Source organism: Acanthopagrus latus, chromosome 22 (assembly GCF_904848185.1).
Source record: "Acanthopagrus latus isolate v.2019 chromosome 22, fAcaLat1.1, whole genome shotgun sequence".
NCBI lineage: Eukaryota > Metazoa > Chordata > Actinopteri > Spariformes > Sparidae > Acanthopagrus > Acanthopagrus latus.
The window spans coordinates 10326089-10398177 of record NC_051060.1 but is presented as its reverse complement, the minus strand read 5'-3'; the positions used below and the strand labels follow the sequence as shown (position 1 = coordinate 10398177).

The window sequence follows — 72089 nt, the reverse complement described above, 5'->3', positions numbered from 1 at the left end:
CTCGTCTTCGGTTTCCTCCCCCTTCGGGCGTTTGTGAAGCTTGTCACACAGCGATGTTCCTCGCTGGCGTTAAGACCGGAGAGGTATGAGCGCCTCGGGGGGTTTAACATATTTCTCAGATTTAATATCTCCCCCAGCATCAGAGAGATAAAAGGCCATAATGAAGGGTGACGCAGCTGCGAGTTAATCTCCGACACCATCTCTTCGCACGCTGTGTATCGCTCAGGGCAGCACTTCACTGGCTGTCACTGAACACACTGTCCAAATTAGCAACCAAAGGCACACACACAGTCAGGCATTCCAAGAAACTTTGTACATCACATTACTGAGAGGGAACATTTTATTCTCTCTTTCAAGCAAAGTTGGAAATGCTCGGGAAGTTTAATCTGTGATGGTCCACTGCTAACGGGAAGCTGTGCTTTCTGCTTTATTCTTTTCTTATTTTGAACATATGTAATTATTTACTTTCTGTTACTATTACTGGGGTTCTTTTTTAAAACTCTCCTGAAATGCCAATCTCAGTCCTGCCCGAAGTAAATTCAAAGCTGTTGTTGAACTGTTTGGAGTACAGGCATGGTTGATTCTGCAGGATGATTCCGAACATTTTGATGCAATGTTTTTGTGTATCTGTCGATGAAGCTGCATGGCTACTTATGCACCCAGAAATATATACGGAATACGGAAGAATTTGTAATAATCATAATGTTATTGTTATAATAAATAGCAAATTAAATGAATGTGGCATCTTCACAAACCTTTGTGTGCTGTGGACATGTTGCCGTTCTTTAGTGCAGAAATTTTGTCCTAAAAGACATACAGAGTTTAGACAATAAGAGTTATTCTTTTAAAAATGAGAACAACAGACACTGATGAACGTGTAAACTGCCTTTTGAGCTAAACAGATGAGTCTTTTGTAAACCTCGTCAGCTTTGCCTCTAGCCGCTATTGATGAAGTAGCTCTGTCATGGTGCCAAAAAAAGGAGGATTCCTGTTTGCTCTGATTAAGTTTTTGCGCATCAGTGGCCGTCTAATAAGGAAATCAGTCATCATTCCACCTGTATACTTTGCACTTCCGGCGTTGTGTTGATCAGCGTTGATTGATTTAGAGGAAAGAGTAGATGATGCTATCTGAAGTAAACATCCTCGCTCTCTTGAAAAGGAGCTCAACTGTGATGACCCGGCAGCTGGAACAGCTCTGAAAACCACGTTGTGTTTGTGTGTTGCTACAGTGGTTTCACTTTACAGATGATACAGAATCTACATTACCTGCATTCACCGAGACTTACACAGTCATGTCGTCCGAAGATTGATTGATTCTACGCCAGGGCCGTGATTTCGTCGAACTCGAGGCAGTCGTTCCGGCCTGGTTCACTTTTATCACTAGAATGTCCTTGGCAACCCTCCGACGTTTCCAGCATCTCACGGCGGAGGTCCGTAAATGAGCAGCTTTGAAAGCGTGCCAAACAGAGGATGGAAAAATACTCTTGCGTAACTTCTTGGGATTTATTTGACCCTTAAAAAAATAAAAAAAAGGGTTTTAATTCCCATATTTCAAGTACAAACAGCAGATCAACACCTGTTCACCTCAGCAGACATTTTCTGCTGCCTACTGTCCAGAAAAGCCTCCTAAATATTATGTAATGCAGCTGAGGGTCATTTATATCAACCCATGTACAGTATTTGTGGGACTTCTTTTTATATATATATATTTTTTTTTTGTCTGAGGGGTTATCTGTGTCTTGAATTTCTGCTTCATCCTCTGTGAGACTGATACTCATGGGAATAGCGGAAAGATCTCCAGCAGATGAAAAGCGTCATGTCCCCGGTGGCGATTGCTCAGACTGTCTGGCTCTGCCTTTGTCCCTCTGACTCACTGTCATCGAGCCTTTTCCCGATCCGCCGTCCCGATCCAAGCTCCTGTCTGGAGCCGTGCTCAGCTAAGCCTTACTTGGGTTCGGCAGCGTCTGGGTTGTCAACGCTCGCAAAAAAAAGTGCGATGGACTTCCAGCGAACAGTCCTCAGAGCTTTCCCACTGCACGAGCCAATAAACAAACAACATGATCAACAGTGTTCACATGTAGCCAAAATTTTCCTCTCGCACTGACATGTGTAGAGTGTCCTTGAAGCTTCTATCCACTTAACACGTCAGTTTTCAAACCCGCGCCCTCAGATCAAGGGGGAACACGAGGTGTGGACAGTGTTTAATCTGGGATGTCACGGTTCATGGGAATCCAAGTGAAATCTTTCCCGAATTTGTTTCCACAAAGACTTTTGACGCAGCTCTCCTCCATCATCTTGTGTTTTGAAGTGGAACTACCGGCCGGTGGCTCAAGCTGCAGTGGAAAAGCAGTGATGCCGTTGCAGACCGACTGTCGTCTCCTTCCTCTGGTTACAATTAAGTGATTTATGATTTGACTGCTGCTCTGCTGGGTGTCTGGGTTTCTTCCTTCTTTCTTTCCTCTCGTTCTTTCCTCTGCCCGACCCCTGGAGGGTGGATGAGATCTGCAGGTACCAGTTCACTGACTTGTTTGTCATCGACATCGGGCCATTTCTAGTGTATAGTCTGCTTCCTAAATGGGCAGACTGGTGTTCTGGACACTTTTTTGAAATAGAGGAATGGCTTGTAATTACAGACAATAGATCTCTTTATGCAATATGAAAAACAGTTGGACCACATCGTCTGAATAATTGTGATTGTGATGTAATTCACATCAGCCGCAGCCCTTTAAGCAATCAATTCTAATGAACAACGGAGACAAATTCACATGACGCCTGTTTCCACTCCTGCATTTAATTATTTGAAAGTCTTGGTGTATTTTTCCTGTTGATTAAAAATCAAACCAAATGTACCAAATGTTTCTTCTCACAGTTGTTACCGATGGTCTGTCACAATCCTGCTTTGCGTATGGAAAGAGGAAGAGACTCTTGTCTCCTTGACGAGCCTGGAGCTGACCAGACACAGAGAGGAGGTGCTTCAGAGTTCTGGAGATTTCCCGGTAAGTTCTGAGTCAGAGTCGAGCTGTATCACAAACCACATTGCTAGCGCTCGCTTTCCCAGCTAGATATTAACAACAGCAACAGCTGGTATGTTGGTAGTTATCAGTGGTTGGTTCTGAATGGGCAAGAGCTGCAAAGACAGTGCAGCAGTCTCATTTACACAAAGCATGTTAACATTTGCTGCATGTTGAATTGAACACACCCCATTAAAGCCACTCTGTCGAGGTATTCCGACTGCTTAAAGGTCCCACATTATGCTCATTCTCAGATTAATGCTTTTTTTCTTTTTTGTTTTCGCATGCTGTCTCTGTTCGGCCCCCCTTTCGAAAAACCTCTGCTCTGATCAGTCAGCTCACTCAGGCCTCTGCTTGCGTTTTTTGCTGCTAAGCTCACAATGGTGCGAATCATAGGCTACATCTCAGACTGACAGTTGTAATATCACATTCACATAACATGTGTAACATGACCCGACTTTGTGTGGGGATAGTGGCAGAGTTAAGTAAGAAGGCTGCCAAGCCAGTTACAACGGTTCAGGATTACCTGTCATCATTTGAAACCACTGGGTATTTCTAAGGTGATTTCCAGCTGTGTTTGTGTGGACAAAAAAATGTATGCTTTTGAAGTTGTGACGTATCCTGCCATTTTTGCACTCACCAAAACAGCTATTTTAATCCAAAAGAATAATAAAAAAGGCATTTTTTTTACAAGATGGGATCAACATCGATTCCTGCGTTGAATTACAACCAGCAAAATACAGTCTTTTACCAACCGTGCTTGAGATCAGCAACAGGAAACAGGGTTCAAATAGATGATGTCTAATCTCTGGCTTCCAAGCATTGTTTCCATCGACTGAGTTGTTTAGCGCAGCAGCTCTGCCGTTAAGTCGTAACGACAGCACTCCTCCTTGATCGTGACCAGAGCGCGGAGTGCTCAGAGACTGATAACGCCTACGAGCTCGCTATCAGATGCAGCCTAATTGCTCTGAGGTTGTTATTGTGTCTGAGCCCTTGTCAGGACATACCACTGCTGATCTGCTCGAGCAGCTTTGCCCCAAATATTTGGTCGGGAGCTTTTGTCCAAGAACTGTGGCATTAAACAGCCGAGGGGCGTGACGGAATTTCTCAAGGTCTTCTCATGGAAGTACAGTTTTTATGTGTGAATATCAAAAAAGGGCTGCATATTACATTCTTTTACCTTAATGCATTTTCCGTGGTAGTGATATTTGGGGGCTATAGGTTGTCTAAACGCACTTTGGGCTGGGGCTTTCAATTAGGATTAGAGTGAGGTGGAAAGAGGTAAAAGATGCTGCGGGCTCAAAACTGGGTGAAACTCCTGTAAGTAGTCTGAAGTGTTGTTACGTAATGGGCCCTAATGCATCGCAGGAGCTGGAGAAAACCACTGTATTACTGCCCAGATTGGACAAGTATGCCTTTGATCCGGAGGGAAGCTGCCTCTGAGACAAATAAAGGCTCCAGGCACAGTCAGCACTTTAAGTGATCCGCCTCAGACACAATTCTCAAACACTCAAGACTTCCTCAGAGGAGATCTCCACTTCCCTTTTTATAACCGCATGTGGGTTGTTAATATTCTTTTTTTCTTCGTTCTCAACAAAATGATGCATGAGGATAGCCAGTTTGATTACATAAAGAGATTAAAATTGTCGAGTGATCCAGTGAGCTGTGCAAAAACTAAGCCAAATGTACTCCACCTAAGGTATTTAGCCTTTGTAAAGAGCGGAACCTTAAATAATTTCTTGACCTAAAAAACAAAAGTACAGAGAATGATGACCCCATGACACTTAAGTCACTACATTAAGTCTTTACATTCATGTGCAGCCTGACAGTCTGTGCCGGTGATCTGTTCGTTTTAGTAAAACATCTTCCCAACAATTTCTGCTGCAAACGAAAACCTCTGCCTCTCAATTCACCCACAAACATGGCTCGTACATGTGCACCGGCTGGTAAATAAGGTCCGTCTGAACTTCAGTAACGTGCCGAGCTGTTGTGGTACTCCCTGTTCTCCCCGGCACCAAACAGAAGGAAGGAACAAGTAAACTTGATGCAGCTGTCCCGGTCTCGCTTGTAAATGAGGCTACCTGGTTATGTAAAGGCTCTTTTAACAAGAATGCTGCAGGTGGGTGTACACACACACACACACACACACACACACACACACACACACACACACACACAGCTGGCTGTGTTGATTGCTTTTCAATTTTTTCTTCATGCATTACATCTGTGTGCTATTCAAATTGTAGTTTATTTTATTTGTTATCCTTTCATAATAAAAACACATTTTTATGTTTTCAATCTGTGTTAGTTTCACAACAAGCTCATCCCAAGACAGGCAATGGTTTAATAGTACGAACCTAACCTGACACGTCACCCTTTACTCCACAGGAAAATACGGTTAATTATAACAAAGGTTGGCTTAAAAAGGGTCAATTTGTGAATGAACGTATCTGCAAAGGGTTTTACAGGGTTGATAACTTCATAATTTCACTTAGCAAAGTGCCAAGTATTACTCATGATGTGTTCAGAGCTTATTAGGCAGACTGTTTCTCTACAAAGACAAACTGAATAACTCCGACATTAGCTGATACATTAAGACTGGTGGACCAACTATGTCTCTCATTATCCAGTAATAAAACACTGTTATATGTCTGTGTGCGTGCGTGTGCGGCTGCGTGCAAATAAAAAAACTGGATCAAATCGAAGCAATGGTTTTCCACCCCCGCATGGCTCCAACATGTCAGCATCACCACGGTGGCAGTCATCGCCTGTCAACTCCTGGAGAGGAACAGCAAAGTGTTCATGTCCCTGTCACACAGCAGAGCTCGCGGAGGATGGAGCGAGCCGCGCATGTGGAAATGTGATCGTCATCCTGGGTTCAATTATTATTAGAGCTGCCAGGCCAACAGCTAACATCTGTGAAAACTATGAGGCAGTGATGCAGGGCTGCCAGCCAGACCGTCAGAAAGTCCAAGCCCCTCATCCTATCTCTAAGGCCGAGCCCACTACCTCACGTAGGATACTCATTTTAGGCGCTTCTATCCACAGTCTCATTATTTTATCTACTTACACAGAGCTCATGACCGCAGGTGAGCGTTTAATGAGAGGATCAGAGATTTAAATCTGAGGGTCAGGTCAGCAAACTTAGAACTGCAACAGATTTAATGTCTATGACAAAGATTTTTAAAGAATTCTTAACTTTACTTACAGTTTTTCTGTCACTGATTATCTTTCACCTAACAACCCCTATGTGTTGCATTACATACAAGTCTACTTATTAATGCAGCTTCCTGAGTAATTATTAAAGTTTCAAAGAGTATTATAGATATCAGTTGAAATTTTATAATGGACAGCGACTTCATATGTGGCTTACAAAGCATTTAATTGTTTGTTAACAGTAAAATAACTATCAACTAAAGTCTAATTAACTATACATTTGCCATTTATTGATGATGCTTATTATAACGTGTTACAGTTTTTACTCACAAAGTGTATTTGTTTTGTCCAAAAGCAAAACAATCAAACTAAATAGTCAGTTTGGTGGCTGAAATTTGTGATGGTGCTGAATTGTGTTGCATTATACTGACAGATGTTTCTAATATTTTGTTTCTAATATAATAAATAAATATATATATATATATATATATATATATATATATATATATATATATATATATAAATATATATATATATATATATATATATATATATATATATATATATATATATATATATATATATATATATGCCAACCAGCTGTAGTGGCCGTTATTTTAGATCACACTACCTTGTTTGCCATAACCAGGCCTACTTTGCCTTTGACTGGCTACATCCTGGTTATTAAGTAATGCACATGTGCAAATCTCATCAAAGATTGAACAGAGGCCAGATGTCTCACTCTGTTGCTAAAATTGAGTGTTCAAAAACAGTGTAAATGAGTGCCGCAGCAATGCACCATGTGAGAAAAAAATTACAATTATTGTTTTTTGAAGATGTAAGTATGTACAGTAAACCTATTCTACCAGGACCCCCAAATAAAATATGAACCAGAAAAATAGCATAATCTATGTAAAATGTGACCGTCCATATGATAATTTCCTTCCGATCCATTACCAAGTTTCCAAACAACTCCGCTTAGGAAATATAAGTTGACCTTTTTACAGTTTTCACATAAGTCAGCAGATAATTAGTCATAATTATTTCTATTTCATCTCTCTCATTTCCTTTGTATATCCATACACAGTGTTACTGAGGCTGATGGAGAGCCCAGTGTCATTCTCTGCAGTGGAAATAAGAGTTTCGTGAATTCTTTGATGGATTTTTTTTTCTGTGCTCGAGCTCGGTCACAACCAGGTCAGATCACCCACTCCTATAACTCATTATTTGTGTCTGAGGAGACAGGGGGGATATGCAGGCCCCTGGAGCAACACAGGGCCCCTCTCCAATTCACTTTGCCTTATGGAGAAAAGAGAGAAGTGGACATGTTACATAATCTTTTCCATACGGAAACTTATTTCTGGCAAATTTGCAGATTATCAGTATTTTCTTTTTCTCTTTGAAATCCACTTCCCACTGCATCCAAAGGTTGAACGGCTTTAATGTGATTTTCCTTCTTATAGTTCTGGACCATTTGCTTCTAATTTGATGGTTTCTGGCACCTCATGTTCCCACCCCTCTGCACTCTCCATACTGTTTATGACATACGCTAACAGCCACTTTTCTCTGGACTGTGGGGAAAAACCCTGGAGGGTGCAACATTATTGTTAAAAGAGTAAAATTGCTCTTTTCACTCTCAAGATGCAATAGCAAATTAGCAAACTTGTACATAGACTGAGGCTTGCAAGATGTTTTTTTTATTGAATCAAGTTGTATTAAAATAGAGTTATAGGTTTGTTGTTCACATGTCAGTCCTGTAAATACTCAGAAGATGATATGACCCAGGTAAAAACCCTTTATTGCACCTATTATTATGTAATGAAATAGAGAAATATTTCCATGCTGGATTTTATTTACATTTTCTTTCACAAAAAAATACATCTGTTGTGTTCCTCTGTCAGAGGTCGTAAACAGTCTGAGGAAAAAAGGAACAGTCTTATTTTAGTCTGAGACTCACATACCATGTGTTATTTAGCCTTTGTTTTCATAAAGTGTTTGTTGTTTGGGTCGATCCCACGCGATGTGCCTGCACATCTGGCTCTTGTGTATGCCACTGTTCTTGGTGATCCTTTCATGACTGCAGCTTTCTTCCTTTATGGCCTGCTCGGCACACTTTGTTGTCGTGCCATTAAACTGTTATGAAGTGATAATGAGATGGTTAAATGTTTAGACATTGGGGTTAATTGCCACCATGATTGTGTTGTGTTTTCCCCAATCTGTCGCAGAGATAAGCGTTTATTAATGTGGGTGCAAACAGCTATCACTCCCTTCCGTGGGTACCAGTACCCTAAGCTGACGCTGGTGTTAATGAATAACAATAGAGTAAAATGCAGTTGTGATGATATCAAATGTGTCTTCAACAGACAAGTTATGAATATTGATGAATAAATACATGGAATGACGTTGGCATTCCCTGTAAATACAATTTTTTTTTATATTTTGTGGTTTGGGGGCTCATTTATGGGCATTTTCCTGCTCGTGCCGCCACACTTCATTATGGAAATAAATCGCAACAATGTATTGTTTTTCCTGACATCCACAGTCTAAAAATACAACCGCTGTATAGGTATTTGATATTTTTTACCTATAAGTATAAACTGATGGTTTGGGATGGCGGCCGACACCTCCTACAATCCCAAAGAATCAGTATTTGACGAGTTGGGAATGAGACTGAAAACTGTTTTCCGACATAAAGCACCTTTAAACCCAGCGAGAATAACTTGCATGCTTAAGAATTAAAGAATCAAACCCCATGATTCCTCGCATTGTAATCAGAAGATATGTATGATTTCTTAAAAACTGCAAATGTTTGGTTCTGCCAAAGCAGAATTTCTGCAGGAAACAGCACCAAGCTAGCTGACATGCTGCTGGATTTAATGGAGATTCGTGGAAGTGAAATTGATTTCATGGATCAGAGGCTTGTGACTTTCATTTTTCATTTTTTCCGAAAGTCTTACTTTGCTGTTGGAGCAGATGATTACAGCACAGATGAGAATATATGTATTTGTTGAAACCTTTAATTTTACATAGCTTTTATTTCAACAGCATGACTGTCTCTTCAACTCCCAACAGGATCTCCTGTTCAACTTTTCTTGGCAAAAGAAATGACATCCTCCACGTACATGTTATGCTAGTGTTATCAGGGGAAACCATTGCATTCACTTTGGTTGTCTACTTCCTCTTTCATGTCAAAATGACAAGTACTTTGTTTGTCCCTAAAGGGGTAAATTGTGTATGCATATGATTGAACTATGGCTTATTTGCAGTCAACTATAACATGGTGTGTTATTAACCCTTTTTTAAAATTATGACATTATTGTTGTCTTGTCACAAATCTCCTCATCGTCACCTGTCGTGGGTTAAGAGCAGGCTGAGGAAAAGAGTGTGTTTAAGAGTACTTATACTGCAAAAACATGCACCTTTTGTATCACGTTAGAGCTTATCAGTGTCGATCTGTGTGACTGATTATTTGTACATACTGTACCTGCTTTAGGACAGTGTATTTTGAAGATGCTGCAATGGCTTTTGAAATGGTGCAACTTGTTGGAAAAGCAGGAGGATTTTAACAAGAGAAGTTAGTCTGAAGAATTCAAAATCAGCTAATCGGGAGATTTGTAGTGTGGTAATTAAGGTAGCGTTACTTCACGACAGGTTAATGCTAAATAAGTGTACTGTGGTCTTTTACAATAAGGTTCACAAGTAGTTAACATTAAATGAAAACCTAAAAGTGCTTGGTTAAAGACAAAAGAACATCTGAAGCATCAACATTAAAACCACGTTACAGCGCTGCCAGTCTCCTGCGGCCCAGCCCTCCATCTGAAATCTGCCATTTCTTCATGTCATCACTTTCCATCTGGTCAATTCAATCTTCAGAAAAACAGCCTCAGGTGAAACAGCTCACAGCATATGTGCCAGACAAGGATGCCTTGGATTACAGGCAGCTGCTGCGTGAAGGTCTGCTGAGCGAGGAGGAAAACAAAAGGGCAGATGAAGGAACAGCATAAATCCTCTTTTGTAATAGACGTCTTTGACTCGAGATCAGATGTGAATGAGGAGCGAGTTGAAACGATTTGAGATTCGCAGCTTAGAAACGTTGCAGTGGTCAAAGGGTGACTTTTGGTGTAGTCTCATTACCTCGTAGCGTGGGCTTACAGTACAACAAACAAACAATGCTATTAAATCAAATGAAGTAATCTAAAAAGACTACCATTGATAACCTTTTTAGGCTTTTTTAGCTCATTGTTTTGATGGATTAGTCAATAAATGCTGCTCTCATCAACTGTGTTTTCAGCAGGCTGGTTTTGACATACCAGCTTAATGCTGCTAGACAGCTCACATTCATTTGGATGGAAAAACATAATTAAATGACTGCGAATAGACTCCATATTTGCTGAATGTAAGCACTTAAACACAACAGCTGTATAGACGTCTAAAAACAACTAGCGAACTAACAACTTTATATTTTGTTGAGCTGCGTACTTACATTATTGCAAATGTTTCTAACAAAGTTAAACTTAAGGAAATCCACAAGTTTACTTGAGGCTATAACTTGCAGGACACAGTTAGGAAGAATGTCGCCGAATGTGACTAAAATTAACATGATTAAAACCCCAGATTAACCATAAACTAGCGAGCAATGACTCGCAGAGGAGGTGTGTATTTGTGCATTTCAGGTCAACTGGTTCTCTCTTTTCTTTTTCCACTTTCCTTTCTGCAATGTTATGTCCATGAAGTAGCTCCAGCTCCAGTCAAAAGCCAACATTACAGCGCATAGACACCTGATAATCGAGGTCACCTGCTGCCGCATTCAGGTTGATCAATAGGAGTGGAGATAAATCCACTTTCTAATTCCTTAAGTTTAAAAGTAAAGGATTAAACACCAGGAGTCACATTAGATTCTGCTCTGAGCTCACAGATTTATCAGGATGGGAGGAGAGCCAAGAGCAGAATCCAATGCATCACCGGGTGTTTATTCCTCTAGAAGTTCTGGCTCTGCACCCACCCCACCCCTACAGAGCAACTGAGCAATTAAACAGTGTCTATGGAACTGGCACTGAGGAAAAATTTGTAAAAATGAACTATACTTCATCAATTCATTGTTGGTTTTGTTTTTTTTTACTTGGGATTTGTTGACAAAACAACACAATCTATAATCTCCTGAATAAGCCGTTAAAGGCTTCACTGAAATTTTTCAATGACACTGGCACCAAATAGCATGTCACACATTGGATGCTGTAACCACAGAATCATCACTGCAGTCCCTCGACGTCCTTTCCTTTGGTTTGGAGAGTAAACTGCACTTTTTTTTGCAGGTACCATTCACCCGTTTTTTCTCTAAAAACACGGTCTTTATTACTTTAAAAGCCCAGACAAACACATCTATTTCCCCATGCTGGGATAATAGGCTGTGGTTTTTGCAATTTGGAGCCCATAGCAGAAAACTGCCACGCTGCTACCAACATCTGACAGAGTCGGGAGTGTTTGGTGGTGCAGTGGGTGGGTGGCCTCGAGCCCGACGCAGTGGAGGAGAGTGGATGGGCGGGCTGAGCTCTGCAGCATGTGTGCAAATGAGAGAACTGCCAAACAACACAGCCAGGAGATAAGAGCGTATGGCCAGACACAGAGAGCTCTTAATAAAGCTGCAATTTGGCACTTTTGTGTCTGCGTGAGATAATGTTTGTGCACACACTGTACGTATATCTATCTGTTTATGCTGTACTTTGCTTTTCAGTGAGTTAGCTGATTTTAAATGGCTCTGGTGGCTGGTTCTGTACTGACTTAGTTGCGCTCATATTTCACCAACATGATGCAACCAAGGAGAGATTCAATTACTGCTCTTCTCAACATTTCTGTGTTTAAAGAATACTTAATATACTCATAGCTTAAGTCTCTGTTTAGGATGGCAGCTTAACGCTTGAGTTGGGATCCTAGTGGTGCAAAGCCACAGGATACCCAATGCTTTATGTTTTATTTGCGGTAATGAATTTGTAGCAAGTGTCAGTACATTTTCAAGATGTAGACGTGTTTCATGCCAGCTAGCTTTGAAAGATCATTTCTCAGTGCCATTATAGATCTATTGTTTCAACACCCCTGTCTAATTGTTAATATAAGTACTATGTATCTGTCCAAATTATGTTGTGGTGACAAATGAAATCACTCCCTGGAATATCTTCACAGAAAGTGTAAACCCATCATAATGGCTCCCACTGGTTTGCAGACTACCGTTTTGAGGCCTTGAATGGAATCAGGGCTATCGCCATCTTGGCTTTTCAATGCCAGTAGTGACCCATGTTTGGCTGAAAGGACGAAGCTGAAGAAGATATTCTGACTGGATCTGGCTGAGAAACTGCCTGGTAGGGACTTGTCACTTGACTTGTTTATTTTACTCCAAATGGAACAATGATTTAGAAAATGAACATCATGCTGTATTAAAGAAGACTTAAAAACTAGCAACTGAGACAATAAACTCACGAGGAAACTGAGGGAATAAAGCAGAAGCAGGGTCATTCTCTGATGAGCTGCCATACATCAGACTTCTTTAGAAGCCAGTGGAGTTGCTCCCTGCTATGTCATGCAAGCTGATGACAGGACCTGTTAGTCAGTCATTCCTTTGTCATCTTGTATTGTAGTTACTAGTCAAACTTTCTCCCGCAGAGCAAGTTCCTCTCTTCCTCTCTCTGCATTTCTCTTGTTGATGCATCAAAACATCAAATCCGTATTTTACACTGTGCACATCCTCAAATTGAATTTCCACTGGTTTCCCTGCGATGACCCCAGGCCTCATCTCCTCTGAGTGACAGCACGAAGGCTTATGTTTTTCTTTTATTTGCAAACGTCCGGCAAGGCCGAGAAGTTGGCAGGATTCTTTTTAACGCCGTCTCTCGTTCGGCCCGATTTCCACTCACTGCACTTGGCTGCCCCTCACTGACGAGGCGATGGAAAAGGTCCACGCGGACCGAGCTCTTGAGATCGTCAGCGTCTGTCGAAGAGAAAGGAAACAAGTGCTGTTTCATACGTCTTTGCCCAAACGTGGCTCCACTTACTGTCAGGAGAATTTCCTCACTGCGCGTGATGAATTCAAGGAGGATCAGTCGTCTCACTCGTGCAAGATGGGGGAGGCAGCCTGACTGCTGCTACCAAAACAGTTTTCCTTACACAGGGAAGAGAAACATCAAAGACGGGAGGAGGAAGGAGGAGCAGACTTCCCTCCCGCTCACTGAGTAAATGCAGGGAGCTCTATCTCTCTGAAGGGGTGATTAGATTGTCGTCTGAGTAAACACGAGTTACTATAGTGACCTGCATGGAATCTCCACCACAGACCAAAGTGTTTTTGGGAGACCGGACTTGTTTTTCAGATGGTTTGAGAATAGGGAGTTTGTAGGCGTTCAGCAGTTCGTTGAACTCCACAGTCAAGCTTTGTGACAGGGTTGCCGCTGTGACTCTGCAGGACAGCAGGAAACGCATTCACTGATTTCATTGCACGCAGAAATTCAGCAATGCGGCAACAAGGCAGGGAAGGAGATGGCAAGATAGTTTCTTTTTTTTTTTTTTAAATGCCTTCAACTCAGTTACACATTTGTCAGTCCCTCCAGGAAGTTGCAATGTTGCGATTTCTAATCCCCTTGCATACTTGATGGTTGGTCCAATTGGCAGAAAAGTTGTGGAGATTTGGACAATAAGTTTATGGTATGGTTGTGCACAATTCACAGGGACTGGCAATTGCAAAATGACAATTTCCTGAAGGGACTGGTTTGTTGGAGCTCTGGGATTCACACAAAGCAATTTGTTAAGTTACTGTGATAAAACATCGAGCAGTTTTGGTACGGGTTGCTGAGTTTTGGAGATGTTGGCTGCCTTTTCTCTAACATAACAGACCTAGATGGAACCTGGCTTGTGGTGCTCAGACAACCAAAGAAAATACATTTGAACAGACCCTGTTGGGAGCAGTTTCCCGTGGGAACTATTTGGTTTCGACCAAACTACACCCGCCAGCCAGATAATTACGCTAATGGATAAGAGACTCGTGCTCGGGATGAGCGCAGGATGTAAAAATGAATGCCATCGTCCTGAGCTGAGAAGTAACATCAGCTAGCTTAGTTAGCAACTTGTGTCATGGGGGTTTCTGGGTCAACCTCACTTACTTCCATGGTGCAGGGAGAAGTCCAAAAGGTGTAAAGAAAGAGGCCAGGAAAGCTTCAGCAAGACTTTTAGAACATACACCAACTTGATGATTGTTACCCTGATGAATGCTACAAGCTAAAACTTGTCGATCTCAGTTGCAGAAGCTGTTCTGGCCTCTTTAGACTCTCCCATGAGTCTCAGCTAGTGTTGCAGTACTCGAAATCAGTCTTGATCAAGATCACAACAGAAGGGACGTCGCTGTATTGAATAATACATTCTGTATTTCACTATAGTGTTTTGGGGAGGACAAGAGTCACTCAGAAAACCTGACACTTGCACCAATCAAAATGTGTTGCGTTTGATCGGTGATAAAACCTGAAAAAGGAGTGTTGAATAAAGACGGTTAAGTTGATTGCAGCTCCTTCATGTTTGTATTTGTTGCTCATAGAGGAAAAATTTCAAATCCCTCGCACATAAAAATCACCCCACAGTCAATCTTAGGATTTAACTCAAAGCAACGCAGAGCCTCTCAGAGCCGCTAGCAAGTCTGGATATTATAACATCATGATTGATTATTGAAAGTCAAAGATTAAAGTCATGCCTTGACTCTGAGCTAAATCAGATGGCCAAAAGGAAAAAAAAAAAAAAAAACACTGAGCGACTTTCCATGTCTCAGTTTTATGGGTGTGAATCATTTGTGTGTGTTTATGTTTTGTGTGGGTGTCTGCTGTTGGTACAAGATCCAACAGCATGATTAAGACCTCTTATTGGCTCATTTAATAGGAAAGGCTGCATGTTTTTCTTCCTAACACTTTGTCACAACAATCAATATTTTACGGCTGCCAGCGTGTAATTAGCACAAAATACTGTTTCACTTGAAGTCAAAACCGGGAAACGATTTGGCACCAACCATCAAGGGCAGACAAAACATTAATCTTGCTCTCAGATGTGTCCATAAAACCCTGAGTCATCCGAGCCTTATCTTCCTAAAGTATGACTGGACGTTTGACATGTGCGCATGTGCTCGTTGCACATTATAATGTAATACAGCATAAACAGGAAACACTGGTTTCCTGCCACATGGAGATGACTGGCAGAGGAAGCTATTCTTAACAATCTGACAAGAGCAGCTAACTGTTAGCAGACACACGCAGTCTAAAAATGCTTGCTTGAATACGAAATGCTGAGGAAGTAACGCCACCAAAAGGCCACATCAGAAGTCACTATGAGTAACTGAAGTCTCTTCACTTACTGTGGCTGCTTTTCTGTGCTCAGTTAATTTATTTTCACAGCTACATGGCACACAGCTGCAGGTCATTTTCTATTATCCTTTAGCTAAAAACAAACACAGTGAAAGTGACAGATCCTAAAGTTGTGATTTTTATTTGACTCCCCCAAAAGAATTAAGGACCAAAACTGAAGTGATCTGTGGATTTAGGTCGTCCGCAAAGAAGATGAAAATAGTGAATGCTGAAGTCAGTAAATGTCTGTCTGTGGCAAACATCTCATCACGGGTTAGTTAATGATGTCACCTAGTAAAAGTGTGTGTGCTGATAGTGCCTGCAGATCGAAGTGAATCACAAAAGAAAAGTAAAGTAAAGTTTTGACTGTGAAAAAATAAGGCTGGACCATAAAACTTTTAGCTACATTACGGAAAATAGTGGAGCATTTCAAAGCTAAAGAACCATATTAACCAACAGAGCAAGAGGAACTTAAGGTTAATTAATAACACTCTATTAACTTTTATTATTTCTCTCAGTTGAGTTGAATGTGCAAGGACACTACAATTTCACCATATCAACTTTATAAGGTGATAATGTCAATAAAACTGGTTGACTCGGTGGTGGACATGGTGCCCCATGCCCCCAATGCACCAAAAGTGCCCTCTTGGAAACCCATATGGCAGTAAAATGTGATAACGTGCCCTTTTAGGTGCTCTCCAAGTGGACAAAATGTAGTGATGGTCCCCTTATAATTTTATCCCCTGCCCCTTAAAACATTATGCGTCGGCCGATGGTCATTGTCCTGTTTACGACTTGTGGCTGAACAAGTTTCAATGTAGGTTTCGCTTATCTTGTGGGAATCACTTGCCCCCTCCCTGACTAGCCCCTTTGAGTAAAAAAAAACAACAAAATTCTTTAAATCACTGCACATTCACCCTGAAAATACAAGTGTTTCCTCAAAAACAGATTATTGATCTCAGTAGAGCTGCAACAATCAATCGATTAGCGGCCAACTATTTATTGAATCACCAACTATTTTGATAATCAATTGATCTGTTTGAGCAATTTTTAAGGAAAAAAAAAAAAGTTGATTCCAGCTTCTTAAATGTGAATTTTTTTTCTGGTTTCATTCATTCTGGACATTTCATAAATGAAACAACCTGATTAATCACAAAAATAATAGATTAATTAATCATAGCTCCCAGTCAAAATTGATTAGATCAACTTAAAAAAACTCCCAATATGTATTAGGATTTTTTCATTTTTATTCTAATATTGTGTGTGTAGGGATTTAAAAAGAGACAAATGTTTTATTGACGATTAAACTTTATAAATTTGGCTCCGGTTGTTCTCATCATTAAATGAATTACCTTCTGATTAACCCTCTGTATTTGTTATACTCAGCTTCGTGGCACCTGAAGGCGGCGACATGTTTTGTTTGTAGTGATCATAGGATACAGAGAAAATGCAGCATTTTAAATTTGCAATACAAATCACAGAGAGTCAAAGCGAGAAGCCAGAGGGTTCTTCTTCCCGAGAACTCTCGTCTTTTTGCATTCCTTTTAAATTTCATTTTATTTGAGACGGGCAGCGGTGGAAATTATTTCCTTTCCCACTTTTATGTGTCTTTTCCTTCCATTCGCTTTCTCCAAAGGATCCGAGGCAACGACGCCCGTGAGGACGAACGTTTGCCACTAGTGCCACGATTTCGTGGAAGGCTTGATGAAAATGTAGATGCTGAGAAGGTGCTCTTGAATTTGTCATTCATTTAGATGTTAATCCCATGAGCATAATTAATGATCCATAATCACCTAGTGTTCTCAGATTGATCAGTCAGGTACGAAACAGAAACAGGTTTCCTTCTAATGTGTGTGTGAACAGAGGCTCTAAACACAGATGTTGTCCCCTGTGTGTGTCCTGGACTGAACGGCTGGCTCGACAGACGGAGTGATGTCACTGATTAGTCTGTTATTCAGTGGTCTGACTACTTGATCTCCCTGTGCTTTTCTTGGACTCCCTGCTTTGTATTTCATCTTATTATTTACGCATACACACTGGATTTAGCCGTGGCATCGTGTTTTCGGGTTGTCTGTCCATCCACACGTCTGTCTGTCCTTCTGAATCTTGAGAATGTGATGTCTAAAGAACACATTGTGGGAGTTTCTTCTAAGGGTGAAGTTGATAGAATTCACCCTTAGACCCTCAAAACACATTTGTTCCCCCCTTGACTCAACATTTTATATGATAACTATGACAAAATTTCACACAAATGCCCAACAGGCTAAAATGGTAACGTTTTGACATTTTACATGCAAAAGGTCAAAGGTCAACTTCACTGCGACATCATAAAGTTCTGCAATCAAATGTTTTGGCACACGGTACACTGTGAGGCAGTCAGTTGCTACCAAAACTCAAACTGAACAATCAGATGTTAAAATATCTGCAGATTCATTTTCTGTCAATCTGCTTATCAATCTTGCCTTAGATCAAATTGTTTATTTGTAGAACGCACTGTCTGAAACCCACTAAATCTTCATATGTGAGGAGGCTGAACTTCAAATGTTTCGCATCTTTGCTTGTCAAATGACAAAATTTGATCAGTTAACCAGATTTTTTTTTTTTTTGCTGATTGTCTCAGTAACCATGATTTTGGAGCTAAACTCATAAACAGTTATGTATGTTGAATTAGATATATGTTTTCCTTCAAGTTTAAAACACACAAACAGAAAACATGCATGAAAACCAACGCATAAGTCCTCAAACTGATGTGCTAAACATTTTATCGTCCTTTTTACTAACAGCCGTGTCAAGTGTTAGGGAGTGGGACTCAGCGGAGGGAGACATCTGGGCATGTGCAGAATACATTAACGGGAACATCGCCAAGTATCATCAAAGTACGAAGCCACAAAAAAACCGCAGGGCCTGAGCGAGGACTTTATGAACCTGCCTGTAAAATATGTCCACTGTGTCAAACGCATTACAGCAGACTGTAGTCTGATGGATTTACAAGCTCGCCAGCAAATCTTACGTGACACTAAAGCAAAGTGATGCTGAAATGTTACATCCAGTGTGCTGCTATTCACAAAACAGCCAGTAGAATAGTGTTCGTAACATAACACAGATTACTATTTTACAGCGTGTTAGTTGTGAGATGCTCCTGTGACAGCCTCAGGGTGTTCTGACACCCACTTTGGGAACCACAACACTAAAAGAACTATCCCGAATTTTTCTAAATCTCATGGGAGCTGGTTTTGTGTTGACGTGTACCCCCCCAAAAAAAGAGGCACGTGTAATTAGCGCACCTCTCTGGAAACAAAAGGATCAGCATGTCGGGGTTTTGGTTTTGCTAACACTAACATTTTCTGCAATCCTGCTTGTATTCCCCACGCTTGATCCTTGTTTGTGCTTCATTTAGCTTGTGCGTCTCTCATGCCTGTCTTTGTCAGTTCTGTTGCTTGCGCTTTGGATTCTGGACGTGGTGTTTTGCTTTTGGGCCGTCATCTACTGTAACAAACGCATTGTCTTGAACTCTTGTTCAGCCTGTTGCACAGTCACTCTCGCTCGTTTCCTTCTTAGCTTCCCCTGTCAGCATCCTGAGTGGTTTCCTCACCTCCGTCACGTTGTCAGTAGAGGCAGCCGAGTACTGTTCCACTGACAGGTCACCCAGCTTTGGTTCTGGAGCCGATTCTGCCGCTGCTCCCTGCAAGCGTTCTCTGCTCTGGGCCAGGACCCCCTCCTTTCAGAGGTCCCAAAGCTCCTGGGATAGCGGTGTGAACACATACAATCCAAGCGCTTCAGCCTCCCAGTCTGATCCTGGCAGAGTCAGCAAGCTGCATGGCTAACTGAGCTTACAGGCTAACTGCAGCTACAGTTACCAGCAGTTAGAAGTTACTGTAGATGCAATTAATGTTCTCTATCCCTAAGGAATCTCTTTAATTCACAGCGTGATTTGAATAAGAGAATGTTCCCCTTGAAGCAACGTTATGTAACTTTTGTACCTCTCAGCCACTCTGCCCTCCCCATACTGCACTATGCCACTTCAGTGACAGGGCAGGATCAGCGTAACATTGAAGTTTACTTCAACATACAAGTGTAAAACATTGTTGTGACGTAATGAGTTTGTCTGTAGGTAGCACCTACTTTACGTCTGACAGACTGTTACAGACCTGGGATTTGAATTTACGACAGTGGTGTTTCACTCAACTCTGAGGGAGCCAATTTCCACCCAGTGGTGCTTTAATGTAAGACTTTTGCTGATGTTTGCCATAAAGTGTTCTGCACTTCATGCACAAGACTGGATCCAATACTTGGAGAGTATAAACTCTGCAGACGCACCAGCAAAAACAAGCTGAGGAAAGTCTAATTCTCTGTGTTAGTAAACAAAATGTAGGATCATTTTACTCCGGCGATGGGAAAGGTCAGATTCCAGGACCGCGGGCCCGCTGATGTGAGGATTCCCCACTGAAAGCTGCTAATCAGCCTCGGTCAAACCACCTAACAACAGCTGGCCATGCCAAAACATCAGCAGTGATGCATGCACGTCTCATCTGCCCGAGTCCACCACACTTTGTCAGATTCCCACCTGCAGTAAGTTTGTTGCAGTATTCTGCTGAAATGAAGCTAATTTGTGGGCTGTCAAGATCAGCATAATCGAAGGATAAATATTCTGTGTTCCTTTTTATCTCACAGATAAATCATGTGTTGGTTTTGTGACTTTTTGCCTTGTGTTCAACCGTCTCTGGAAAGAACATCCTGTGTCTCTTGAGCAGTGTGATAAAGTCGACCATATATCAAGTGGGACAGATTACAGCGGACAGGCTCAGGCAGCTAATTTGTGTTTGTTGTGACTCAGCGTGACACTGAGAGCAGAACAATGTATGCAAATTGTCAGTTTTGTACGGTAGTTTCTCACAGCCGTTATAACTGCATGATGGGTAATTAATAATAATTGGGATCATCACTCGGGGTTCTCTGTCTTTGAAACAGAAACAGGCTGTTCCAAAACAACACTGGGAGTGTGGAGGGCAGCCACTGGGATGGCTGCCAGAGTGAACAATAGTCACTTTGTGGTTCTGGTTTTGGTCTGGCCTGCCTCACTGTGTTCCTATGGTCACCTCCTGCAGCTCCTGTCTGTGGACATTCCTGGCATGCTGCATGTCTGAAGGTGACACGATAGAACACTGGGATTACACAAAAGTTTTTTTTTTTGTGATGCTGTTTTTTTGTTATGCTGTTTTTTTGTTTTTCCTTTTATAATCACCATTACCACAAAGTCATTGATATAAAATGTTTTTCTTGACGTTGGATCATTATCTGGTGCCTGGAAATGTTTTGTGTTCTCATGCTGGATTCAGACTGCGTGATATCAGATTTTGGTTTTTTTGTTGTTTTTTTCTCCGGCTTCCACGATAAATTCCATGTATGTTTTAAACACTGACCAATAGTAGCGCAGAGGAGCAAAAGGGGAAAGATGTCATGTGGTGGAGCTGTGAAACAGTATCATAAACATCCCTCCAGACAGCACATCTTCATACACATAGGTCTGAAGAGGTTAATTTTTAGTCCCACGACGACATTTATCATTGCTCCCGAAATAAGTGACCGCACTATTGTAAAGCGAAGGATGAACTGCACCATTTGTTGGCGGTTTGAAAACTAGTGATGCTCAATATGGATGTATTTTTAGCTGATACAATAAGTGATAATTACCAGTGCTCTCTTAAGACATGTTGTGTCAAAACTGTAAACTTTTTGGTCCTCTCTGAAGCCTTGTGTATTGTGTTTGAAGTTAAGTAAAACATTGGGTTTGAGTTAAAAATGTTACGTACCTAATTTCAGCAATGTTCACTCCTGGTATGTCACGCCACCCCACTTAACTCAAAGTAAACTTAAATAACTCTACGTTGACTTTGGTTTCACACTGGGCACAAATGGTGGTCATCCGGATGAAAGTCCTGTTCCTGTTTCACTATCTACCCCCGACCGCTTGCTCATGTGGACTTTGATGCTCTGCGTTTGACTTCACCCAACTTACATTCACATTGACATTTAGGGCATTTAGCAGACACTTTTGTCCAAAGCAACTTACAATAACTACCCTAAGACCTTCTTAGGGTGCTACATTTCTCTCAAGAAAGAAACCACAACATATCACTATCGATAAAGTAAGGAAACCTTGAGTACATAAGTCCTGTGATTTAAGTGCTAAGGGTACTGTCAGGCTTCACAAAATGGCAGGCAGGAACCCAAGAGCACGACACAAAAACAGTTCAGTTGCAAAAATAGGTTTTAATACCAAGGTAAGGCCAAACCAGGTAATCAGTCAGCAGAGCAAACAAATCCAAAGGGAACAGGCAAAAGGGAGAGTCCAAAGTCCAAAAAGGCAGGTTGAATCACAAACAGGCAGGATCAGGATGAGAAGCAACATATTGAATGCTGGAGAGCTAGGTTAACACACTAGACAATCTGGCAAAGAACTGAGGGGAACAGGATCAGTAGAAATACTGAGGGGGCTGATTAGCTGATGAGGAGCAGGTGAGTGTGGGGGTGGAGCAGGTCAGGTGGATCCAACCAACAGGTAATGCAGAGCAGGGGGGAGAGGCCGGGTCTGAAATGACATGAGAGTTAGTGTGGAGAAAACAGGAAACAGACAGATGAAAAACTAAAGTCTGGCTGAAGTTGTGACAGGTACGAACAAACAAGTGCATGTACTTTTTTTAAGTATGTGCATAAGAGGCCGAAACAAGTTTAACCCAAAATGCGTACCAACATAGTACTGTATGACAGCAAATCTACCTGAACACAACCACGGAGTTGCAACACTATGGGGTTTGAATAGAGCCACTAAAGAATCAAAAAGACTCATGCATAAAAGCAGCTCTTGCAGTTTGTTGGACTTGAGCCTGGGGAAACAAGGAATGTTTGTCTGGTTGGTCACATCCAGAGAAGATTTGACTGACACCTATTATGTAATCACGAGGGCAACATGAGCCTGATACTGCATATCAGCCCGACACACACACTGTGCAGCCTCTCTGGGCCAGCTGTGACATATTTGATGTCTTCCACTTGGCACTGTCTGGCTGTTTGTTTGATGACATTGACACTGCTCTAATTCCTAAGAACAGTTAACTGGATGCCTGGGGGAAAAAAAACAAAAAAACAAACAAAAAACCCCCTTCTGTCCATGTAGGGGCAGAGCCGACTGGCAGAAAGAAGGGGCTCCCCATTCTACCCACAGGGTCGCTCAGCTGCACTGTTAGACTTTTGAGTGAACAGTGCTCTTTTGAGGAATACTGATTCAGCTATATCTTTGTGTTTTAATTGCAAGAAATATTTGGATGGGTAAACATGAAACCCTTGAGATGTGCGTTGAGTTCTCAGAAACAGCTGCCATTGATGAAGAAAAATGTAAAATTGCTTGATGTTGAAAACTTTCCTGCTGAATAGAAAGGTGCATTTAAAAAATTCTGTCTCTGTTTTGTGCCTGTTGTTTTACATGATGATATTTTGCTGATATAATAAATACATTACTTATAATATTTTTTTTTTAAAAATCACACATTGTATATTAATTCATATAAAGAGTTATAGGACAGAACTTCTAATGGTCACATCTTGTGAGGCCACAGAGCCGGGGAATGATAAGTAGTGCTGTGTAACTTTGTGTTACCGTGAGAAGAGTGAAATGTCTGTCATGACAAAGTCAGATTAGATCAACATCTTATCATCCATGTGCAGATCTCAACATTGCAAAACACATTGAGAAATACAGAATGACTGGATGCGATTATTCCATCTCCATCCTTATAAAGAGACGGGTAACTCACGACTGCTCAGCAGAGACGTCCACATCACCTCTAGATCTCACAGTGCTCACTTTGCTGTCTGTGATACCAGTTTTTTTTTTTTTGGTTTGTTTTTGTTCGAACAAAGAATCTATCAAAAGGTGATATATGTAATGAATGCAAAGACAACATGATAGTATCACAGCTGTGTTAGATGCATTCATGAAACTTCTCAGGTGTGCAGGTGAGAACAAAATGAAGGCAGAGCTCAAAGATGGATGTGTTCCAATCCACGAGTGCTGTGACGGGCCCTGTCTAACTGTGTGATATTAGGCTGTAGTGGACAAGTTACTGTGTGCTACTGTTCAATTCTCAGTAAATTGTTGTGTCCATCCAGTATTTTTCCTGGCCTAAGAGACGGGTTATGACAGTATTGTGTACTCCTGTGACAATGTAGTAATCACTACTGAGTAGTCATGGGTCAGAATGTGATCATGTTTATAGTCTTGCAATCACAAGATGGTCTCCAGTTTACATTTAATTTAATTTAATTTCAGAATGTACTGTATTGTTAGAAGACTTAACAATAAACTTAGATACTGTATATTTCTTTTATCTTTACAAAGAGAAAGTCGACCTTTTTACCTTTGACTTCTGAAATACCTTGTTTGTTGTTCTTCTGTTGATGAAACTGATAAATCACTTCCTTTCTTAGGAAACTTCAAGCATCGACATTACAAACACGTGAGGTTCAAACATAAGACATGATGAACATTTTCTGTCCGGGGGGTATTTATTTTATGTTGAAAATGAAATGATATCGAATGAATCAATATATTGATGATGTAATTGAAAATAAAATGGAAATGAATGCCTTCAGCATAATTCTTTAAGTGTTTTCAACAAGATATCAACGGATATTTGAGATATTGTTTGAAAAAAGAATTGCACTTTGTGATATATTTTTTGTTTTCATCTGTCATCATCGAAACATTTATTTAAAAAAAACATGAGGACAGTGAAATTTCCGTCATTACAAAGTGAGATTAGATCAACATCTTATCATCCATGTTCAGAACTCGGCATTGCAAAACACATTGAGAAATACAGAATGACTGGATACGATTATTCCATCTCCATCCTTATAAAGAGACGGGTAACTCACGACTGCTCTGCAGAGACGTCCACATCACCTCTAGATCTCACAGTGCTCACTTTGCTGTCTGTGATACCAGTTTTTTTTTTTGGTTTTGACAAACAAGCTGTGGAAAGGTGAGAAGTCATTTTAATCCTGATGTTACTTTAATAAATACAAAGTGTTTTAGATGAGATGTGATGAGCTTTGACACTGGTGAATGAAGGCAGGGAATGATTCTGGATGTGACCACTGTGATTTGTTCCTCAGGATGAAGGCTGTTATGATCTTTCTGGTGTTGACGCTGGTCGTCGTCATGGCTGAAGTTGGGCATGGTGATGTTATCAATAGTGGAAACACAGGAACAACTGGAGGTAAGTCACAAGTGTTCATGCATAATGAGCTGATGTTAACAGATTGACCTCTGATTTACACAAACAGCAGGCTACTTTACTCTGAGATCAACAAAACACACTTGACTGTAACTTCATTTAGTTCTGTGTTTATCTAAAATCATTATTAAGTCCTGGTATCTCAGATAATAAACCTAAAACTCAGTAAAGAGAGCATCATTAATGTTCTACATGCAATGAGAAATGTGATTGTAATATACAGATGTTTATTTAGCTCATGTTCATCTTTTCGTCCCTTAAGGTGTCCATGTAGGAAGGTAAGTACACTGAATATTTTCTGTTGATTTCAAACAGACAAATTAAAAAAAAAGACTTTGTGAAATACCTCAAACCCATCAAACATAACACGCATCAGTATTAACCAGATCCCAAGCTGATGTCCTCAAGTACATTATTTTGTCTAACCAATTGAGATTCACAATGCTATAATAGAGGGTAAAGAAGCAAGTCGACACATTTCAGAAGCTGGAATCAGTGGATTTCTGTCATGTTTGATCGAGGAATTATTGCAAATTATTCAATGATTAAAATATGTGTCTTCAACCTTCTGTTGATTGACCTTTGTTGATAATTTGACTAACTGATTTCTCTCTTTTGTTGCTCCGTTTTCTAACTAGGAATCGATGCATAAATCCACAGCCCCCTATCAGTAAGTCACAAGCTCTCAGACAAACTGAGTTGATGTGAACAGATTGACCTCTGATTTACACAAACAGCAGGCTACTTTACTCTGAGATCAACAAAACACACTTGACTGTACTAACTTACAAAAAACAACTTCAATTAGTTCTGTATTAAGCTAAAATCATTATTAAGTCCTGGATTCTCAGATAAAACTAAGTAAAGAAAGCATCATTAATGTTCTACATGCAAATATTTTTAAATGTGATAATAACATACTGATGTTTATTTAACTCATGTTCATCTTTTTTTTCCCCTTTAGGCATCACAACTGAACCGTAAGTACCTACTGAATATTTTCTGTTGGTTTCAAACAGACAAATGAGAAAAATAAAAGACTTTGTGAAGTTCCTCAAACCTATCAAACACAGCAAGTGTCAGTATTAACCAGATAGTTGATGTCCTCAAGTACCTTATTTTGTCCAACACATTTAAATTCACGATGATATAATAGAGGGTAAAGAAGCAAGTCAACACATTTCAGAAGCTGGAATCAGTGAATTTCATTCACTTTCATTCATTTTTGTTTAGAAATTGTTCCAAAATTATTCAATTATTAAAATAATTCTCAATTAAATTCTGTTTATCAACCACTGTTGATAATTCAACAACCTGATTTCTCTCTTTTTTTCTGCCCTTCTCTAACTTGGAATAGATTTCAATGCAGATGCACATGTGGAACATCCCAAGGTGAAGTGGCTGGATATAAATTGATGCGACACTATGAAGACTGAGTCTGTTCTTGATTTTGAAGATATAGTTTGAGCTATATCTTTGTGCTTTGCAAAGCAACAAATAATTGGATGAGTAAACATGAAGCTCTTGAGATGTAGTGATTTTAGTCACAGCTCCAACTGATGTTGAAAAAAGTAAAACTGCTTGATAGTGAAAACTATCCTGCTGAATAAAGCTGCATTCCAAAAGACCGTCTCTGTGTTGTGGTGTTATTTAAGTGAACATGTGCTGGTAATTTTATAGGTGATGATGATCAAGAACATTGTTTTCATTAAGTCAGAGGTAAATGTTTGTATGAAGTAGATCTAAATAATAAGTGTGTTGGTGTGATCAGTTTATTAAATGAACTCTTTTCCTATTTCTTTCTCTTCCTGAATGTACTCGTGTCTCTGGTAAAGCAGCACTTTGGAAATGATTCAATTCTGACATTTCCTCCATCAACAGATGAATCATTTGGTCTATAAAGCATCAGAACAACAGTCAAAATAACAATTGTATAAAAGCCAAGATTATTTAAATGACATTTGTTTTGTTGGCTGTTTCCAAAACAGACAAAGACGTTCAAGGTACCATTTTGTAAAATTAGTAAAAAAATAAGATAAAACAAAGTAAAAAAAAAAAAATCAGTTAACACCCACAACTGAGTAACTGGATCCATCAAATTTTGGGAGGAACATTAGCAGTAAGAATTTGTTGGTATCATTAGCTTTAAAAATCCCATTGTAAGAAAAGTAGATTGTTGAGTCTTAATCCCAACTCGTCAATACTGACACTTTGGGATGGAGGTCAACCTGACCTATGATCCCAGAGTCAGTATTTGATGAAATAAAAAAAATGAAGACCTTTAAATATGTTAGCTGTTGCTGCAGTGTTACCATTACATTAGACTGAGTTCCCTCTGACTTGATACGGACCTCGCCACCGTCCACACTCCTTTACTTTGTTTGGTTTCGGGAGTTTTTTTTCCGCACTCCAACACTGCACACGCCATAATGCTCACACATTCACCTTTGTGGGGACATGAAAATCTTTATTGCAATAACTTCCCACAAATGTAATGATACAATGAATAATGGTGCTACTAATACTACTGACCATCCTGTGCAAAATCCAGCTGCTGACTCTCCGCTGTCACACAACGGATCCCCCCATGACCAAAGTGTCTGTTGGACTTCAGAAGGGCCACAAGTCAACAGAACGGCCGGAAGTGGTCATTTGGTCCTCTAGATTTAAACTTTATAATCTCTCAATCTCTCATCTCACGGAGGCAGTGCCGGTCCAAAAGAGCTGCAAACAGAACCAAACATTGGACACTTGAAATGCCACAAGCCCGTGTGTGGTAACTGCGAGGAGAGCGGAGGTAATCTGCAGACTGTGACCAGTGATCGTCAGAAGTCCAACTGACACTTTGGTCCAATCAGAAACATATGATGTGACCCGATCTAACTCTAGGGTTGTGGAAAGCGTGCTGTCATACCTTAACCAAGATATCGATCATTGAGATTAATTGGATCAGATCTGACTGGAATGAACCTGGTAAACTGATTCACTTCACCCGCCAGCACACAAATTCAGGCGCATTTGGCGGGTGGCAGGTTTAATTTCCATTCCTGCTATAAATGCTGCAATGGCACTAAACAGTAGGGGGTAATAACACTGACGTTGAATTTGCAACAAATTATTCTGACTCTGCCCACATGTGTCATGAGGAAAGCCAGGCCAGCTTCTGCGCAACTTGTGTTGGAGACAATGTTGCATTTGTGGCTGCTGGCCGTTCGACATGCAACCACATAAAAACCTTTCACCATTATGCAGTTATATTAGATTTTTTTTTTTTTTTTTTCCCAAGGCACAGAGATCCGGGGCTGTTCCGAAAACATCCGGGGCTATAGCCCCCAGTGCCCAGGTCTAACGACGCGCCTGCTCTTGTCCATCCACACGGGTGTCTGTAACTAATGTGGTTGATGAGACCTTCAGTCAGGTGTAAGATGACTCCCACCTACAGTGGACAACAATCAGTCTCAGTGTCATACTGACAGCTCTTTTGAGTGAACAGTGTTCTTTGTGAAAATAATGATTCAGCTATATCTTGTGATATAACAATAATTGGATGAATAAACATGAAGACCTTGAGATGTGTGTGGTGATCTCAGGAACAGCTCCCACTGTAAAGTTGCTTGATGTTGAAAACATTCCTGCTGAACAAAAAGTTGAATTAAGAAAGTCTGTCTCAGTTTGGTGCCTGTTGTTTTATATAATGATATTTTGCTGATCTAACAGAAAATGACTTCTTGTTTGAGAGAAAACATCACACAACTCTATTTATTCATATAAAGAGTTATAGGACAGAACTTCTAATGGTCACATCTTGTGAGGCCACAGAGCCGGGGAATGATAAGTAGTGCTGTGTCACTTTGTGTTACCGTGAGAAGAGTGAAATGTCTGTCATGACAAAGTGAGATTAGATCAACATCTTATCATCCATGTGCAGAACTCAACATTGCAAAACACACTGAGAAATACAGAATGACTGGATGCGATTATTCCATCTCCATCCTTATAAAGAGACGGGTAACTCACGACTGCTCAGCAGAGACGTCCACATCACCTCTAGATCTCACAGTGCTCACTTTGCTGTCTGTGACACCAGTTTTGTTTTGGTTCTGACAAACAAGCTGCAGAAAGGTGAGAAGTCAATTTAATTGACATTGGTGAATGAAGGCAGTGCATGATTCTGGATGTGACCACTGTGATTTGTTCCTCAGGATGAAGGCTGTTATGATCTTTCTGGTGTTGACGCTGGTCGTCGTCATGGCTGAAGCCCAGTCGTATGGTCCCATCAGTGGCAGTGGAAACACAGGAACAACTGGAGGTAAGTCACAAGTGTTCATGCATACTGAGTTGATGTTAACAGATTGACCTCTGATTTACACAAACAGCAGGCTACTTTACTCTGAGATCAACAAACCACACTTGACTGTACTAACTTACTACATATAACTTCTTTTATTTCTGTATTTAGCTAAAATCTTTATTAAGTCCTGGCATCTCAGATAATGAACTTAAAACTAAGTAAAGAGAGCATCATTAATGTTCTAAATGCAAAGCGTTTCAAATGTGATATTAACATACTGATGTTTATTTAACTCATTTTCATCTCTTTGCCCCTTAAGGTCTCCACTTTGGAGGGTAAGTACACTGAATATTTTCTGTCGAATCCAAACAGAGAAATGAAAAATTAAAAAGACTTTGTGAAATACCTCGAACCTATCAAACATAGCAATCATCAGTATTAACCAGATTGTTGAGTCTGCAAGTACCTTATTTTGTTCGATCAATTTAAATTCATGTTGAAGCAAAGAAGCTAGTTGATACATTTCAGAAGCTGGAATCAGTGAATTACTGTTGTTTTTGTTTGAATAATTATTGCAAATGATTAAATTATTGTACTATTTGTCAATTACAATTCTGTTGATAATTTAACTGATTTCTCTCTATTTTCCCCCTTCTCTAACTTGGTATAGAAGAAGACGGGCAACATCCCAAGATGAAGTGGCCGAAGATAGACTGAGGCGATACTATGAAGACTGAGTCTGCTCTTGATTTTGAAGATATAGTTTGAGCTATATCTTTGTGCTTTGCAAAGAAACAAATAATTGGATGAGTAAACATGAAGCTCTTGAGATGTAGTGATTTTAGTCACAGCTCCAAGTGATGTTGAAAAAAGTAAAACTGATTGATAGTGAAAACTATCCTGCTGAATAAAGTTGCATTCCAAAAGACCGTCTCTGTGTTGTGGTGTTATTTAAGTTCACATGTGTTAGTAATGTTATTGATGATGATGATCAAGAACATTGTTTTCATTAAGTCAGAGGTCAATGCTTTTATTAAGTAGATCTAAATAATGAGTGTGTTGGTGTGATCAGTTTATTAAATGAACTCTCCTCCTATTTCTTTCTCTTTGTGAATGTACTTGTGTCTCTGGTAAAGCAGCATTTTGGAAATGATTCAATTCTGACATTTCCTCCATCAACAGATGAATCATTTGGTCTATAAAGCATCAGAACAACAGTCAAAATAACAATTTTATAAAAGCCAAGATGATCATTATGTAAATGACATTTGTTCTGTTGGCTGTTTCCAAAACAGACAAAGACATTCAAGGCACTATTTTGTAAAATGAGTTTATAAAATCAGCTGATACCCACAAGTGAGAAACTGGAAGCATCAAATGCTGGGACGAACATTAGCAGTAAGAATATTTGGGTGCAGTGGACAAGTTACTGTGTGCTACTGTTTGTCTTGAAGGTGCTTGAGGAGGACGTAGCAGTAGCCAGCCAGTTGTGGAGCACCTGGGCTGAGTGCTCCCACATGATAAAAGTCCAGCCCTGCTCTGAGTTCTCTCTGACTTGATACGGACCTCGACACCGTCCACACTCCTTTGCTTTGTTTGGTTTTGGGGATTTTCCGCACTCCAACACTGCACATGTCATAATGCTCACACATTCACCTTTACATTACTGATAATACTGACTGACACACTCAACAATTTTAGTTATTTATTGCCAGTTATACACTTCATCATGATAAACTATTTAATTCTCACTCATCTGTTGTGTCAATCCAGTATTTGTGCTGTCCTAAGATCCAAGTTATGACAGCACTGTGTGCTCCTGTGACAATGTAGTAACCACTGCTGAGTAGTCATGGGTCAAAATGTGATCATGTTTACAGGCCTGCCATCACAAGATGGTCTGTAGTTCACATTTAATTTTAGTATGTACTGCAATGTTACAAGAGTTAATAATAAACTTATATACTGTATATTTCTTTTAATTCTACAAAGAGGAAGTTTACTTTTTTATGTCTGACTTCTGAAATAACATGGTCGTGCTTCAGTTGCTGATAAAATGGATAAATCGCTTCCTTAGTTAGGAAACATCAAGAATTGTCATTACATTGCATTTTTGTTGTTATTTTCACACCCGGCCCAGGAATCCTAGAGGCCCAATATTACACCCGAGAATGATAATGGATACTTTAGTCAGATATCAACAAAACAACCCTGAGGTGAGAACATCAGCCAGCTGGTTGGCGCAGGCTCTGAGAGCCCATCCAGGGATGTTGTCTGGTCCAGCTGCCTTGTGGGGGTTGATGTTCCTCTGAACTTTAAGATGACACTTGACAGATGACACTCTTGTCCATCCACACGGGTGTCGGTAACTGATGTGGTTGATGAGACCTTCAGTCAGGTGTAAGATGACTCCCACCTACAGTGGACAACAATCAGTCTCAGCATCATACTGACAGCTCTTTTGAGTGAACAGTGTTCTTTTTGAAAATACTGATTCAGCTATATCTTTGTGCTTTGCAAAGCAAGAAATAATTGGATGAATAAACATGAAGACCTTGAGATGTGTGTGGTGATCTCAGGAACAGCTCCCATTGATTTAGAAAAATGTAAAATTGTAAAATTGCTTGATGTTGAAAACGTTCCTGCTGAACAAAAAGTTGATTTAAAAAAGTCTGTCTCAGTTTTGTGCCTGTTGTTTTATATGATGATATTTTGCTGATCTAACAGAAAATGACTTCTTGTTTGAGAGAAAACATCACACAACTCTATTTATTCATATAAAGAGTTATAGGACAGAACTTCTAATGGTCACATCTTGTGAGGCCACAGAGCCGGGGAATGATAAGTAGTGCTGTGTAACTTTGTGTTACCGTGAGAAGAGTGAAATGTCTGTCATGACAAAGTGAGATTAGATCAACATCTTATCATCCATGTGAAGAACTCAACATTGCAAAACACATTGAGAAATACAGAATGACTGGATGCGATTATTCCATCTCCATCCTTATAAAGAGACGGGTAACTCACGACTGCTCAGCAGAGACGTCCACATCACCTCTAGATCTCACAGTGCTCACTTTGCTGTCTGTGACACCAGTTTCTTTTTGGTTCTGACAAACAAGCTGCAGAAAGGTGAGAAGTCATTTTAATCCTTTGACACTGGTGAATGAAGGCAGTGAATGATTCTGGATGTGACCACTGTGATTTGTTCCTCAGGATGAAGGCTGTTATGATCTTTCTGGTGTTGACGCTGGTCGTCGTCATGGCTGAAGCCCAGTCGTATGGTCCCATCAGTGGCAGTGGAAACACAGGAACAACTGGAGGTAAGTCACAAGTGTTCATGCAAACTGAGTTGATGTTAACAGATTGACCTCTGATTTACACAAACAGCAGGCTACTTTACTCTGAGATCAACAAAACACACTTGACTGTACTAACTTACTACATACAACTTCTTTTATTTCTGTATTTAGCTAAAATCTTTATTAAGTCCTGGCATCTCAGATAATGAACTTAAAACTAAGTAAAGAGAGCATCATTAATGTTCTAAATGCAAAGCGTTTCAAATGTGATATTAACATACTGATGTTTATTTAACTCATTTTCATCTCTTTGCCCCTTAAGGTCTCCACTTTGGAGGGTAAGTGCACTGAATATTTTCTGTCGAATCCAAACAGAGAAATGAAAAAATAAAAAGACTTTGTGAAATACCTCGAACCTATCAAACATAGCAATCATCAGTATTAACCGGATTGTTGAGTCTGCAAGTACCTTATTTTGTTCGATCAATTTAAATTCATGTTGAAGCAAAGAAGCTAGTTGATACATTTCAGAAGCTGGAATCAGTGAATTACTGTTGTTTTTGTTTGAAGAATTATTGCAAATGATTAAATTATTGTACTATTTGTCAATTACAATTCTGTTGATAATTTAACTGATTTCTCTCTATTTTCCCTCTTCTCTAACTTGGTATAGAAGAAGACGGGCAACATCCCAAGATGAAGTGGCCGAAGATAGACTGAGGCGATACTATGAAGACTGAGTCTGCTCTTGATTTTGAAGATATAGTTTGAGCTATATCTTTGTGCTTTGCAAAGAAACAAATAATTGGATGAGTAAACATGAAGCTCTTGAGATGTAGTGATTTTAGTCACAGCTCCAAGTGATGTTGAAAAAAGTAAAACTGATTGATAGTGAAAACTATCCTGCTGAATAAAGTTGCATTCCAAAAGACCGTCTCTGTGTTGTGGTGTTATTTAAGTTCACATGTGTTAGTAATGTTATTGATGATGATGATCAAGAACATTGTTTTCATTAAGTCAGAGGTCAATGCTTTTATTAAGTAGATCTAAATAATGAGTGTGTTGGTGTGATCAGTTTATTAAATGAACTCTCCTCCTATTTCTTTCTCTTTGTGAATGTACTTGTGTCTCTGGTAAAGCAGCATTTTGGAAATGATTCAATTCTGACATTTCCTCCATCAACAGATGAATCATTTGGTCTATAAAGCATCAGAACAACAGTCAAAATAACAATTTTATAAAAGCCAAGATGATCATTATGTAAATGACATTTGTTCTGTTGGCTGTTTCCAAAACAGACAAAGACATTCAAGGCACTATTTTGTAAAATGAGTTTATAAAATCAGCTGATACCCACAAGTGAGAAACTGGAAGCATCAAATGCTGGGACGAACATTAGCAGTAAGAATATTTGGGTGCAGTGGACAAGTTACTGTGTGCTACTGTTTGTCTTGAAGGTGCTTGAGGAGGACGTAGCAGTAGCCAGCCAGTTGTGGAGCACCTGGGCTGAGTGCTCCCACATGATAAAAGTCCAGCCCTGCTCTGAGTTCTCTCTGACTTGATACGGACCTCGACACCGTCCACACTCCTTTGCTTTGTTTGGTTTTGGGGATTTTCCGCACTCCAACACTGCACATGTCATAATGCTCACACATTCACCTTTACATTACTGATAATACTGACTGACACACTCAACAATTTTAGTTATTTATTGCCAGTTATACACTTCATCATGATAAACTATTTAATTCTCACTCATCTGTTGTGTCAATCCAGTATTTGTGCTGTCCTAAGATCCAAGTTATGACAGCACTGTGTGCTCCTGTGACAATGTAGTAACCACTGCTGAGTAGTCATGGGTCAGAATGTGATCATGTTTACAGGCCTGCCATCACAAGATGGTCTGTAGTTCACATTTAATTTTAGTATGTACTGCAATGTTACAAGAGTTAATAATAAACTTATATACTGTATATTTCTTTTAATTCTACAAAGAGGAAGTTTACTTTTTTATGTCTGACTTCTGAAATAACATGGTCGTGCTTCAGTTGCTGATAAAATGGATAAATCGCTTCCTTAGTTAGGAAACATCAAGAATTGTCATTACATTGCATTTTTGTTGTTATTTTCACACCTGGCCCAGGAATCCTAGAGGCCCAATATTACACCCGAGAATGATAATGGATACTTTAGTCAGATATCAACAAAACAACCCTGAGGTGAGAACATCAGCCAGCTGGTTGGCGCAGGCTCTGAGAGCCCATCCAGGGATGTTGTCTGGTCCAGCTGCCTTGTGGGGGTTGATGTTCCTCTGAACTTTAAGATGACACTTGACAGATGACACTCTTGTCCATCCACACGGGTGTCGGTAACTGATGTGGTTGATGAGACCTTCAGTCAGGTGTAAGATGACTCCCACCTACAGTGGACAACAATCAGTCTCAGCATCATACTGACAGCTCTTTTGAGTGAACAGTGTTCTTTTTGAAAATACTGATTCAGCTATATTGTTGTGCTTTGCAAAGCAAGAAATAATTGGATGAATAAACATGAAGACCTTGAGATGTGTGTGGTGATCTCAGGAACAGCTCCCATTGATTTAGAAAAATGTAAAATTGTAAAATTGCTTGATGTTGAAAACGTTCCTGCTGAACAAAAAGTTGATTTTAAAAAGTCTGTCTCATTTTTGTGCCTGTTGTTTTATATGATGATATTTTGCTGATCTAACAGAAAATGACTTCTTGTTTGAGAGAAAACATCACACAACTCTATTTATTCATATAAAGAGTTATAGGACAGAACTTCTAATGGTCACATCTTGTGAGGCCACAGAGCCGGGGAATGATAAGTAGTGCTGTGTCACTTTGTGTTACCGTGAGAAGAGTGAAATGTCTGTCATGACAAAGTGAGATTAGATCAACATCTTATCATCCATGTGCAGAACTCAACATTGCAAAACACATTGAGAAATACAGAATGACTGGATGCGATTATTCCATCTCCATCCTTATAAAGAGACGGGTAACTCACGACTGCTCAGCAGAGACGTCCACATCACCTCTAGATCTCACAGTGCTCACTTTGCTGTCTGTGACACCAGTTTTGTTTTGGTTCTGACAAACAAGCTGCAGAAAGGTGAGAAGTCAATTTAATTGACACTGGTGAATGAAGGCAGTGAATGATTCTGGATGTGACCACTGTGATTTGTTCCTCAGGATGAAGGCTGTTATGATCTTTCTGGTGTTGACGCTGGTCGTCATCATGGCTGAAGCCCAGTCGTATGGTCCCATCACTGGCAGTGGAAACACAGGAACAACTGGAGGTAAGTCACAAGTGTTCATGCAAACTGAGTTGATGTTAACAGATTGACCTCTGATTTACACAAACAGCAGGCTACTTTACTCTGAGATCAACAAAACACACTTGACTGTACTAATTTTCTACATAAAACTTAATTTAGTCTTGTATTTAGCTAAAATCTTTATTAAGTCCTGGTATCTCAGATGATAAACTTAAAACAATGTAAAGAGAGCATCATTAATGTTCTACATGAAAAGACTTTCAAATGTGATATTAACATACTGATGTTTATTTAACTCATTTTCATCTCTTTGCCCCTTAAGGTCTCCACTTTGCAGGGTAAGTACACTGAATATTTTCTTTTGGCTTCAAACAGACAAATGAAAAAATAAAAAGACTTTGGGAAATACCTCGAACCTATGAAACATAGCAATCATCAGTATTAATCAGATAATTGAGTCTGCAAGTACCTTATTTTGTCCAACCAATTTAAATTCATGTTGAAGCAAAGAAGCTAGTTGATACATTTCAGAAGCTGGAATCAGTGAATTACTGTTGTTTTTGTTTGAAGAATTATTGAAAATGATTAAATTATTGTACTTTTTGTCAATTATGATTCTGTTGATAATTTAACAAACTTATTTCTCTTCATTTTCCCTCTTCTCTAACTTGGTATAGAAGAAGACGGGCAACATCCCAAGATGAAGTGGCCGAAGATAGACTGAGGCGATACTATGAAGACTGAGTCTGTTCTTGATTTTGAAGATATAGTTTGAGCTATATCTTTGTGCTTTGCAAAGCAACAAATAATTGGATGAGTAAACATGAAGCTCTTGAGATGTAGTGATTTTAGTCACAGCTCCAACTGATGTTGAAAAAAGTAAAACTGCTTGATAGTGAAAACTATCCTGCTGAATAAAGCTGCATTCCAAAGACCGTCTCTGTGTTGTGGTGTTATTTAAGTGAACATGTGTTAGTAATGTTATTGGTGATGATGATCAAGAACATTGTTTTTCATCAAGTCAGAGGTTCATGTTTGTATGAAGTAGATCTAAATAATGAGCGTTTTGTTGTGATCAGTTTATTAAATGAACTCTCTTCCTATTTCTTTCTCTTTCTGAATGTACTTGTGTCTCTGGTAAAGCAGCACTTTGGAAATGATTCAATTCTGACATTTCCTCCATCAACAGATGAATCATTTGGTCTATAAAGCATCAGAATAACAATTTTATAAGAGCAAAGATGATAATTGTGGAAATGGAATGTGTACTTTTGGCTCTTTCCAAAATGGACTTGAAGACTTTAAAGGTATTAAAATGTTCCTTTTTGGCATTTTTGCCTGAAATCTGGCAAAATATTAAGATATAAAACTCAGTAGTGAGCAACCAGTTAATCTCTGCAGCTCCGGAACAAATTCAAGATTCAAAGTGTTTACTGTCACATGCACAATGGAAATATGTACAAAGTACAATGAAATTCTTCCTTTGCTGTCTGCAGAATGCCAACAATATGAAAAGAAATATATGCAACGAATATATACAAACTAAAGTACTTTTGCAAGGCACAAACTGCGCTAAATAAGAAAAAGCAACAACAATTTCATGATAATAAAACAGTGCAAATCTGTGAGTGCAATTGTGCATGTGCAAAATGGAGTATGTACACTTGGAACAGTTATGAGGTAGAATACGTGATTGTAAACACCTATCTGTTGTTAAGGAGTCTGAAGGCAGTGGGAAAGAAAGAGTTTTTTAGTCTGGTGCTCTTGGATTTAACACTTCTGTACCTCTGGCCTGAGGGCAGAAGTGTGAATAGATCGTGCTGGGGGTGGGTGGAGGCTTTGAGGATGGAGGCAGCTCTCCTGTGGACTCTGCGGTGTAGATGCTCTGCAGAGAAGGCGGTGGAGTCCTGGTGATCGTCTCTGCAGCCTTTAACACTCTCTGCAGGTGTTTGCGGTCCACAGCAGAAGTGCTGCCGTACCACACGGTGATACAGCCGGTCAAGATGCTCTCAGCAATGCAGCTGTAGAAGTTGCTGAGGATCTCAGGCGATGTGCCAAACTTCCTCAGCCTCCTCAGAAAATACGGCTGCTGTTGGGCCCTCTTTACCAGCTGTGTGGTGCTGAGTGACCAAGAGAGGTCGTCGCTGATCTGGACGCCCAGGTATTTAGAGGTGCTCACCCTCTGTTGTTCATGTTCTCGGATGAACAGTGGCCGACGAGGTCTCCTCTTCTTCCTCATGTCCACTATCATCTCCTTCGTCTTGACTGCTTTGAGGATGAGGTTGTTGTCCTCACACCATGACACCAGACTGTCCACCTCCCTCCTGTAGGCGACCTCGTCCCTGCCAGTGATGCATCCTATCACTGCATTGTCATCAAACTTTAGGAAGGTGTTTGTCTCTGCGGGAGGCGACACAGTTGTAGGTGAACAGGGTGTAGAGGATGGGGCTGAGGATGCATCCCCGCGGGGTGCCAGTGTTTGTGATAATGCTGGCTGAAGTCTTGTTTCCAATCCTGACAGACTGGGGCCTGCCAGTCAGAGAGTCTAGGAGCCAGTCACAGAGGGTGGGGTGCAGACCAAGTGTGACAGTTTGTGGGGGAGTTTGTAGGGAACGACAGTACTGAAGGTAGAGCTGTAGTTCATAAAGAGTGTCCTGATGTGATGTAGGAGTCCTTGTTTCCCTGGTGGGAGAGGAAATAGTGGAGAACAGCAGCAATAGTGTCTGAGGTGGACCTGTTGGGCTGGTACACGTATTGCAGAGGGTCCAGTTTACTGCTCTGAATGTGGGTCAGCACCACTCTCTCAAAACACTTCATGATGATTGGAGTGAGTGCTACTGGTCTGTAATCATTCAGGCAGGTGGGTGGGCTCTTCTTGGGAAGGGGGATGATGGTTTCGGTCTCAAAGCAGGAGGGAACGATGCAGTGGCTGAGGGAAAGGTTGAAGATGGAGGTGAGAACATCAGCCAGCTGGTTGGCGCAGGCTCTGAGAGCCCATCCAGAGATGTTGTCTGGTCCAGCTGCCTTGTGGGGGTAGATGTTCCTCAGAACCTTATGATGACACTTGACAGATGACACTCTTGTCCATCCACACAGGTGTCTGTCAATGATGTAACTTTGTAACTGTGACATTGTTACGAGGTTGCTCAACTGTGTGAAGTCTGAGATGTTTTAGGTCACTTTTAACTAAAGCGTCAAGCTATATTTTTAACTATCTCTGTTGAAAATTTGACTACTTTTTTCCAATATAAAGTTGTGTTTAACTCTTCTCTGACTTGGTAAAGAAGAGTGGAAAGACTCCCACCTACAGTGGACAACAATCAGTCTCAGCATCATACTGACAGCTCTTTTGAGTGAACAGTGTTCTTTTTGAAAATACTGATTCAGCTATATCTTTGTGCTTTGCAAAGCAAGAAATAATTGGATGAATAAACATGAAGACCTTGAGATGTGCGTGGTGATCTCAGGAACAGCTCCCATTAATTTAGAAAAATGTGAAATTGCTTGTTCTTGAAAACATTCCTGCTGAATAAAAAGGTATATTAAAAAGTCTGTCCCTGTTTCGTGTCTGTTGTTTTATATGATGATATTTTGCTGATATAACAGATAAATGACTTCTTGTTTGAGAGAAAACATCACAGAACTCTATTTATTCATATAAAGAGTTATAGGACAGAACTTCTAATGGTCACATCTTGTGAGGCCACAGAGCCGGGGAATGATAAGTAGTGCTGTGTCACTTTGTGTTACCGTGAAAAGAGTGAAATGTCTGTCATGACAAAGTGAGATTAGATCAACATCTTATCATCCATGTGCAGAACTCAACATTGCAAAACACATTGAGAAATACAGAATGACTGGATGCGATTATTCCATCTCCATCCTTATAAAGTGACGGGTAACTCACGACTGCTCAGCAGAGACGTCCACATCACCTCTAGATCTCACAGTGCTCACTTTGCTGTCTGTGACACCAGTTTTTTCTTGCTTCTGACAAACAAGTTGCAGAAAGGTGAGAAGTCATTTTAATCCTTTGACACTGGTGAATGAAGGCAGTGAATGATTCTGGATGTGACCACTGTGATTTGTTCCTCAGGATGAAGGCTGTTATGATCTTTCTGATGTTGACGCTGGTCGTCGTCATGGCTGAAGCCCAGTCGTATGGTCCCATCAGTGGCAGTGGAAACACAGGAACAACTGGAGGTAAGTCACAAGTGTTCATGCAAACTGAGTTGATGTTAACAGATTGACCTCTGATTTACACAAACAGCAGGCTACTTTACTCTGAGATCAACAAAACACACTTGACTGTACTAACTTACTACATACAACTTCATTTAGTTCCATGTTTATCCAAAATCTTTTATTTAGTCCCGGTATCTCAGATGATAAACTTAAAACTAAAGTAAAGAGAGCATCATTAATGTTCTATATGCAAAGACTTTCAAACGTGATATTAATATAGTGATGTTTATTTAACTCATTTTCGTCTTTTTGTTCCTTAAGGTCTCCACTTTGGAGGGTAAGTACACTGAAGATTTTGTGTTGATATCAAACAGACAGATGAAAAAATAAAATGACGTGAAATACCTTAAACGTATCAAACATAGCAATGATCAGTATTAACCAGATGCCAAGTTGATATCTTCAAGTACCTTATTTTGTCCAACTAATTCAAATTCAAGATGAAGCGAAGAAGCTAGTCGACACATTTAAGAAGCTGGAATCAGTGAATTACTGTCGTTTTTGTTTGAGGAATTATTGTAAATGATAAAATTATTGCACTATTTGTCAATTACAATTCTGATGATAATTTAACAAAATTATTTCTCTCTATTTTCCTCCTTCTTTAACTTGATATAGAAGAAGACGGGCAACATCCCAAGATGAAGTGGCCGAAGATAGACTGAGGCGATACTATGAAGACTGAGTCTGTTCTTGATTTTGAAGATATAGTTTGAGCTATATCTTTGTGCTTTGCAAAGCAACAAATAATTGGATGAGTAAACATGAAGTTCTTGAGATGTAGTGATTTTAGTCACAGCTCCAACTGATGTTGAAAATAGTAAAGTTGCTTGATAGTGAAAACTATCCTGCTGAATAAAGCTGCATTCCAAAGACCGTCTCTGTGTTGTGGTGTTTTTCAAGTGAACATGTGCTGGTAATTTTATTGGTGATGATGATCAAGAACATTGTTTTCATGAAGTCAGAGGTAAATGTTTGTATGAAGTAGATCTAAATAATGAGTGTGTTGGTGTGATCGGTTTATTAAATGAACTCTCTTCCTATTTCTTTCTCTTTGTGAATGTACTCGTGTCTCTGGTAAAGCAGCACTTTGGAAATGATTCAATTCTGACATTTCCTCCATCAACAGATGAATCATTTGGTCTCTATAGCATCAAAACAACAGTCAAAATAACAATTTTATAAGAGCCATGATGATCATTATGTAGATGGCACTTGTTCTGTTGGCTGTTTCTAAAATAGTCAGACATTCAAGGTACTATTTTTTTAAATTAGTTAAAAAATCAGCTAATACCCACAAGTGAGAAAATAGAACCATCAAATGCTGGGAAGAACATTAAGACTAAGAAAATGTGGGTGTAGTGGAAGTTACTGTGTGCTACTGTTTGTCTTGAAGGTGCTTGAGGAGGACGTAGCAGTAGCCAGCCAGTTGTGGAGCACCTGGGCTGAGTGCTCCCACATGATAAAAGTCCAGCCCTGCTCTGAGTTCTCTCTGACTTGATACGGACCTCGACACCGTCCACACTCCTTTGCTTTGTTTGGTTTTGGGGATTTTCCGCACTCCAACACTGCACATGTCATAATGCTCACACATTCACCTTTACATTACTGATAATACTGACTGACACACTAAACAATTGTAGTTATTTATTTCCAGTTATAGGCTTCATCATGATAAACTCTTTAATTCTCACTCATCTGTTGCGTCCATCCAGTATTTGTCCTGTCCTAAGATCCAAGTTATGACAGCACTGTGTACTCCTGTGACAATGTAGTAACCACTGCTGAGTAGTCATGGATCAAAATGTGATCATGTTTACAGGCCTGCCATCACAAGATGGTCTGTAGTTTACATTTAATTTCAAAATATGCCGCTTTCTTACAAAACTTAACAATAAACTGATATACTGTATATTTCTTTTACCTTCACAAAGAGGAAGTTGACCTTTTTGCCTCTGACTTCTGAAATACCTTGTTTCTTCTCCTTCTGCAGATGAAACTGATAAATCACTTCCTTTCTTAGGAAACATCAAGCACTGACATTACAAACACGTGAGGTTCAAACACAAAACATGAACATTTTGTGTCCGGGGGTTTTATGTGAAAAATTTAAGTATAGATAAATAATATCAAATTAATGAATATGTAGACAATGTAAGTAATATTTACAAAAAAAAAGTATTCTAAAATTTATGCAGAATACAAATAAAATGTAAATTAAAGCCTAAAGTGTTTTCAATAACATATCAACAGATTTTTAAGATGTTGTTCAAAACAAGACTTGCGCTTTGTAACATCTTTTTCTTTCACCTGTCATCATCAAAACGAAAGGAAAATGTGAAGACAAAGAAATATCCCGACATAAAAAACTGAAATTAAATCAACATCTTATCATCCATGCGCATAACTCGAAATTGCAAAACACATTGAGAAATACAGAATGACTGGATTCGATTATTCCATCTCCATCCTTATAAAGAGACGAGTAACTCACGACTGCTCAGCAGAGACGTCCACATCACCTCTAGATCTCACAGTGCTCACTTTGCTGTCTGTCACACCAGTTTCTTTTTTTTTGGTTCTGACAAACAAGCTATGGAAAGGTGAGAAGTTAATTTAATCCTGATGTTACTTTAATAAATGCAAAGTGTTTTAGATGAGATGTGATGAGCTTTGACACTGGTGAATGAAGGCAGTGAATGATTCTGGATGTGACCACTGTGATTTGTTCCTCAGGATGAAGGCTGTTATGATCTTTCTGGTGTTGACGCTGGTCGTCGTCATGGCTGAAGCCCAGTCGTATGGTCCCATCACCAACAGTGGAAACACAGGAACAACTGGAGGTAAGTCACAAGTGTTCATACAAACTGAGTTGATGTTAACAGATTGACCTCTGATTTACACAAACAGCAGGCTACTTTACTCTGAGATCAACAAACCTCATTTGACTGTACCAACTTTCTACATACAACTTCATTTAGTTCTGTATTTATCTAAAATCATTATTAAATCCTGTTATCTTAGATGATAAACCTAAAACTAAGTAACGAGAGCATCACTGATGTTCTAAATGCAAAGAGTTTTAAATGTGACAATAATATACTGATGTTTATCTAACTCATGTTCATCTTTTTTTCCCTAAAGGTCTCTACATAGGGGTGTAAGTACACTGAATCTTCTCTGTTGATTCAGAACAGGTAAATGAAAAGAAAAGACTTTGTTAAATACCTCAAACCTATCAAACATTGCAAGCATCAGTATTAACCAGATCCCAAGTTGATGTCTTCAAGTACCTTATTTTGTCCAACCAATTGAGATTCACAATGCTATAATAGAGGGTAAAGAAGCAAGTTGACACATTTCAGAAGCTGGAATCAATCAATTTCTCTCATTTTTGATTGAGGAATTATTGCAAATTATTCAATGATTAAAATATGTGTCTTCAACTTTCTGTTGATTGACCTTTGTTGATAATTTGACTAACTGATTTCTCTCTTTTGTTGCTCCGTTTTCTAACTAGGAATCGATGCAGAAATCCGCAGCCCCCTATCAGTAAGTCACAAGTGTTCATACAAACTGAGTTGATGTTAACAGATTGACCTCTGATTTACACAAACAGCAGGCTACTTTACTCTGAGATCAACAAAACACACTTGACTGCACTAACTTACTAAAAACAACTTCAATTAGTTCTGTAATCAGCTAAAATCATTATTAAGTCCTGGATTCTCAGATAATAAACATAAAACTAAGTAAAGAGAGCATCATTAATGTTCTACATGCAAATATTTTTAAATGTGATAATAACATACTGATGTTTATTTAACTCATGTTCATTTTTTTTTTTTCCCTTTAGGCATCACAACTGAACAGTAAGTACCTACTGAATATTTTCTGTTGGTTTCAGACAGACAGATGAGAAAAATAAAAGACTTTGTGAAGTTCCTCAAACCTATCAAACATAGCAAGTGTCAGTATTAACCAGATAGTTGATGTCCTCAAGTACCTTATTTTGTCCAACACATTTAAATTCACAATGATATAATAGAGGGTAAAGAAGCAAGTCAACACATTTCAGAAGCTGGAATCAGCGAATTTCATTCACTTTCATTCATATTTGTTCAGAAATTGTTCCAAAATTATTCAATTATTAAAATAATTGTCAATTAAATTCTGTTTATCAACCACTGTTGATAATTCAACTACCTGATTTCTCTCTTTTTTTTCTGCCCTTCTCTAACTTGGAATAGATTTCAATGCAGATGCACATGTGGAACATCCCAAGGTGAAGTGGCTGGATATAAATTGATGCGAGACAATCAAGAATGAGTCTGTTCTTGATTTTGAAGATATAGTTTGAGCTATATCTTTGTGCTTTGCAAAGCAAGAAATAATTGGATGAGTAAACATGAAGCTCTTGAGATGTAGTGATTTTAGTCACAGCTCCAACTGATGTTGAAAAAAGTAAAACTGCTTGATAGTGAAAACTATCCTGCTGAATAAAGCTGCATTCCAAAAGACCGTCTCTGTGTTGTGGTGTTATTTAAGTGAACATATGCTTGTAATTTTATTGGTGATGATGATCAAGAACATTGTTTTTATTAAGTCAGAGGTAAATGTTTGTATGAAGTAGATCTAAATAATAAGTGTGTTGGTGTGATCAGTTTATTAATGTTGTAATTATTGTACTTGTGTCTCTGGTAAAGCAGCACTTTGGAAATGATTCAATTCTGACATTTCCTCCATCAACAGATGAATCATTTGGTCTATAAAGCATCAGAACAACAGTCAGAATAACAATTTAATAAGAGCAAAGATGATCATTATGTAAATGACATTTGTTCTGTTGGCTGTTTCCAAAACAGAAAAAGACATTCAAGGCACTATTGTGTAAAATGAGTTAAAAAAAAAAAAAAAAAAAAAAAAAATCAGCTCATACCCACAAGTGAGAAACTGGATCCATCAAATGTTGGGAGGAAGATTAGCATGAAGAATTTATTTCTATCATTTTCTTTAAAAATGCCATTTTAAGAAAAGTGGATTGCTGAGTCTTAATCCCAACTCCTCAGATACTGACACTTTGGGATGGAGGTCAACCCAACCTACAATTCAAGCGTCAGTATTTGACAAGTCAGGATTGAGATTGAAAAAAATCAACTTTTCCAAAGAAAAAAGGAAAAACCTTTAAATATAGTAGCTGTTGCTGCGGTGCTACCATTATATCAGATGATACATCTGGCCACTTATAATAATGTGAGGTTGTGGAATTTATTAAGTATAAAACATCAAAAGTCACTGTCGGTGATTAAATGTTTCACATTGTAAGTTGCTGATCAGTGTTACCCAGTTCCAGTCATCCCCATCTGCTCAGGTACAGCTGTTTTATTTTCAATATATCTGTCTGTCTGTTTGTGTGTCCATCTGTGGGCAGACTTTGCCAACACAATAGTATCACAGCTATGTTAGATGCAGTCATGAAACTTCTCAGGTGTGCAGATGAGACCTCACTTCCATAGTTAGGAAACATCAAGAATTGTTATTACATTACATTATTGTCCTTATTTTCTTACCAGGCCCAGGAATTGTAGAGGCCCAATATTACACCCGAGAATGAGTAGGACACAACTGTTCATAGAAAATGAGTTGATGTTAACAGTTTGATATGATTTACACAAACAGCAGGCTATTTTATTCTCAGATCAACAAATCAGTCCTGACTGTACTAAATTAACCAGACAGAGGTAAATGTTTGTATGAAGTAGATCTAAATAATGAGTGTGTTGGTGTGATCAGTTTATTAAATGAACTCTTTTCCTATTTCTTTCTCTTCCTGAATGTACTCGTGTCTCTGGTAAAGCAGCACTTTGGAAATGATTCAATTCTGACATTTCCTCCATCAACAGATGAATCATTTGGTCTATAAAGCATCAGAACAACAGTCAAAATAACAATTTTATAAAAGCCATGATGATCATTATGTAAATGACATTTGTTCTGTTGGCTGTTTCCAAAACAGACAAAGACATTCAAGGTACTATTTTGTAAAATTAGTTAAAAATCAGCTGATACCCACAAGTGAGAAACTAGAACCATCAAATGCTGGGAGGAACATTAAGACTAACAATATTTGGCTGTAGTGGACAAGTTACTGTGTGCTACTGTTTGTCTTGAAGGTGCTTGAGGAGGACGTAGCAGTAGCCAGCCAGTTGAGGAGCATCTGGGCTGAGTGCTCCCACATGATAAAAGTCCAGCCCTGCTCTGAGTTCTCTCTGACTTGATACGGACCTCGACACCGTCCACACTCCTTTGCTTTGTTTGGTATCAGGGTTTTTTTCTGCACTCCAACACTGCACACATCATGATGCTCACACATTCACCTTTACATTACTGATAATACTGACTCACACACTAAACAATTGTAGTTATTTATTGCCAGTTATATGCTTCATCATAATAAACTATTTAATTTTCACTCATCTGTTGTGTCCATCCAGTATTTGTCCTGTCCTAAGATCCAAGTTATGACAGAAATGATTACTCCTGTAACAAATATTGAAGAAAATCATTCAGGTCCTGTTGATCACTTTGCTGTGGTGATGTGTTTATTCAAGGAATACCGATAAACTGGTGAACCGACAGGCACAGAGCGGGTATTAGCCGGTGAGTCGCCCCAGAGCAAATGAAACAGTCGCATTTTATACAGTCAGAACAAAGAATGTCAGATTCAGTCAACAGGTAAACAAAAGGGGATGCAAAAGGGAGTGGTCTGCTCTTTGGAGGGAGTGAACAGTGGGGGGTGGGGGAGGTATGGGGGCACGCATTTAACATAGTGATCAAACCAGGTCCAGATGTGTCTTGATCAACTGGTGTTACGCAAATTTGTATCCACAGGGTGCTGGAGAAAGACAGAAATCACCATTTAGGTCAGGTAATCAAAGGGCTCTTTCCAGACGTCACTTCAAAATGTGTATTTTCTTCCTCACAATGTAGTAACCACTGCTGAGTAGTCATGGGTCAAAATGTGATGATGTTTACAGGCCTGCAATCACAAGATGGTCTCCACTTTACATTTAGTTTCAAAATATACCGCTTTGTTACAAAACTTAACAATAAACTGATATACTGTATATTTCTTTTACCTTCACAAAGAGGAAGTTGAACTTTTTGCCTCTGACTTCTGAAATACCTTGTTTGTTCTTCTTCTGCAGATAAAACTGATAAATCACTTCCTTTCTTAGGAAACATCAAGCATTGACATTACAAACACGTGAGGTTCAAACACAAAACATGAACATTTTCTGTCCAGGGGGTATTTGTTTTATGTTAAAAATTTAAGTATACATGAATAATATCAAATTAATGAATATGTAGATAATGTAATTAAAATTTACAACAAAGTATTTTAAAATTGATGCAAAATATAAATAAGATGTAAATTAAAGCCTAAAGTGTTTTCAACAACATATCAACAGATTTTTAAGATATTGTTCAAAACAAGACTTGCACTTTGTGACATCTTTTTCTTGTCACCTGTCATCATCAAAACGACCATTAAGAAAATGTGAAGACAGTGAAATATCCCGAAATAACAAACTGAAATTAAATCAACATCTTATCATCCATGCGCATAACTCGAAATTGCAAAACACATTGAGAAATACAGAATGACTGGATTCGATTATTCCATCTCCATCCTTATAAAGAGACGGGTAACTCACAACTGCTCAGCAGAGACGTCCACATCACCTCTAGATCTCACAGTGCTCACTTTGCTGTCTGTCACACCAGTTTCTTTTTTTTTGGTTCTGACAAACAAGCTATGGAAAGGTGAGAGGTCAATCTAATCCTGATGTTACTTTAATGAATGCAAAGTGTTTTAGATGAGATGTGATGAGCTTTGACACTGGTGAATGAAGGCAGTGAATGATTCTGGATGTGACCACTGTGATTTGTTCCTCAGGATGAAGGCTGTTATGATCTTTCTGGTGTTGACGCTGGTCGTCGTCATGGCTGAAGCCCAGTCGTATGGTCCCATCAGCGGCAGTGGGAACACAGGAACAACTGGAGGTAAGTCACAAGTTTTCTTACATACTGAGTTGATGTTAACAGATTGACCTCTGATTTACACAAACAGCAGGCTACTTTACTCTGAGATCAACAAAACACACTTGACTGTACTAACTTACTGTATACAACTTCATTTAGTTCTGTATTTATCTAAAATAATTATTAAATCCTGATATCTTAGATGATAAACCTAAAACTAAGTAAAGAAAGCATCATTAATGTTCTAAATGCAAAGACTTTCAAATGTGATATTAATATAGTGATGTTTATTTAACTAATTTTCGTCTTTTTGTTCCTTAAGGTCTCCACTTTGGAGGGTAAGTACACTGAATCTTCTCTTTTGATTTAGAACACGTAAATGAAAAAATAAAGACTTTGTGAAATACCTCAAACCTATCAAACATAGCAAGCATCAGTATTAACCAGATCCCAAATTTATGTCTTGAAGTACATTATTTTGTCCAACCAATTGAGATTCACAATGCTATAATAGAGTGTAAAGAAGCAAGTTGACACATTTCAGAAGCTGGAATCAATCAATTTCTGTCATGTTTGATCGAGGAATTATTGCAAATTATTCAATGATTAAAATTTGTGTCTTCAACCTTCTGTTGATTGACCTTTGTTGATAATTTGACTAACTGATTTCTCTCTTTTGTTGCTCCGTTTTCTAACTAGGACTGGATGCAGAAATCTGCAGCCCCCTATCAGTAAGTCACAAGTGTTCATACAAACTGAGTTGATGTGAACAGATTGACCTCTGATTTACACAAACAGCAGGCTACTTTACTCTGAGATCAACAAAACACACTTGACTGCACTAACTTACTAAAAACAACTTCAATTAGTTCTGTAATCAGCTAAAATCATTATCAAGTCCTGGATTCTCAGATAATAAACATAAAACTAAGTAAAGAGAGCATCATTAATGTTCTACATGCAAATATTTTTAAATGTGATAATAACATACTGATGTTTATTTAACTCATGTTCATCTTTTTTTTTCCCTTTAGGCATCACAACTGAACAGTAAGTACCTACTGAATATTTTCTGTTGGTTTCAAACAGACAGATGAGAAAAATAAAAGACTTTGTGAAGTTCCTCAAACCTATCAAACACAGCAAGTGTCAGTATTAACCAGATAGTTGATGTCCTCAAGTACCTTATTTTGTCCAACACATTTAAATTCACGATGATATAATAGAGGGTAAAGAAGCAAGTCAACACATTTCAGAAGCTGGAATCAGCGAATTTCATTCACTTTCATTCATATTTGTTCAGAAATTGTTCCAAAATTATTCAATTATTAAAATAATTGTCAATTAAATTCTGTTTATCAACCACTGTTGATAATTCAACTACCTGATTTCTCTCTTTTTTTCTGCCCTTCTCTAACTTGGAATAGATTTCAATGCAGATGCACATGTGGAACATCCCAAGGTGAAGTGGCTGGATATAAATTGATGCGAGACTATCAAGAATGAGTCTGTTCTTGATTTTGAAGATATAGTTTGAGCTATATCTTTGTGCTTTGCAAAGCAAGAAATAATTGGATGAGTAAACATGAAGCTCTTGAGATGTAGTGATTTTAGTCACAGCTCCAACTGATGTTGAAAAAAGTAAAACTGCTTGATAGTGAAAACTATCCTGCTGAATAAAGCTGCATTCCAAAAGACCGTCTCTGTGTTGTGGTGTTATTTAAGTGAACATGTGCTTATAATTTTGTTGGTGATGATGATCAAGAACATCCTTTCTATTAAGTCAGAGTTAAATGTTTTCATAAAGTAGATCTAAATAATAACTGTGTTGGTGTGATTATTTTGTGAAATGAACTCTCTTCCATTTTTTCTCCTCCTGAATTTACTTGTGTCTCTGGTAAAGACATCAACAGATGAATCATTTGGTCTATAAAGCATCAGAAAAACAGTCAGAATAACAATTTAATAAGAGCCAAGATGATCATTATGTAAATGACATTTGTTTTGTTGGCTGTTTCCAACACTATTTTGTAAAATGAGTTTATAAAATCAGCTGATACCCACAAGTGAGAAACTGGAAGCATCAAATGCTGGGAGGAACCTTAGCAGTAAGAATATTTGGGTGTAGTGGACAAGTTACTGTGTGCTACTGTTTGTCTTGAAGGTGCTTGAGGAGGACGTAGCAGTAGCCAGCCAGTTGTGGAGCACCTGGGCTGAGTGCTCCCACATGATAAAAGTCCAGCCCTGCTCTGAGTTCTCTCTGACTTGATACGGACCTCGCCACCGTCCACACTCCTTTGCTTTGTTTGGTTTCGGGGGTTTTCCGCACTCCAACACTGCACACATCATAATGCTCACACATTCACCTTTACATTACTGGTAATACTGACTCACACACTAAACAATTGTAGTTATTTATTGCCAGTTATACGCTTCATCATGATAAACTATTTAATTCTCACTCATCTGTTGTGTCAGTCCAGTATTTGTCCTGTCCTAAGATCCAAGTTATGACAGCACTGTGTGCTCCTGTGACAATGTAGTAACCACTGCTGAGTAGTCATGGGTCAAAATGTGATCATGTTTACAGGCCTGCAATCACAAGATGGTCTGTAGTTTACATTTAATTTCAGTATGTACTGCAATGTTACAAGAGTTAACAATAAACTTATTTCTTTTGATTCTACAAAGAGGAAGTTTACCTTTTCATGTCTGACTTCTGAAATACCATGTTCGTGCTTTAGTTGCTGATGAAACTGATAAATCGTTTCCTTAGTTAGGAAACATCAAGAATTGTCATTACAGTGCATTATTGTTGTTATTTTCACACCCGGCCCAGGAATCCTAGAGGCCCAATATCACACCCGAGAACGAGTAGGTGACAACTGTTCATACAAACTGAGTTGATGTTAACAGATCGATCCAATTTACACAAACAGCAGGCTACTTTATTCAGATATCAACAAATCAACCCTGAGGTGAGAACATCAGCCAGCTGGTTGGCGCAGGCTCTGAGAGCCAGCCCAGGGATGTTGTCTGGTCCAGCTGCCTTGTGGGGGTTGATGTTCCTCTGAACTTTATGGTGACACTTGACAGATGACACTCTTGTCCATCCACACGAGTGTCTGTAACTGTAACAATGGACAACAATCAGTCTCAGCATCGTACTGACAGCTCTTTTGAGTGAACAGTGTTCTTTTTGAAAATACTGATTCAGCTATATTTTTGTGCTTTGCAAAGCAAGAAATAATTAGATGAATAAACATGAAGACCTTGAGATGTGTGTGGTGATCTCAGGAACAGCTCCCATTAATTTAGAAAAATGTAAAATTGTAAAGTTGCTTGATGTTGAAAACGTTCCTGCTGAACAAAAAGTTGAATTAAAAAAGTCTGTCTCAGTTTTGTGCCTGTTGTTTTATATGATGATATTTTGCTGATCTAACAGAAAATGACTTCTTGTTTGAGAGAAAACATCACACAACTCTATTTATTCATATAAAGAGTTATAGGACAGAACTTCTAATGGTCACATCTTGTGAGGCCACAGAGCCGGGGAATGATAAGTAGTGCTGTGTCACTTTGTGTTACCGTGAAAAGAGTGAAATGTCTGTCATGACAAAGTGAGATTAGATCAACATCTTATCATCCATGTGCAGAACTCAACATTGCAAAACACATTGAGAAATACAGAATGACTGGATGCGATTATTCCATCTCCATCCTTATAAAGAGACGGGTAACTCACGACTGCTCAGCAGAGACGTCCACATCACCTCTAGATCTCACAGTGCTCACTTTGCTGTCTGTGACACCAGTTTTGTTTTGGTTCTGACAAACAAGCTGCAGAAAGGTGAGAAGTCAATTTAATTGACATTGGTGAATGAAGGCAGTGAATGATTCTGGATGTGACCACTGTGATTTGTTCCTCAGGATGAAGGCTGTTATGATCTTTCTGGTGTTGACGCTGGTCGTCGTCATGGCTGAAGCCCAGTCGTATGGTCCCATCAGCAACAGTGGAAACACAGGAACAACTGGAGGTAAGTCACAAGTGTTCATGCATACTGAGTTGATGTTAACAGATTGACCTCTGATTTACACAAACAGCAGGCTACTTTACTCTGAGATCAACAAACCACACTTGACTGTACTAACTTACTGTATACAACTTCAATTAGTTCTGTATTCAGCTAAAATAATTATTAAATCCTGGCATCTCAGATAATGAACTTAAAACTAAGTAAAGAGAGCATTATTAATGTTCTAAATGCAAAGCGTTTCAAATGTGATATTAACATACTGATGTTTATTTAACTCATTTTCATCTCTTTGCCCCTTAAGGTCTCCACTTTGGAGGGTAAGTACACTGAATATTTTCTGTCGAATTCAAACAGACAAATGAAAAAATAAAAAGACTTTGGGAAATACCTCAAACCTATGAAACATAGCAATCATCAGTATTAATCAGATAGTTGAGTCTAGTTGACACATTTCAGAAGCTGGAATCAGTGAATTACTGTTGTTTTTGTTTGAAGAATTATTGAAAATGATTAAATTATTGTACTATTTGTCAATTACAGTTCTGATGATAATTTAACTGATTTCTCTCTATTTCCCCCCTCCTCTAACTTGGTATAGAAGAAGACGGGCAACATCCCAAGATGAAGTGGCCGAAGATAGACTGAGGCGATACTATGAAGACTGAGTCTGCTCTTGATTTTGAAGATATAGTTTGAGCTATATCTTTGTGCTTTGCAAAGCAACAAATAATTGGATGAGTAAACATGAAGCTCTTGAGATGTAGTGATTTTAGTCACAGCTCCAATTGAGGTTAAAAAGAAGTAAAATTCCATGATAGTGAAAACTATCCTGCTGAATAAAGCTGCATTCCAAAGACCGTCTCTGTGTTGTGGTGTTATTTAAGTGAACATGTGTTAGTAATGTTATTGATGATGATGATCAAGAACATTGTTTTTCATCAAGTCAGAGGTCAATGTTTGTATTAAGTAGATCTAAATAATAAGTGTGTTGGTGTGATCAGTTTATTAAATGAACTCTCTTCCTATTTCTTTCTCTTTCTGAATGTACTTGTGTCTCTGGTAAAGCAGCACTTTGGAAATGATTCAATTCTGACATTTCCTCCATCAACAGATGAATCATTTGGTCTATAAAGCATCAGAATAACAATTTTATAAGAGCAAAGATGATAATTGTGGAAATGGAATGTGTACTTTTGGCTCTTTCCAAAATGGACTTGAAGACTTTAAAGGTATTAAAATGTTCCTTTTTGGCATTTTTGCCTGAAATCTGGCAAAATATTAAGATATAAAACTCAGTAGTGAGCAACCAGTTAATCTCTGCAGCTCCGGAACAAATTCAAGATTCAAAGTGTTTACTGTCACATGCACAATGGAAATATGTACAAAGTACAATGAAATTCTTCCTTTGCTGTCTGCAGAATGCCAACAATATGAAAAGAAATATATGCAACGAATATATACAAACTAAAGTACTTTTGCAAGGCACAAACTGCGCTAAATAAGAAAAAGCAACAACAATTTCATGATAATAAAACAGTGCAAATCTGTGAGTGCAATTGTGCATGTGCAAAATGGAGTATGTACACTTGGAACAGTTATGAGGTAGAATACGTGATTGTAAACACCTATCTGTTGTTAAGGAGTCTGAAGGCAGTGGGAAAGAAAGAGTTTTTTAGTCTGGTGCTCTTGGATTTAACACTTCTGTACCTCTGGCCTGAGGGCAGAAGTGTGAACAGATCGTGCTGGGGGTGGGTGGAGGCTTTGAGGATGGAGGCAGCTCTCCTGTGGACTCTGCGGTGTAGATGCTCTGCAGAGAAGGCGGTGGAGTCCTGGTGATCGTCTCTGCAGCCTTTAACACTCTCTGCAGGTGTTTGCGGTCCACAGCAGAAGTGCTGCCGTACCACACGGTGATACAGCCGGTCAAGATGCTCTCAGCAATGCAGCTGTAGAAGTTGCTGAGGATCTCAGGCGATGTGCCAAACTTCCTCAGCCTCCTCAGAAAATACGGCTGCTGTTGGGCCCTCTTTACCAGCTGTGTGGTGCTGAGTGACCAAGAGAGGTCGTCGCTGATCTGGACGCCCAGGTATTTAGAGGTGCTCACCCTCTGTTGTTCATGTTCTCGGATGAACAGTGGCCGACGAGGTCTCCTCTTCTTCCTCATGTCCACTATCATCTCCTTCGTCTTGACTGCTTTGAGGGTGAGGTTGTTGTCCTCACACCATGACACCAGACTGTCCACCTCCCTCCTGTAGGCGACCTCGTCCCTGCCAGTGATGCATCCTATCACTGCATTGTCATCAAACTTTAGGAAGGTGTTTGTCTCTGCGGGAGGCGACACAGTTGTAGGTGAACAGGGTGTAGAGGATGGGGCTGAGGATGCATCCCCGCGGGGTGCCAGTGTTTGTGATAATGCTGGCTGAAGTCTTGTTTCCAGTCCTGACAGACTGGGGCCTGCCAGTCAGAGAGTCTAGGAGCCAGTCACAGAGGGTGGGGTGCAAACCAAGTGTGACAGTTTGTGGGGGAGTTTGTAGGGAACGACAGTACTGAAGGTAGAGCTGTAGTTCACAAAGAGCCTCCTGATGTAGGAGTCTGTGTTTTCCAGGTGGGAGAGAGAAAAGTGGAGAACAGCAGCAATAGTGTCTGAGGTGGACCTGTTGGGCTGGTAGATGTATTGCAGAGGGTCCAGTTTACTGCTCTGAATGTGGGTCAGGACCACTCTCTCAAAACACTTCATGATGATTGGAGTGAGTGCTAACTAGTCTGTAATCATTCAGGCAGGTGGGTGGGCTCTTCTTGGGAAGGGGGAAGATGGTTTCGGTCTCAAAGCAGGAGGGAACGATGCAGTGGCTGAGGGAAAGGTTGAAGATGGAGGTGAGAACATCAGCCAGCTGGTTGGCGCAGGCTCTGAGAGCCCATCCAGAGATGTTGTCTGGTCCAGCTGCCTTGTGGGGGTTGATGTTCCTCAGAACCTTATGATGACACTTGACAGATGACACTCTTGTCCATCCACACAGGTGTCTGTCAATGATGTGGTTGAGAAGACCTTCAGTCAGGTATCAGTTGACTTCTATAATGTCCGCAGAACTTAATGTGCTAATAAAAATGATCAAAGGGAAAGTTGTCCCAACCTAACAGGAGAACGAGTGATGTGTCATTCAGAACAAGACTCCCTGCCACACATTGTAACTAGGTTGCTCAAGTGTGTGAAGTCTGAGATGTTTTAGGTCACTTTTAACTAAAGCATCAAGCTATATTTTTAACTATCTCTGTTGATAATTTGACTACTTTTTTCTGATCTAAAGTTTTGTTTCTCTCTTACCTTACTTGGAAAAGAAAAGCTGAAAGACTCCCACCTACAGTGAACAACAATCAGTCTCAGCATCATACTGACAGCTCTTTTGAGTGAACAGTGTTCTTTTTGAAAATACTGATTCAGCTATATCTTTGTGCTTTGCAAAGCCAGAAATACTTGGATGAATAAACATCAAAAATGTAAAATTGCTTGATATTGAAAATGTTCCTGCTGAACAAAAAGTTGAATTAAAAAAGTCTGTCTCTGTTTTGTGCCTGTTGTTTTATAGGATGATATTTTGCTGATATAACAGATGAATGACCTTTGTCTGAGCAAAAGCGTCACACATTGTCTTTTTATTCATATAAACAGTTAAAGGACAGAACTTCTAATGGTCACATCTTGTGAGGCCACAGAGCCGGGGAATGATAAGTAGTGCTGTGTCACTTTGTGTTACCGTGAGAAGAGTGAAATGTCTGTCATGACAAAGTGAGATTAGATCAACATCTTATCATCCATATGCAGAACTCGACATTGCAAAACACATTGAGAAATACAGAATGACTGGATGCAATTATTCCATCTCCATCCTTATAAAGAGACGGGTAACTCACGACTGCTCAGCAGAGACGTCCACATCACCTCTAGATCTCACAGTGCTCACTTTGCTGTCTGTGACACCAGTTTTTTCTTGCTTCTGACAACCAAGCTGCAGAAAGGTGAGAAGTCATTTTAATCCTTTGACACTGGTGAATGAAGGCAGTGAATGATTCTGGATGTGACCACTGTGATTTGTTCCTCAGGATGAAGGCTGTTATGATCTTTCTGGTGTTGACGCTGGTCGTCGTCATGGCTGAAGCCCAGTCGTATGGTCCCATCAGCAACAGTGGAAACACAGGAACAACTGGAGGTAAGTCACAAGTGTTCATACAAACTGAGTTGATGTTAACAGATTGACCTCTGATTTACACAAACAGCAGGCTACTTTACTCTGAGATCAACAAAACACACTTGACTGTACTAACTTACTGTATACAACTTCATTTAGTTCTTTATTCATCTAAAGTCTTTATTTAGACTTGGTATCTCAGATAATCAGCCTAAAAATATGTAAAGAGAGCATCATTGATGTTCTAAATGCAAAGACTTTCAAATGTGATGTTAACATGCTGATGTTTATTTAACTACTTTTCATCTTTTTACCCCTTAAGGTCTCCACTTTGCAGGGTAAGTACACTGAATATTTTCTGTCGAATCCAAACAGACAAATGAAAAAATAAAAACACTTTGAGAAATACCTCGAACGTAGCAAGCGTCAGTATTAACCAGATTGTTGAGTCTGCAAGTACCTTATTTTGTCCGACTAATTTGAATTCATGTTGAAGCAAAGAAGCTAGTCGACACATTTCAGAAGCTGGAATCAGTGAATTATTGTTGTTCTTGTTTGAAGAATTATTGCAAATGATTAAATTATTGTACTATTTGTCAATTACGATTCTGTTGATAATTTAACAAACTTATTTCTCTCTATTTTCTCCCTTCTCTAACTTGGTATAGAAGAAGACGGGCAACATCCCAAGTTGAAATGGCCGAAGATAGACTGAGGCGATACTATGAAGACTGAGTCTGTTCTTGATTTTGAAGATATAGTTTGAGCTATATCTTTGTGCTTTGCAAAGCAACAAATAATTGGATGAGTAAATATGAAGCTCTTGAGATGTAGTGATTTTAGTCACAGCTCCAAGTGATGTTGAAAAAAGTAAAACTGCTTGATAGTGAAAACTATCCTGCTGAATAAAGCTGCATTCCAAAAGACCGTCTCTGTGTTGTGGTGTTATTTAAGTGAACATGTGTCTGTAATTTTATTGGTGATGATGATCAAGAACATTGTTTTTATTAAGTCAGAGGTAAATGTTTGTATGAAGTAGATCTAAATAATGAGTGTGTTGGTGTGATCAGTTTATTAAATAAACTCTCTTCCTATTTCTTTCTCTTTGTGAATGTACTTGTGTCTCTGGTAAAGCAGCACTTTGGAAATGATTCAATTCTGACATTTCCACCATCAACAGATGAATCATTTGGTCTATAAAACATCAAAACAACAGTCAGAATATCAATTTTATAAAAACCCATGATAATCATTATGTAAATGACATTTGTTCTGTTGGCTGTTTCCAAAACAGACAAAGACATTCAAGGTACTATTGTGAAAAATGAGTTTAAAAAAAATCAGCTCATACCGACAAGTGAGAAACTGGATCCATCAAATGTTGAGAAGAACATTAGCAGTAAGAATTTTTTGTATCATTTTCTTTAAAAATCCCATTTTAAGCAAAATAGATTGTTGAGTCTTAATCCCAACTCCTCAGATACTGACACTTTGGGATGGAGGTCAACCCAACCTACAATTCAAGCATCAGTATTTGACAAGTCAGGATTGAGATTGAAAAAAATCAACTTTTCCAAAGAAAAATCGAAAGACCTTTAAATATAGTAGCTGTTGCTGCAGTGCTCCCATTACATTAGATGATACATCTGGCCACTTATACTAATGTGAGGTTGTGGAATTTATTAAGTATAAAACATCAAAAGTCACTGTCGGTGATTAAATGTTTCACATTTTAAGTTGCTGGTCATTATAACCCAGTTCCAGTCATCCCCATCTGCTCAGGTACAGCTGTTTTATTTTCAATATGTCTGTCTTTCTGTTTTTCTGTGTGCAGGCTTTGCCATCACAATATCACCACAGCTGTGATCGATGCATTCATGAAACTTCTCAGGTGTGCAGATGACAACAAAATGAAGGCTGAGTTCAAAGATGGATGTGTTCCAATCCACGAGTGCTGTGACGGGCCCTGTCTGACTGTGTGATATTTGGCTGTAGTGAACAAGTTACTGTGTGCTACTGTTTGTCTTGAAGGTGCTTGAGGAGGACGTAGCAGTAGCCAGCCAGTTGTGGAGCATCTGGGCTGAGTGCTCCCACATGATACAAGTCCAGCCCTGCTCTGAGTTCCCTCTGACTTGGTATGGACCTCGCCACCGTCCACACTCCTTTACTTTGTTTTTCACACACTCAACAATTGTAGTTGTTTATTTCCAGTTATACACTTCATCATGATAAACTATTTAATTCTCACTCATCTGTTGTGTCAGTCCAGTATTTGTCCTGTCCTAAGATCCAGGTTATGACAGCACTGTGTGCTCCTGTGACAATGTAGTAACCACTGCTGAGTAGTCATGGGTCAAAATGTGATCATGTTTACAGGCCTGCAATCACAAGATGGTCTGTAGTTTACATTTAATTTTGAAATGTACTGTTACGTTACAAGAGTTATCAATAAACTGATATACTGTATATTTCTTTTACCTTCACAAAGAGGAAGTTGAACTTTTTATCTCTGACTGCTGAAAGACCTTGTTTGTTCTTCTTCTGCAGATGAAACTGATGAATCACTTCCTTTCTTAGGAAACATCAAGCATTGACATTACAAACACGTGAGGTTCAAACACAAAACATGAACATTTTTTGTCCAGGGGGTATTTATTTTATGTTAAAAATATAAATGCATATGAAAATGAATCTATATGTTGATAATGTCATTGGAAAGGACAGAAAGTTATTTTCAAAATATTGCAAAATATAAATACAATGTAAATTAATTCCTTTAGCATAGTTTTTAAAGTGTTTTAAATGACAAACCAATAGATTTTTAAGATATTGTTTAAAAAAAGAATTGCACTTCATGATATATTTTTGTTTTCATCTGTCATCATCAAAATGTTCATTAAAAAGAACAGTGAAATGTCCATCATTTCAAACTGAAATTAGATCAACATTTTATCATCCATGTGCAGGTCACAAAATTGCAAAACACATTGAGAAATACAGAATGACTGGATACGATTATTCCATCTCCATCCTTATAAAGAGACGGGTAACTCACGACTGCTCAGCAGAGACGTCCACATCACCTCTAGATCTCACAGTGCTCACTTTGCTGTCTGTGACACCAGTTTTTTTTTTTTTTTTGGTTTTGACAAACAACCTGTGGAAAGGTGAGAAGTCAATTTAATCCTGATGTTATTTTAATAAATGCAAAGTGTTTTAGATGAGATGTGATGAGCTTTGACACTGGTGAATGAAGGCAGTGAATGATTCTGGATGTGACCACTGTGATTTGTTCCTCAGGATGAAGGCTGTTATGATCTTTCTGGTGTTGACGCTGGTCGTCGTCATGGCTGAAGTCGGGCATGGTGATATTATCAATAGTGGAAACACAGAAACAACTGGTGGTAAGTCACAAGTGTTCATGCATACTGAGTTGATGTTAATAGATGGACCTCTGATTTACACAAACAGCAGGCTACTTTACTCTGAGATCAACAAACCACACTTGACTGTACTAACTTTCTACATAAAACTTCATTTAGTTCTGTATTTAGCCAAAATCTTTATTAAGTCCTGGTATCTCAGATGATAAACTTAAAACAATGTAAAGAGAGCATCATTAATGTTATAAATGCGAAGACTTTCAAATGTGATATTAATATATTGATGTTTATTTAACTCATGTTGTCCTTAAGGTCTCTACGTAGAAGGGTAAGTACACTGAATATTTTCTGCTGATTTCATACCGAAAATTTTAAAAAAAGAAAGACTTATCAAACCTATCCAACATTACAAGCATCAGTATTAACCAGATAGTTGATGTCCTCAAGCACTTTATTTTGTCCCACCCATTTGAATTCACGATGATATAATAGACGGTAATGAAGCAAGTCGACACATTTCAGAAGTTGGAATCAGTGAATTTCTGTCATTTTTGATTGAAAATTATTGAAGATTATTCAGTTACTAAAATATGTATCTTCAAGATTTGGTTGATTGACCTTTGTTGATAATTTGACTAACTGATTTTTCTCTTTTGATGCTCCCGTTCCTAACTTGGTATAGACGCAAAGTGACACAGCTCCCACCCGGGTATGGTCCCATTATCAATAGTGGAAACATAGGCAGAACTGGAGGTAAGTCACAAGTGTTCATGCATACTGAGTGTATGTTAACAGATTGACCTCTGATTTACACAAACAGCAGGCTACTTTACTCTGAGATCAACAAACCACACTTGACTGTACTAACTTACTGTATACAGCTTAATTTAGTTCTGTATTTATCTAAAGTCATTATTTAGTCCTGGTATCTCAGAAAATAAGCCTAAAACTAAATAAAGAGAGCAGCATTTATGTTCTACATGCAAATATTTTCAAATGTGATAATATACTGAAGTTTATTTAACTCATGTTCATCTTTTTGTCCTAAGGTCTCTACGTAGAAGGGTAAGTATACTGAACATTTTCTGTTGATTTCAAACAGAGAAATGAGAGAAGTGAAAAGACTTTGTGAAATACCTCAAACCTATCAAACATAGCAAGCATCAGTATTAACCAGATAGTTGATGTCCTCAAGCACCTTCTTTTGTCCAACCCATCTGAATTTACGATGACATAATAGAGGGTAAAGAAGCAAGTCGACACATTTCAGAAGCTGGAATCAGTGAATTTCTGTCATTTTTGATTGAAAATTATTGCAAATTATTCAATTATCAAAATATGTGTCTTCAAGATTTGGTTGATTGACCTTTGTTGATAATTTGACTAACTGATCTCACTCTTTTTGTTGCTCCCTTTTCTAACTTGGTAAAGACGCAAAGTGACACAGCTCCCACCCGGGTATGGTCCTATTATCAATAGTGGGAACACAGGCACAACTGGATGTAAGTCATGTTCATATATATTGGGTTGACATGAACAAATTGAACTCTGATTTACACAAACAGCAGGCTAACTTTACTCTGCGATCAACAAACCACACTTGACTGCACTAACTTACTAAAAACAACTTCATTTGGTTCTGTATTCAGCTAAAATAATTATTAAGTCCTGGTATCTCAGAAACTGAACTTAAAACTAAATAAAGAGAGCATCATTGATCTTCTTCATACATGCAAATATTTTCAAATGTGATAATAACATACTGATGTTTATTCAACTCATGTTCATCTTTTTTTCCTTTAGGCATCACAACTGAACCGTGAGTATTATTGAATATTTTCTGTTAATTTCAAACAGACAAATGAGAGAAACAAAAGACTTTGTGAAGTTCCTCAAACATATCAGACCTCAAACCTATCAAACAACATAAAGAGGCGAGTCGACACATTTCAGAAACTGGAATCAGTGCATTTCTGTCATTTTTGTTTGAAAATCATGCCAAAATTATTCTATTCATATATTTGTCAACTGTTGATCAACCACTGTTAATAATTCAACTACCTGATTCTGTCTTTTTTTCTGCTCTTCTCTAACTTGGAATAGATTCGAATGCAGATGCACATGTGGAACATCCCAAGGTGAAGTGGCTGGATATAAATTGATGCGAGACTATCAAGAATGAGTCTGTTCTTGATTTTGAAGATATAGTTTGAGCTATATCTTTGTGCTTTGCAAAGCAACAAATAATTGGATGAGTAAACATGAAGTTCTTGAGATGTAGTGATTTTAGTCACAGCTCCAAGTGATGTTGAAAAAAGTAAAACTGCTTGATAGTGAAAACTATCCTGCTGAATAAAGCTGCATTCCAAAAGACCGTCTCTGTGTTGTGGTGTTATTTAAGTGAACATGTGTCTGTAATTTTTTGGGGATGATGGTCAAGAGCATTGTTTTCATCAAGTCAGAGGTAAATGTTTATTTAGTAGAGTAAGTATGTTGGTACCAACATCAAAACAGTCCAATGACATTCAAGTTATTATAATGTGAAGTAAAAAGAAATGAAATAATAGCTACAATTGAGTAGCTGTAACCATCAAAAGTAGGAGGAGCTTTAATAGTAAGAATGTATTTTTATCATTATCTTAATGATAAAATGTCCCTCTGTTTATCTGTGTGCAGGCTTTGCCATCATAATATCATCACAGCTGTGTTAGATGCAGTCATGAAACTTCTCAGGTGTGCAGGTGAGAACAAAATGAAGGCAGAGCTCAAAGATGGACGTGTTCCAATCCACGAGTGCTGTGACGGCCCCTGTCTAACTGTGTGATATTAGGCTGTAGTGGGCAGGTTACTGTGTGCTACTGTTTAATTCTCAGTAATCTGTTGTGTCCATCCAGTATTTTTCCTGGCCTAAGAGACGGGTTATGACAGTATTGTGTACTCCTGTGACAATGTAATAATCACTACTGAGTAGTCATGGGTCAGAATGTGATCATGTTTATAGTCCTGCAATCACAAGATGGTCTCCAGTTTAAATTCAATTTCAGAATGTAGTGTTATCTTAGAAAAATTGCTTAAACACTGTATGTTTCTTTTCATTTCAGAAAGAGGAAGTTGACCATTGTACCTCTGACTTCTGAAATACCTTGTTTGTTCTTCTCTTGCTGAGAAAACTGATGAATCACTTCCTTTCTTAGGAAACATCAAGCATTGACATTACAAACACGTGAGGTTCAAACACAAAACATGAATATTTTCTGTCCAGGTGGTATTTATTTTATGTTAAAATTATAATGAAATTGAATGAATCAACATGTTGATGATATAATTGAAAATTATGAACAACTATTTTAAAAAGGTACCAAATTATAATTAAAATGTAAATTAATGCCTTCAGCATAACTGATAGGTGTTTTCAACAACATATCAATGGATATTTAAGATATTGTTTGAAAAAAGAATTGCACTTTGTGATATCTTTCTGTTTTCATCCATCATCATCAAAACATTCATTAAAAAAACATGAGAACAGTGAAATGTCCCGTCATTACAAAGTGAGATTAGATCAACATCTTATCATCCATGTTCAGAACTCGGCATTGCAAAACACATTGAGAAATACAGAATGACTGGATGCGATTATTCCATCTCCATCCTTATAAAGAGACGGGTAACTCACGACTGCTCAGCAGAGACGTCCACATCACCTCTAGATCTCACAGTGCTCACTTTGCTGTCTGTGACACCAGTTTTTTTGGGTTCTGACAAACAAGCTGTGGAGAGGTGAGAAGTCATTTTAATCCTGATGTTACTTTAATAAATGCAAAGTCTTTTAGATGAGATGTGATGAGCTTTGACACTGGTGAATGAAGGCAGTGAATGATTCTGGATGTGACCACTGTGATTTGTTCCTCAGGATGAAGGCTGTTATGATCTTTCTGGTGTTGACGCTGGTCGTCGTCATGGCTGAAGCCCAGATATATGGTCCTATTACCGATAGTGGAAACACAGGAACAACTGGAGGTAAGTCACAAGTGTTCATACAAACTGAGTTGATGTTAACAGATTGACCTCTGATTTACACAAACAGCAGGCTACTTTACTCTGAGATCAACAAATCACACTTGACTGTACTAACTTACTACATACAACTTCATTTAGTTCTGTATTTAGCTAGAATCGTTATTAAATCCTGGTATTTCAGATGATAAACCTAAGACTAAAGTAGTAAAAAAAAACCACTAAAGTAAAGAGAGCATCACTGATGTTCTAAATGCAGAGTTTCAAATGTGATATTAACATACTGATGTTTGTTTAACTCATTTTCATCTCTTTGTCCATTAAGGTCTCCACTTTGGAGGGTAAGTACACTGAATACTTTCTGTTGATTTCAAACAGACAAATGAAAAAAAAAAAGACTTTGTGAAATACCTCAAACCTATCAAACATAGCAACCATCAGTATTAACCAGATCCCAAGTTGATGTCTTCATTTACCTTATTTTCTTCGACCAATTTAAATTCATGTTGAAGCAAAGAAGCTAGTCGACACATTTCGGTGGCAGGAATCAGTGAATTATTGTTGTTCTTGTTTGAAGAATTATTGCAAATGATTAAATTATTGTACTATTTGTCAATTACAATTCTGTTGATAATTTAACTGATTTCTCTCTATTTTCCCTCTTCTCTAACTTGGTATAGAAGAAGACGGGCAACATCCCAAGATGAAGTGGCCGAAGATAGACTGAGGCGATACTATGAAGACTGAGTCTGTTCTTGATTTTGAAGATATAGTTTGAGCTATATCTTTGTGCTTTGCAAAGAAACAAATAATTGGATGAGTAAACATGAAGCTCTTGAGATGTAGTGATTTTAGTCACAGCTCCAACTGATGTTGAAAAATATTAAAGTGCTTGATAGTGAAAACTATCCTGCTGAATAAAGCTGCATTCCAAAAGACCGTCTCTGTGTTGTGGTGTTATTTAAGTGAACATGTGCTGGTAATTCTATAGGTGATGATGATCAAGAACATTGTTTTTAAGTCAGAGTTAAATGTTTGTATGAAGTAGATGTAAATTATGAGTGTGTTGCTGTGATCAGTTTATTAAATTAACTCTTTTCCTATTTCTTTCTCTTTGTGAACATACTCGTGTCTCTGGTAAAGCAGCACTTTGGAAATGATTCAATTCTGACATTTCCTCCATCAACAGATGAATCATTTGGTCTCTATAGCATCAAAACAACAGTCAAAATAACAATTTTATAAGAGCCATGATGATCATTATGTAGATGGCACTTGTTCTGTTGGCTGTTTCTAAAATAGTCAGACATTCAAGGTACTATTTTTTTAAATTAGTTAAAAAATCAGCTAATACCCACAAGTGAGAAAATAGAACCATCAAATGCTGGGAAGAACATTAAGACTAAGAAAATGTGGGTGTAGTGGAAGTTACTGTGTGCTACTGTTTGTCTTGAAGGTGCTTGAGGAGGACGTAGCAGTAGCCAGCCAGTTGTGGAGCATCTGGGCTGAGTGCTCCCACATGATAAAAGTCCAGCCCTGCTCTGAGTTCCCTCTGACTTGATACGGACCTCGCCACCGTCCACACTCCTTTGTTTTGTTTGGTATCAGGGTTTTTTTCTGCACTCCAACACTGCACACGTCATGATGCTCACACATTCACCTTTACACGACTGGTAATACTGACTCACACACTAAACAATTGTAGTTATTTATTGCCAGTTATATGCTTCATCATAATAAACTATTTAATTTTCACTCATCTGTTGTGTCCATCCAGTATTTGTCCTGTCCTAAGATCCAAGTTATGACAGAAATGATTACTCCTGTAACAAATATTGAAGAAAATCATTCAGGTCCTGTTGATCACTTTGCTGTGGTGATGTGTTTATTCAAGGAATACCGATAAACTGGTGAACCGACAGGCACAGAGCGGGTATTAGCCGGTGAGTCGCCCCAGAGCAAATGAAACAGTCGCATTTTATACAGTCAGAACAAAGAATGTCAGATTCAGTCAACAGGTAAACAAAAGGGGATGCAAAAGGGAGTGGTCTGCTCTTTGGAGGGAGTGAACAGTGGGGGGTGGGGGAGGTATGGGGGCACGCATTTAACATAGTGATCAAACCAGGTCCAGATGTGTCTTGATCAACTGGTGTTACGCAAATTTGTATCCACAGGGTGCTGGAGAAAGACAGAAATCACCATTTAGGTCAGGTAATCAAAGGGCTCTTTCCAGACGTCACTTCAAATTGTGTATTTTCTTCCTCACAATGTAGTAACCACTGCTGAGTAGTCATGGGTCAAAATGTGATGATGTTTACAGGCCTGCAATCACAAGATGGTCTCCACTTTACATTTAGTTTCAAAATATACCGCATTGTTACTAAATTTAACAATAAACTGATATACTGTATATTTCTTTTACCTTCACAAAGAGGAAGTTGACCTTTTTGCCTCTGACTTCCGAAATACCTTGTTTGTTCTTCTTCTGCAGATGAAACTGATGAATCACTTCCTTTCTTAGGAAACATCAAGCATTGACATTACAAACACGTGAGGTTCAAACACAAAACATGAACATTTTCTGTCCAGGGGGTATTTGTTTTATGTTAAAAATTTAAGTATATATAAATGATATCAAATTAATGAATATGTAGACAATGTAATTAAAATTTACAACAAAGTATTTTAAAATTGATGCAAAATATAAATAAGATGTAAATTAAAGCCTAAAGTGTTTTCAACAACATATCAACAGATTTTTAAGATATTGTTCAAAACAAGACTTGCACTTTGTGACATCTTTTTCTTGTCACCTGTCATCATCAAAACGACCATTAAGAAAATGTGAAGACAGTGAAATATCCCGACATAACAAACTGAAATTAAATCAACATCTTATCATCCATGCGCATAACTCGAAATTGCAAAACACATTGAGAAATACAGAATGACTGGATGCGATTATTCCATCTCCATCCTTATAAAGAGACGGGTAACTCACAACTGCTCAGCAGAGACGTCCACATCACCTCTAGATCTCACAGTGCTCACTTTGCTGTCTGTAATACCAGTTTTTTTTTTTTTTTTTGGTTCTGACAAACAAGCTGCAGAAAGGTGAGAAGTCATTTTAATCCTGATGTTATTTTAATGAATGCAAAGTGTTTTAGATGAGATGTGATGAGCTTTGACACTGGTGAATGAAGGCAGTGAAAGATTCTGGATGTGACCACTGTGATTTGTTCCTCAGGATGAAGGCTGTTATGATCTTTCTGATGTTGACGCTGGTCGTCGTCATGGCTGAAGCCCAGTCGTATGGTCCCATCAGTGGCAGTGGGAACACAGGAACAACTGGAGGTAAGTCACAAGTGTTCATACAAACTGAGTTGATGTTAACAGATTGACCTCTGATTTACACAAACAGCAGGCTACTTTACTCTGAGATCAACAAACCACACTTGACTGTACTAACTTACTGTATACAACTTCATTTAGTTCTGTATTTATCTAAAATCATTATTAAATCCTGGTATCTTAGATATTAAACCTAAAACTAAGTAAAGAGAGCATCATTAATGTTCTCAATGCAAAGACTTTCAAATGTGACAATAATATACTGATGTTTATTTAACTCATGTTCAACTTTTTTCCCTAAAGGTCTCTACATAGGAGGGTAAGTACACTGAATCTACTCTGTTGATTCAGAACAGGTAAATGAAAAAAAAAAAAGACTTTGTTAAATACCTCAAACCTATCAAACATTGCAAGCATCAGTATTAACCAGATCCCAAGTTGATGTCTTCAAGTACCTTATTTTGTCCAACCAATTTAGATTCATAATGATATAACAGAGGGTAAAGAAGCAAGTTGACACATTTCAGAAGCTGGAATCAATGAATTTCTGTCATTTTTGATCGAGGAATTATTGCAAATTATTCAATGATTAAAATTTGTGTCTTCAACTTTCTGTTGAATGACCTTTGTTGATAATTTGACTAACTGATTTCTCTCTTTTGTTGCTCCCTTTTCTAACTAGGAATCGATGCATAAATCCACAGCCCCCTATCAGTAAGTCACAAGCTCTCAGACAAACTGAGTTGATGTGAACAGATTGACCTCTGATTTACACAAACAGCAGGCTACTTTACTCTGAGATCAACAAAACACACTTGACTGTACTAACTTAATAAAAACAACTTCAATTAGTTCTGTATTCAGCTAAAATCATTATTAAGTCCTGGATTCTCAGATGATAAACATAAAACTAAGTAAAGAGAGCATCATTGATGTTCTACATGCAAATATTTTTAAACGTGATATACTGATGTTTATTTAACTCATGTTCATCTTTTTTTTTCCCCCTTCAGGCATCACAACTGAACCGTGAGTATTATTGAATATTTTCTTTTGGTTTTAAACAGAGAAATGAGAGAAATAAAAGACTTTGTGAAATACCTCAAAACTATCAAACATAGCAAGCATCAGTATTAACCAGATCCCAAGTTGATGTCTTCAAGTCCCTTATTTTGTCCAACCAATTAAGATTCACAATGATATAATAGAGGGCAAACAAGCAAGTCGACACATTTCAGAAGCTGGAATCAATGAATTTCTGTCATTTTTTTTTGGAAATTATTCCAGAATTATTTAATTATTAAAATATTTGTCAATGAAATTCTGTTGATCAACCACTGTTAATAATTCAACTACCTGATTCTCTCTTTTTTTCTGCCCTTCTCTAACTTGGAATAGATTCGAATGCAGATGCACATGTGGAACATCCCAAGGTGAAGTGGCTGGATATAAATTGATGCGAGACAATCAAGAATGAGTCTGTTCTTGATTTTGAAGATATAGTTTGAGCTATATCTTTGTGCTTTGCAAAGCAACAAATAATTGGATGAGTAAACATGAAGCTCTTGAGATGTAGTGATTTTAGTCACAGCTCCAACTGATGTTGAAAAAAGTAAAACTGCTTGATAGTGAAAACTATCCTGCTGAATAAAGCTGCATTCCAAAAGACCGTCTCTGTGTTGTGGTGTTATTTAAGTGAACATGTGTTAGTAATGTTATTGGTGATGATGATCAAGAACATTGTTTTCATTAAGTCAGAGGTAAAGGCTTTTATTTAGTAGATCTAAATAATAACTGTGTTGGTGTGATCAGTTTATGAAATGAACTCTTTTCCTATTTCTTTCTCTTTCTGAACATACTCGTGTCTCTGGTAAAGCAGCGTTTTGGAAATGATTCAATTCTGACATTTCCTCCATCAACAGATGAATCATTTGGTCTATAAAGCATCAGAACAGCAGTCAAAATAACAATTTTATAAAAGCCAAGATGATCATTATGTAAATGACATTTGTTTTTTTGGCTGTTTCCAACACTATTTTGTGAAATGAGTTCATAAAATCAGCTGATACCCACAAGTGAGAAACTGGAAGCATCAAATGCTGGGAGGAACCTTAGCAGTAAGAATATTTGAGTGTAGTGGACAAGTTACTGTGTGCTACTGTTTGTCTTGAAGGTGCTTGAGGAGGACGTAGCAGTAGCCAGCCAGTTGTGGAGCATCTGGGCTGAGTGCTCCCACATGATAAAAGTCCAGCCCTGCTCTGAGTTCCCTCTGACTTGATACGGACCTCGACACCGTCCACACTCCTTTGTTTTGTTTGGTATCAGGGTTTTTTTCTGCACTCCAACACTGCACACGTCATGATGCTCACACATTCACCTTTACATTACTGATAATACTGACTCACACACTCAACAATTTTAGTTATTTATTTCCAGTTATACACTTCATCCTGATAAACTGTTTAATTCTCACTCATCTGTTGTGTCCATCCAGTATTTGTCCTGTCCTAAGATCCAGGTTATGACAGCACTGTGTACTCCTGTGACAATGTAGTAACCACTGCTGAGTAGTCATGGGTCAAAATGTGATCATGTTTACAGGCCTGCAATCACAAGATGGTCTGTAGTTTACATTTAATTTTGAAATGTACTGTTACGTTACAAGAGTTATCAATAAACTGATATACTGTATATTCACTAGCAAGGACCACACCATCAACAAGATACATTTAAGGATTTATTAGTGACGAAGGAAAACAAAGTGTCGAAGATCATGGTTCTTTTGAGTTCTTCGAGTGCGTTGTGGGGATTCTTGAAGAGAATCCGCCGCCAGTCCCGGGCAGCGACAGACTCCCTACGGACCTATGAAGGAGAGGAGATGAAGAGAAACAGGGAGAGAGAAATGGAGTGGGGGGGAGGGGTGCAGAATACGAGAGCGAAGCAGAGGAGAGGGTCAGGTGGTTATTTATAGAAATACGGAAGTCGGCACTGAGGTGTGGTCCTGCTCCTGAAACTTCGCCAATTAAGCTTCAGTTTCTTTTACCTTCATGAAGAGGAAGTTAACCTTTTTATCTCTGACTGCTGAAAGACCTTGTTTGTTCTTCTTCTGCAGATGAAACTGGTAAATCACTTCCTTTCTTAGGAAACATCAAGCATTGACATTACAAACACGTGAGGTTCAAACACAAAACATGAACAATTTCTGTCCGGGGGTATTTATTTTATGTTAAAAATATAAATTCATATGAAAATGAATCTATACGTTGATAATGTCATTGGAAAGGACAGAAAGTTATTTTCAAAATGTTGCAAAATATAAATAAAATGTAAATTAATTTCTTTAGCATAGTTTTTAAAGTGTTTTAAATGACAAATTAATGGATTTTTAAGATATTGTTTAAAAAAAGAATTGCACTTCATGATATATTTTTGTTTTCATCTGTCATCATCAAAATGTTCATTAAAAAAAACAGTGAAATGTGCGTCATTTCAAACTGAAATTAGATCAACATTTTGTCATCCATGTGCAGGTCACAAAATTGCAAAACACATTGAGAAATACAGAATGACTGGATACGATTATTCCATCTCCATCCTTATAAAGAGACGGGTAACTCACGACTGCTCAGCAGAGACATCCACATCACCTCTAGATCTCACAGTGCTCACTTTGCTGTCTGTGACACCAGTTTTTTTCGGGTTCTGACAAACAAGCTGTGGAAAGGTGAGAAGTCAATTTAATCCTGATGTTATTTCAATAAATGCAAAGTGTTTTAGATGAGCTGTGATGAGCTTTGACACTGGTGAATGAAGGCAGTGAATGATTCTGGATGTGACCACTGTGATTTGTTCCTCAGGATGAAGGCTGTTATGATCTTTCTGGTGTTGACGCTGGTCGTCGTCATGGCTGAAGCCCAGTCGTATGGTCCCATCACCAACAGTGGAAACACAGGAACAACTGGAGGTAAGTCACAAGTGTTCATACAAACTGAGTTGATGTTAACAGATTGACCTCTGATTTACACAAACAGCAGGCTACTTTACTCTGAGATCAACAAAACACACTTGACTGTACTAACTTACTACATATAACTTCATTTAGTTCTGTATTAATCTAAAATCATTATTAAATAAAAATAACATCATTAATGTTCTACAAGCAAAGACTTTCAAATGTGACAATAATATACTGAAGTTTATTTAACTCATGTTCATCTTTTTGTCCTTAAGGTCTCTACGTAGAAGGGTAAGTACACTGAATATTTTCTGCTGACTTCATACCGAAAATTTTAAAAAAAACAAAGACTTATCAAACCCATCAAACATTACAAGCATCAGTATTAACCAGATAGTTGATGTCCTCAAGCACTTTATTTTGTCCGACCCATTTGAATTCACGATGATATAATAGACGGTAATGAAGCAAGTCGACACATTTCAGAAGCTGGAATCAGTGAATTTCTGTCATTTTCGATTGAAAATTATTGCAAATTATTCAGTTACTAAAATATGTGTCTTCAAGATTTGGTTGATTGACCTTTGTTGATAATTTGACTAACTGATTTCTCTCTTTTGATGCTCCCTTTTTTAACTTGGTATAGACGCAAAGTGACACAGCTCCCACCCGGGTATGGTCCCGTTATTAACAGTGGAAACATAGGCAGAACTGGAAGTAAGTCACAAGTGTTCATTCATACTGAGTGTATGTTAACAGATTGACCTCTGATTTACACAAACAGCAGGCTACTTTACTCTGAGATCAACAAACCACACTTGACTGTATTAACTTACTAAAAACAACTTAATTTAGTTCTGTATTTATCATTATTTAGTCCTGGTAACTCAGAAAATAAGCCTAAAACTAAATAAAGAGAGCAGCATTTATGTTCTACATGCAAATATTTTCAAATGTGATGATATACTGAAGTTTATTTAACTCATGTTCATCTTTTTGTCCTAAGGTATCTACGTAGAAGGGTAAGTACACTGAATATTTTCTATTGATTTCAAACAGAGAAATGAGAGAAGTGAAAAGACTTTTTGAAATACCTCAAACCTATCAAACATAGCAAGCATCAGTATTAACCAGATAGTTGATGTCCTCAAGTAC

The 72089-nt window shown here is 38.6% G+C and overlaps 4 long non-coding RNA genes across 4 annotated transcripts; all 4 read left to right on the top strand.

Annotated features, from left to right (window-relative positions):
* The first annotated feature begins 28795 nt into the window (after positions 1-28795).
* LOC119012355 lies at positions 28796-30045 on the top strand. The gene is made up of 4 exons (XR_005072447.1): positions 28796-28947; positions 29028-29134; positions 29436-29451; positions 29787-30045. It is a non-coding gene; the product is annotated as an uncharacterized LOC119012355 (long non-coding RNA).
* A 2067-nt stretch (positions 30046-32112) lies between these two features.
* LOC119012357 lies at positions 32113-33350 on the top strand. The gene is made up of 4 exons (XR_005072449.1): positions 32113-32248; positions 32333-32439; positions 32741-32756; positions 33092-33350. It is a non-coding gene; the product is annotated as an uncharacterized LOC119012357 (long non-coding RNA).
* An 18358-nt stretch (positions 33351-51708) lies between these two features.
* LOC119012358 lies at positions 51709-52906 on the top strand. The gene is made up of 4 exons (XR_005072450.1): positions 51709-51860; positions 51941-52047; positions 52349-52364; positions 52646-52906. It is a non-coding gene; the product is annotated as an uncharacterized LOC119012358 (long non-coding RNA).
* A 2991-nt stretch (positions 52907-55897) lies between these two features.
* Positions 55898-57155, top strand: LOC119012356. Its single transcript, XR_005072448.1, has 4 exons — positions 55898-56058; positions 56143-56249; positions 56551-56566; positions 56897-57155. It is a non-coding gene; the product is annotated as an uncharacterized LOC119012356 (long non-coding RNA).
* Positions 57156-72089: the final 14934 nt, after the last annotated feature.